We start from the raw sequence: 65,686 nt of genomic DNA, 5'->3' as shown, positions 1-65,686 counted from the left end.
TTTTAAAATAGAAAACATAAACTTTTAACCATTGGGGTTTAAGGAGCTAATACCATTCAAAGAAGACTCCAAACAAGAAAGAAAATGATCATGTGTTTATTCTGATATAATTTCAACCACAAATTATGGCGGGTTTTATAACACGCTCTTGCGTCATTTTTCAATCCACTTTCGATGAAGAAATGAAACATACGTTACAGAAACATACGTTACCTACTTTTTAAAGTATTTTTAATCTAAAGGGAAATTGAAGTCAGAAAGCAGCTATAACAGCAACATCAACTTCAATTTGAACAGTAAGTAAATTTTGTTAACCAAGGGGCAGGACGTGAAGTGGTTGAAGCAACACTTGGTTCAAGCAGTGAAATTGGTTGCAAACGTTGACAAAATGGCGAAAAACGGCGTGAATTTTTTGAAACGGATGAACGAATTTTTTGCCAGGCAAGTGTTTCTTTGTTATTTTGAAGTGCTATTCCATAATGCAATAATATGCCACACTCGGTTTAAAGGTTTTCAGCATCCTAGATTCTTTTTGACGAAAGAAGATATAAACTGATCATGTAGATATTTTTTGAAATTTGACATATGAACTGTTCTGGCCGGTTTTTCTCTAATTTATTCAAATTTCGAAGTTTTAAACTGCATTTTACAATAACAAAATAAGTGTTTCTGTTAAACACAAATGCCCCCGGCTCCGATTCATGTTTACCCATTCCACTCAGTTATGGACAGAAACATTTTGTAAACACAAGTTATAGAGCTTGGGGAACAGGGGGTATGTCAAGTAATGGCACCGAAATTACTGTTGCCAAGTCATTGCTATGACTTGTGAAGTGATAAATATTCAACTTTATCAAATATATATAAATGTAAGAAATCTATACTTGGCACCCTTGACATTGACCCACTGACACCTATAGAATATCATGCAAGATATCTTCCTACCAAATATGACATGTATGAAATACACCTGTCAATAAATAAAGGCTGTATGGGCAAAAATGTTAAAATCTATTTTGAGCATCGATGACCTTGATCAAACTGACCCCTAACTCCATCTAAAGGAAGAATACCATGCAAGTTATCTTCCAACCAAATATGAAATAAATCTGTCAATAAATAAAGGCTGTATGGGCAAAGGTGTAAAAATCTTTTTTAGCACTTGTGACCTTGACCCAACTGACCCCTAACTCCATCAAAAGTAAGAATAACATGCAAGCTATCTTCCTACCAAATATGAAATATATCTGTCAATAAATAAAGGTTGTATGGGCAAAAGTGTAAAAAATCTATTTTAGCACAAGTGACCTTGACCCATTGATCCCTACCCCAATCAAAAGGATGAATACCATGCAAGTTATCTTCCTACCAAGTATGAAATATATCTGTCAATAATCAAAGGCTGTATGAGCAAAAGTGTAAAAATCTATTTATAGCACTGGTGACCTTGACCCAACTGACCACTAACTCCATCAAATCTTATGTTCTAATCAATTACAAATGACATCTGTCTATAGAATATGTACAAAAATATGTTTTCTTTGACTCGCCTATAGTGTAACGCTAACATTTGCGCGCTTTAAATAACTCACGGAAACGCCAGTCTGCTATGAAAGAAATAGAAATTATCAAACAAAAGAAATAATAAGAAAAACACGTTAACTATTTTATCAAGTTTTCAACAATAAAAAATTACGTCTCAGACTGAATTATATTTTAGTGTCCAGCTTTATTTGTATTCCAATGAAAACGCTGCATTTCTTAAAACTTATGTGCGTTAATTTTCATAGAAGAAAAAATGTCGATATTATATTGAAATCCGTTCATAGTCGCCTTCTATTTTTCATAGGGTTTCATAAAACCGCGTAGTGACGTCATCAAGGGCCAAATAAAGCTTGACACTAAATATGTTATCAAGTTTTCAACAATAAAAACTCACGTCTCAGACTGAATTATATTGTGTTTACATCAGTGCCAAAGTAATTATTCTTGTATGTTTGAAATGACGCCATTCTAGTGCGTTTATACGAAAAGATGACGTCATTACGCTGCTTACAAATTGGCGCCGTTTTGTCAAAATATTTAATAACTGATATGGATCAAATAGGTGGCGTTTGTGTATGTGAGATGTATGAAAAGAAAACATTATAAGAACTGAAAATATCAATGAGTTTTATTGTTGCTTTAAAAGGCTTTGCAAACTATATAATCGAGGGAGAAAACATAACAACCGCATATACAAGTAGTCCCTAACCAGTCTTTATTGTCATTTCAACACCGTTACTAAAGTGACAAGATCACGTGGAGTGTTAGAATTTTCAATAAAGAACATAACTTCTTTAAATATTAAGAGGATATTTTTTCCGTTGAAGAGAAATATGGTGAAATATTATTTAATTGGTTTGTAGGCTAGCATTAAAATAGCGCTTTAAGTTTGACCGTTTTTGCACGCGCTGTTTGGCGCTACATTATGAAAAATATGTTTTTTATTTATCAGCAAAATTTTCAAATAGATCTAAAATGGCACCGCCAAAATGTCCGTTTGAAAATACAGAAAAAGAGTAGATCTAAATAAGAACGGCGAAATATATCACGCTTCTGGCATTCTTTATTTATATCACAGAAATCTCCGATAGTGTAAAAATATTATTTAATCTAAAGGATTCATTATAATAAGTGATTATAAAGTGAATAACTGAAATAATGACTGTAAAAGAAATATAAGAAAGAAGTCCCTTAAAATAAACATGAGTTTTGACTCCGCCCGATTTCATATTTATATTTTATATTTATTTTACACAAAATTAAATATGAAATATATTTGACTGATATAGCAATATATATCAAGGTTAAAATCAAATAAACAATCATATAAATCATAATAAATGAATCTAAACTCCCTTGGTCTTGTAATATGCAGAGGTAAAATAGCGGATAAATGAAAAACTCGATCTCCTCTCTTTCAAACATGTATAACAGGCTTTATAATTTATTAAATGGTTATGGTATGTGACTTTGTATCTTTCTTAAATGAAAGACAGTATTGAGTTTTCAAAGTATCGTCTCTTGTGGTATTTACTGCTCGTTCCTGTCTATGTACATGTCTATGTCATGTACAGCACGTGTGGTTCAAGTCTTAAACAAGGCCGTCCACGGGCAGATGTGCAGCAGAAAACTAAACTTATCATACTTTAAACAAATCTGATATTGTTATCGGTAATAACAGCAGTGCCGTTATGTAGAAGATACATTTTTACGAAAATTTTACAAAAGATATTTGTTTTGCATAATGTAGTTTATCTAAGCTTATAACATTTTAATTTTAGAACAATTGTAAAATGTTGCATAGACTTAAATAAAAACAAAGAAAAACATAAGTCAATTACGGTGGCACAAAGGTGACATTTGTGTTTTTTATTTATCTCGTGGTCACGAGATACTATGTCGTGGCCACGAGTTACTAAGTCGTGGCCACGAGATATTTATGTCGTGGCCACGAGATACTATGTCGTGGCCACGAGTTACTAAGTCGAGGCCAAGGGATAGCTAAGTCGTTGCCACAGAATAGCTAAGTCGTGACCACGAGATACTATGTCGTTACCACGAGTTACTTAGTCGTGGCCACGAGATAGCTAAGTTGTGGCCACGAGATAATTAACCAATCAGAATACACCTTATATATTATGAATTTTTCAAACTTTATAACTTACTTTTATACATGCAACATAAATGTTTGAAAATACTGAAGATATTCACTTTGAACTTGTCTTTTGTATCATATTAGAAAGTCACCTTCCATGGTCCATCAGACATTACTTTTGACTAAAGCTCTTTGTTGGGACGATTATGTGATCAAATTGATCAGTTTGTATGTACTACGGCCTGTTAAAGTGACATTATGTCCATCCAGGGGTATATAGTGAGTGAACGGGTAAAGATCAAAATATGTTTTCATTTTGCCATAATCCCTTTTAATTTAATAATTAAGTTCACATAAACAATAGATAACACACAAATCCAAATGAAATTTCTGTAAATATCCGTTAGAATTTACGTATAACGCTTAGTTTATAAAAAGAGTGGGCAGTCTTTTTAAATTTTAGGCAGATTTATAATTTCATCCTTAACATTTTCCAATATCAACTGTTGGTCAAACACCATTATGACAGTCAATCTTTAGAAATGTAAATCAATTCAGCTCAACTTGACTATGGAAATATGAGCATAATGTCACTTTAACCTTGTTTATACGATAACATGAGAAGGAATAAGTCTTGGTTTATTTTATTTGGAAGGGACATTGCCGATGGACAGTAGATAGCCTTTAAGGTAAATCCTTGTCTGCTGAATAATTTAGAAGGGATAAGCCATGGTTTATATAACCCAGGAAGATCATTGCACCTGATTAGTAGATGACATCTAATAATTTAGAGGTCATTGGGTCAAAAATCAGGGTCACAGTGACGCGAAACGTAAAATTATTGACCAGTCAATAAGTTGTATACATGACATTTTTACAGGCTGGGACATCATTGTACTATAGCATTGTCTAGTTAATAAAGAAAAAAATTCATATAAATGGTGTAATCTGATTGGTTATTTATCTCGTGATCACGAGTTAGATACTCGTGGCCACGACATAGTATCTCGTGGCTACGACTTTGCTATCTCGTGGCCACGACTTAGCTATCTTGTGGCCACGACTTAGTAACTCGTGGCCACGACATAGTATCTCGTGGCCACGACTCAACTATCTCGTGGCCACCACTTAGTAACTCGTGGCCACGACATAGTATCTCGTGGCCACGACTCAGCTATCTCGTGGCCACCACTTAGTAACTCGTGGCCTCGACATAGTAACTCGTGGTCACGACTTAGCTATCTCTTGACCACGACTTAGTAACTCGTGGCCACGACAAAGTAACAAGTGGCCACGACAAGGTATCTCGTGGCCACGACTTAGCTATCTCGTGGTCACGACTTAGTAACTCGTGGCCACGACATAGTATCTCGTGGCCATGACTAAGCTATCTAGAGGTTTTACAAATTTTACAAACGAGGCGCATAGTCACCAAATATTACAAAAATATATAGGAAAGTTTGATCACCGTTTATATCCAGTAACGCCGGAATGTTTAAACAACGCACGATCTATGCAATAGTAACGCAGAATTGTACAATAAATGGCGGATACCTGGCAGGATTTCCAATGCGGTAAGATAACTGGCCGATATATTTTTATTTAACCAAACTAAAAAAATCAATAGCCGCATACGGCTGCTAAGACATAACTCTTCATTTGTCATGAAGATTATTTCCACGAAATTCTTTACGTTTCAAGATCATTTGTGAAAATGATGGCTTGACCACCGTTTTGAGCGAGATTTAGGCATTTTGTCGACTCTTATAAGTACAATGAAGTACAGCAATGCATATTATTTCGTATAATTTAGATTTTCAGTAGGCAAGTGACAAAAACTTAATTTCTCGTGATATAGAAAATTAAAATGTGATTCAAGCCGTTTTTATGAGGTAACGCCGATGTACGTGAATTGTGCTTCGCGGTAACGCCGGAAAATGTGCTTTTTTACATGGTACATAATTATTACACAGGTTTAACGCCTTTTATCGGCGAATATAAACAAGTTAATTACGACCTATAGTCAATGTGTTTTCTTCGTAACTCATTAAAAAATATATGATAATTAGATCTTGACAAACTTTCAGCATTGTGATTGCATATTGTAACTTAGTACAATCTGACAATTGTTTCCTGAAATAACATTATTATTTGTGAACATGCTGCCCACGTCTGATCTTGTTAGAAAATAAGAATAGTAAACTTAGTTTGCAAATAAATTGAATATAAAAATAATAGCAAACTATCAATGTATATTTTATGCCTGAAATAATGAACCAGTTAAGCTTGAAAGTCTCCATATGTCCTTTATTGTGTTGGCGTGATGTGAAAAACTCAACCAAGAAAAATTTGGCTGTAGCAATTTGCCCGGTGAACTTTGTGAAAATAGAATATTTATTTAATTTATTTGTTCTCTAATATAAGGAAGTAACTTGTATTCAAAAGATATTTTACTCAGAAACTATAATGCCCAAAACGTGTAAAAGCATAACCTTATTGTCCTCTACTAAAGTTAAAAAAATCTTACCATTAGGGTTTAGATTTACCCTACTCTTTAGGTTTCCTAATATATGTTGGTTTAAACAATATTTTATTCAGCAAATACATACATATACACACAATATATTACAATAAAATGCAAAATGGATTGAGTAGAAAGCTAGAAGCTTTTTTAGAAACTCTCTCCTTGAAATGAAACAGTAGTTATTAATGATAACATTCATATATAAACAAAATATTGTATGCTTGTAATTCTAAGAGTTCATTAATAAGCCAAGTACAAAAATTATCAAAATGAAACTAAAGAAATTAAGATAAACATTAAGATATGTTAACTTGTATGGGAAAATCATATGAATCTACCATAAGAGTTTATGTTAGGCATTACTATAGACGTTTACAAAACTAACAGGACTAATGACCCTAGGAAGGCGACCAGTACAGAGCCAGGTCATGTCCATACAGAGTGACCATTTGCTCACTCAGGTAACTCATTTGTACAAATACATTAAATATCTAATACCAATCTCCTAGACTTTTAATGAACTGTTCCAAGTTCACAGCTGAGCAAATCCATTTCATAAATTTACAAGGTGAAAGGTCACATATAGACTAAAGATAGGTTGAATATATTTTGGTTTCTTAACTCAATGTACATGTATATGGAGAGATACTAGAAATGTGTTTGTGGAAGATTTTATCTATCCCTGACTAACAGTAGACTTCTTCATGATAAATAATTAATAAAGAGTGAAAACAATGAAAAATTTTGAGAAATTGCTACCCGTTGTTTCTTTGAGTTAGAAATTTGTCCACGCATTGCTTTGTACTCACTTCAACAAAGACTTATAATACCAAGCTTATAGCTCTGTTGTTTCATGGACTGATTCGACACTGTGCCTTTTTTTCTACGCAATCAAACCAAAATAAATTCTGTATAAAGTGAATTAAAGTTTCCCACACCAGAATATATTTGGAAAGTGCTGATACTAGCCGATTAATGGCGTTAAACCTGTGTAACAGTTCAGTACCATATATGACAAAAACACATTTTCCGGCGTTACCACGGAGCACTATTCACGTACATCGGTGTTACCTCATAAAGACGTCTTGAATCTTATTTCAATTTTTTTATCACCAGAGAAGTTTAGTAAACGTCACTTACCTACCGAAAATCTAAATTATACGGAATAATATGCAGTGTTGTACTTTTAAGAGTGGACAAAAAGCCAAAATCTCGCTCAAAACGGTAGTCAAGTCATCATTTTCACGAATGATCTTGAAAAGTAAACAATTTCGTGGAAATAATGTTGATGAGGGATAAAGAGTAATGTCTTTGCAGCCGTATGCAGCTATACATTGTTTACAGTTTGGTTAAATAAAAAATATATTGGCCAGTTTACTTACCGCGTTGGAAATCCTGTCAGGAAGCCGCCATTTATTGCACAATTATGCGTTACTTATTGCACGAATTGTGCGTTATTTTCACATTCTGGCGTTACTGGATATACATTATTGAACAATGAAGGAAAAACATATTTCGGGAATATTTCTTTTCATAAATTTAGACATGAATGTGTTATTATTTCGTATTGCCCGTGGTCGACCGGTTTAAGGTCGTTGACTTTCATACACATGGTCCTCACAGCTTTGGATTCGAATTTTGCAAATGATTTGATTCTTTAATGTGTGGCAGCATTCCGTGGAACGTCTGTAGGTGGTTCTATTCAGGTATCCGTTTGTACCTAGGGAAGGCTTCCTTTAAAAGTAAAGCTGGAAAGTCAACATTATGACATTGAATTAAAAACCAACCGAAAAGAAGGGAGTTTAAGAGAAGAGAAGATTTTGTGCACTTTCAACGAGAAGGCACCATTTTCAATGTAACATTGCTCACCCTGCGCACCCTCTTACCTTAATTATGGATCCTTCCTTGGTTGGCACTGTCAAGAAATAATCAATTTCTATTTATAGATATGTTATGTTTGTTTCAGTAGTCCGCGCAAATTCACCAGTGATGGCACATTTTAAATTGTTTTTCGTTATTTTCTTTTTCTGCTATTATTTAATACCAGTGGTAACCACGGTAAGATTTTTATTTATTGAAATGTGATTCATTCTACTTTAAATTCTTTCAAAAGTGTCTTTACACTCATTTATTTTTCTGCCGGAAGTGATAGCAGACGACAATTTATTTTTTTTCAGTTTTAGTAAATTATTCAATATATTGCAATTGATTTCATTATGCTATTATACTGCAATACCATATTTACAGAGTCGTAAAATAGGCACGTGTGTGTGATAAATAGACATTAAAATATTACCTTTGAAATAAATTTGATTACTTATTCATAGAATAAACATGCATTTATTGTTGTTAAAAATGTGTCTGACAGATTGACAACCAATGAACAAAGAAAAAAACTAAATTAAGCATTTTCGGGGCCGTCCGGGTTTGGTGGTTGTCCGGTTTTGGTGGTCCCCAACCAGTATAGAGGATATTCAAGTTTTTTTCTCTATATATACAGGATTTATGTTCATTGAGTGGTATGAAAATAAATATTTGATTATATTTCATGACTGACGGTAGCCACGAGTGAAATATGATAATTTTCATACCACAAGATGAAAAAAATCCTGTTAATATAGAAAAAAAACTTGAATTTTCTATTTTTCATATACTGATTTTTATTTTTTACATTACAATTTAAAGACTTACCCTTAAAATTGATGTATTAGATGAATTTAAAAGAAAGTGAAAATACGGAAAATGTGTTTCACTGCATTCACATGTTTACGGTGAAAATACTGAAAATGAAAATGGGTGTGTGGGTAACAGTAACAATATCATCCCGAGGAAAAAACTGTTACCCGAGGCGTAACGTCTATTATTACATGCTTTTTGGTGGTTTATAGAAATAAATCAGTGATATAAAACTGGTAATTTCTCTGTTTGAAACAGTTAAATTACCATTTTGATAATTTCACTGTTTTGAATTTAAGCCCCTTATGTTGTTTCAGTGAAATACCAGCGTGCACAGTACTGGGTACCAACTTAACGACGTGACGTCGTAAATGACGTCACGTTGTATTATTATTTGGCGCGCTTTTCATTCAGTATTAGGTTAAATGTCTTTTTAAAACGTTTCTTTGCATGTTATAAAAAGAAAATTTGTTTAGTTTAGTCTAAGATTGAAATATATTTCACCATGTGAACACCAAAAGTTCACATTTCACTCGTGGCTGCGCCACTCGTGAAATATTTCTTTTGGTGCTCACTCGGTGAAATATATTCGGATCTTACACTGAACTAAACAAATATCCTCTTTTTATTATTGTTATAGACATTATTATTATTATTATTATTATTATTATTATTATTATTATTATTATTATTATAGACGTTGAAATTTGATTTTTTTTTTTCAAAACGGCTTATATTAAGTTTTTAAATATATATGATCAATACATGTGCTGGGATTGACAAATATACATTTTATTTAGATTTTAAAGGTGTTTTAAGCTCCACACCCCAAGTGTCTGTGGTCCACTCCGACCCCTCTAAATTCAGAGGGTCCAGACCAGAATAAATAATAGTTTTGTATCAAAAATTAAATGACCAAATATGTGACTGACTTATACAATCTTATTTGACCTGCATGTAAAGTATTTTTTATATCAGTTTTTGGGTGTTTTTTTTCTTCAAACAAGTCAGTATGTCAACTGTATATTAGGTTTGACTATTAGATTAACAACATTACACAAAATAGATCAGACTGCTGCGGCATTAACTTTAAAGTCCCAAAACTGTTACTTTCCCCACCTTCCTGTCCCCACCATTCCCAGGAATTTGAAACATTTTTCCATGATTCCCAAACTATGGTGTCGCAGATATTCATTTGTTATGTGCATAATACGGATACCATATGCCATTTTGAAGTTATACATGTACATTATCAAACACATTTCGTATGTTTTGATTGCATTAATGAAGAAGTAAAATGAGCCGCGTCACGAAAAAAAACAACATAATGGGTTTGCGACCAGCATAGATCCAGACCAGCCTGCGCGTCCGCGCAGTCTGACCAGGATCCATGCTGCTACTTGTAAAAGAGTTGGTAAGCGAACAGCATGGATCCTGATCAGACTGCGCGGATGCGCAGGCTGGTCTGGATCCATGCTGGTCGCAAACGCATTATGTTGGTTTTGTCGTGACGCGGCTCAAATGTTTTTATTTTCAAGCATACGATGTATGGAAAAAAAACTTTTGTTTATGAACTTCTGCAATTATTAATACAGGGTTAAAGTGACATTATGCTCATATTTTCATTGTCAAGTTGCGCTGAATTGACTTTATATTTTAAAGGATTGACTGTATAAATGATGTTTGACCAATATATTATATTGGAAAATGTTTAGGATAAAATTTAATATCTGCCTAAAATATAGAAAGACTGTCCAACTCTTTTAAATTGAACGTTACAGGTAAATAATAAATGATATTTACTAAAATTTCGTTTGAATCCGGTGGTTATTTATTGTTTATGCAAGTAAATTATTAAAACAAAAGAATTATGGCGAAATGAAAATTAATTTTGACTCTTACCTGTTCACTCACTGTATACCTTTAGATGGGCATAATGTCACTTTTATTTAAGAAATAATATATCTCAAACTGTGATTTTATCGCTCAATAACATCACTGTTTGGAGTTCGGATGTGAGGAATTATATCACGAGGGCGTAGCCCGAGTGATATAATGATGCGCATCCGAACGACAAACAGTGATGTTATCCAGCGATAAAATCACCGATTTGGATATATTATTTCGATTCTAACACGACATCAACAAATAAATGCTACCGTACCTGATATTAAGCAAAATTGCGCCTGATTTGTGACCGTACTTATTGTCAGCGCGTCGGATTTTATAGTGGTTACGTCACATGTAAAACGATTACGTCACATGTCTAAATATAGAACGTCAAACAGTGACTTTATAGCATAATAACACACACTTTCGGTTCTTCTATGTTCAATAGAGAAAAATGCGGGTCGTGTTAGAATATGCATTATTAAAGTTAAACATAGCATCTAAATATAGTGTTACATAACCATTTCTTATTTGCGGTATGCATTTCCTGATTGCAAAATTGATGTTAGCAAACACATTGTCACTGATTAACACTTTTTTCTACTCTATTTTCAGAACTTCAAGGCGACCTGATTAAATTTTACAGAAAAAGGTGTAGTTCAATACCTCTCTCACCGCTTCTTGAAGAAATAGAGACACCTCTAGCTGGGTTCTACGTGATGCCAGATATAGTCGCCGTGAAACAGAAGTCTCCAAACTCCAATGAAGAGGAACGAACGCCGATCAAGTCTTTGAAAGACCTGTTTTCAACCGGAAGTCGAGATCAGCAAGAAATTTATCTATCAGCTGATGCAGGCTTTGGAAAAACTGCTTTCTCAAAGTATCTTGCAGTCACGTGGTGTCAAGCTCATTGTCACAATGAAAACTACGCCTGCTTTAAAGACGACGAGTTAAAAACGTTATTTGACTTTGAGTTCTTATTTTTGGTTTTATTAAGAGACTGTACCTCTGTTTGCAACATTGACGCTATGATTGAACAGCAAATTACGAGGAAACTTCCTACTTCTGCAATACAAGATGAAGTTTTACGTAGAGAAAAATGCTTGATTATTTTGGACGGTCTTGATGAATGGACACACCCTGATAATAGCTGTAGCGAAGTAACAGAAAAAATCCCACATCGGTACGTACGTGATAATTGTGTTATTCTAACGACAACTCGACCGTGGAAGCTTGGAGTCGCAAATCTCAAAACAAGTCAAATAAACAAAAAAGTAGAATTGGTTCAATTAAGTGCAGATTCTACGCGGCAACTTGAAGAAAATGCTATAAGAAAAATGACCGGTGTCCGTGACGATAGAGTACTGGAGAGTAAAATATGGGACTTTAATGAAGTGATACGTGACCGTCGCCTAGAGCACATGCAAGTGATTCCACTCCTCCTCATGTATATAGTTTGCCTGTGGTGCAACAACATTCCTATAGGAAATTCAAAACATGAAATTTACACCAATATCATTGAATTTCTATTATCGAGAACGTCAAAGAAACACCCGGAAGTTCAACCATCTCGTGAATCGTCTGCCAGTGAAATTCCAGAATACTTCAAAAGTCATGAATTTTGTAAAAAGTTTTACAGTCTTATAACATCATTAGCAGAACTAGCTTACCAAACATTATTTAACAAAAACAGAGAAAATACGCTTTTATTTGATAGAATGGTTGCTAATATATATCTCAAAGCAGACGACATGAAATTAAGTCTTTTCTCAGGAATACTGACAGAAAGTAGAAGTAAAACTTTAATTAAAGAAATTATTAAAGTGTCGTTTTCTCACAAAACAGTGCAAGAATACTTTGCCGCCATATTTATAAGTTCTCAAAGTGACGCTCAGAAAACTGTTGTAGAAAAATGTAGAACTGTTCAAGATATTCTGGACATGTCAAAAATTTGTGAATTTATAAGTGGAATGAATGCTGACTGGATGTGTGAAATATTAAATGATTTGATGTCTGTGATAAATGAAGACGAGGAAACACGCGACTATAGAACTAGGACACGTTACGAGGACATATACAATACTCCATTGTATAACATACAGAAAATGTTCATGTCGTGTTTACAAGAATTGCCTGAAAGTGAAAATATTCAATTATGTTTACAAGATTTCTTCATTGTCCGGCACACCGAGGTGCACAGTAAGCTGTTACAACGTTTATTAAAACAAAATAAAACCAACATAAAATCACTTTATATATACACCAGGAGTTTACGTGAAATTATAGATTTATTCTCTCTCACAGATCTCAGTCATATACAGAAACTTTTCTATCATGGTGACTGGAAGGAGGATGAGATAAGCCGGATATTGTTTCCCAGTTTACAGTGCGTTACTTTGCGGCAGGGTACATGGATAAATGATGAAGAAAATCTCAGTGAAAATTTAGCGCGAGTACAAAACTTACAATATTTATATATTAAACACTTCACGTTATCTCACAAAATACTGGAAACATTTTACAATTTTATCTCCGCTCAAAAATCAATGAAAGAGTTAACATTGTGGCAGTTAGACTGTAAAGAACATGGCCGCCGCCGTGATTGTAAGAGATGGAACTTGGACTTGTCTCAACATTCAACTCTATCAAAGTTATACTTGCAGGAGTTACCTGGGAGACTACAATTAAATATAACAACACCGTCATTAGTTGATGTTACGTTGTGGAACATCAATCTAGATGATGAAAGTTCATTGTTACTGTCACGTGACATGTTGAATATTGAACGTGTGGAGTTGTGGGAGATAGAAATGTCTGCAGAAAGTTTACAGAACTTTATTTCCGTGCTGGAAAATCTGCCGCAGTCAGTTACAGTAGAGATGGACGCCATTACACCGGAAAAAGAACATGACCGTGTTAGAGAAAATATTCGGAGTTCACAAACTTTTCATGTGATACAAGACAGGTGGGGGATTGAGTTCATAACAATAAAACCAAGTAAAGAATAAACAAAGGAAAAACATTGTAAAATAAACTAATGAAATGACTTCAATGATTTTAATAAATAAAAACAATTTAAATATGGACACTTAGAAACAAAATGGCGACTCATCAAACTTTTATTAGGACAATCATGTACTTCCGTTTTCAATTAATAATTTAAGTGACAATTGTTTATAAATAAAAATATTTAATAATAGAAATATTTCAAGGAAGTTTTCACGGAATTTCAATGGATTAGGATATGAAAATATTTAGCAGGTGAGTGATTTTATATTGAATGTTTTTTATTACCTTTATATATTTTTTTGTATTTTTATATACATGCATATGTAAGAACTGAAATAGATTATAAACAGTGAACAATACTCTTATTAACTTTTACTTGAAAATATATTTGATGTAAATAAATTAAATTTTTAATTAATATTTACCATGAATTTTTTATTCCCAAAATATATATTTTTTAATCAAAATAAAGTATTTTTAAACATAGTCCATGTAATTGTATGTACACATACAGTAGGTGGACACAGGTTATTAATTAACTCTCTATTTTCTTCTATACATTTTATTAATTTAAAAAATAAGATTGTTTTTCTTTTCTTATTTTCGGAAATATTCTCGTTAGATTTTTATTTTTAGTAACAATTTAATTGCCAGACTCTTTAAATCATTAATTAATTTTAAAAGTGTCTCCTTTAAATGTTGACCTGTCAACTTGTTTCCTTTAAACCATATAGTAGCCCTAGGGTCTAAACTGACTCAGTCTGGTGGGGGGGGCATAATTTTTTTTATTATTATTAAAGTCATCTTTTCTAAATCAATCATTACTAAAGCTAAGGTATTTTGCATTAAACATTGTCTAGTTTACCTGTACCAAGTTTGTTTAAATTAAAGTCCTTGGGTCAATATTTGCCCAACAGGGGGGGGGGAAGGGCGGGGTCTTAGATTTTCCTTAAATGTATATGGGTAACATTTTAGATATTCTTCCCTTATATAATGAAGGTTAAATCTTAGATATTTGTCAAATCACATACTCTTGTGGAAATCAATCAAGTTTGTTAAATTTTAGCTGTTGGATTTAAATAAAAGGATGTCATGGATTTTTGATAAACACATAAAACTTTAAAAATCATTTGAATTCACAACAAGGGCCTAAAACTTTGATGTTTTGCATGAAACATTATTTCGTGTTCCTCCAACTACATAGTAATGGTATATAGGAAATAAAAAATTCATTTTTTTTCTTACACTCAACCCAAAATAGTTTTTTTGATGTATGTTTTTCAGCTCACCTGTCACAAAGTGACAGGGTGAGCTTTTGTGATCGCTTTTCGTCCGGCGTCCGTCCGTCGTCCGTCCTTCGTCCGTCCGTAAACTTTTCTTTTAAATGACATTTCCTCATAAACCACTGAGCTAATTTCATCCAAACTTCACAGGAATGTTCCTTTGGTGGTCACCTTTAAAAATTGTTCAAAGAATTTAATTCCATGCAGAACACTGGTTGCCATGGCAACCGAAAGAAAAATCTTTAAATATCTTCTTTTAAACAACCCTAAGAGCTAGAGCTTAGATATTTGGCATGAAACATCTTCTAATGAGTGTCTACCAAGTTTGTTCAAATAAAAGCCCTGGGGTCAAAATTGGCCCCGCCCCGGGGGGTCATTGTTTTTCCCTATATGCATATAGTAAAACCTTAAAAAATCTTCTTTTAAAGAACCCAAAGAGCTAGAGCTAAGATATTTGGCATGAAACATCTTCTAGTGAGTGTCTACCAAGTTTGTTCAAATAAAAGCCCTGGGGTCAAAATTGGCCCTGCCCCAGGGGGTCATAGATTTTCCCTATATGCTTATAGTAAAAACTTAAAAATCTTCTTTTAAAGAACTGTAAGAGCTAGAGCTTAGATATTTGGCATGAAACATCTTTCAGTGAATGTATACCAAGTTTGTTCAAATAAAAGCCCTGGGGTCAAAATTGGCCCCGCCCCAGGGGGTCATTGATTTTCCCTATATGCATATAGTAAAAACTTAAAAATCTTCTTTTAAAGAACCCAAAGAGCTAGAGCTAAGATATTTGGCATGAAACATGTTCTAGTGAGTGTCTACCAAGTTTGTTCAAATAAAAGCCCTGGGGTCAAAATTGGCCCCGCCCCGGTGGGTCATTGATTTTCCCTATATGCATATAGTAAAAACTTAAAAAATCTTCTTTTAAAGAACCGTAAGAGCTAGAGCTTAGATATTTGGCATGAAACATCTTCTAGTAAATGTCTACCAAGTTTGTTCAAATAAAAGTCCTGGGGTCAAAATTGGCCCCGCCCCAGGGGTCATTGATTTTCCCTATATGCATATAGTAAAAACTTAAAAAATCTTCTTTTAAAGAACCCAAAGAGCTAGAGCTAAGATATTTGGCATGAAACATCTTCTAGTGAGTGTCTACCAAGTTTGTTCAAATAAAAGCCCTGGGGTCAAAATTGGCCCCGCCCCAGTGGGTCATTAATTTTCCCTATATGCATATAGTAAAAATTTAAAAAATCTTCTTTTAAAGAACCGTAAGAGCTAGAGCTTAGATATTTGGCATGAAACATCTTCTAGTGAATGTCTACCAAGTTTGTTCAAATAAAAGTCCTGGGGTCAAAATTGGCCCCGCCCCAGGGGGTCATTGATTTTCCCTAAATGCATATAGTAAAAACTTAAAAAATCTTTATTTTAAAGAACCCAAAGAGCTAGAGCTAAGATATTTAGCATGAAACATGTTCTAATGGGTGTCTACCAAGTATGTTCAAATAAAAGCCCTGGGGTCAAAACTGGCCCCGCCCCGGGGGTCATTGATTTTCCTTATATGTGTATAGCAAAAACTTTAAAATCTTCTTTGAAAAAACCCAAATAGCTAGAGTTTAGATATTAAGCATGAAACATCTTTAAGTAAATATCTACAAAGTTTGTTCAAATAAAAGCCTGGGGATCAAAACTGGCCCTGCCCCAGGGGTGTCATTGTTTTTAACTATATGTGTATAGTAAAAACTTAAAAAAATCTTCTTTTAAAAAACCCAATGAGCTAGAACTTAGATGTTTAGCATGAAACATCTTCTTATGGGTGTTTACCAAGTCTGTTCAAATAAACAAATAAAACTCTTGGGTAACAAGCAATTATCATAGTATTGCAAGCAATCCATAAGTCCCCTACCGGTTAGAACCCCAGCAACATTCTGATTTCAATTTTACCAGTGAATGAATGACATGAATGAACTTAAATCTTTTGAGTTCTAAGTTTGTCTATTTCACAGTAATGTGTTAAGTTTCCCTGCCTAGTAAGGCAATTATGTTTATACAACCTTGTCATATTATTACGATGTGGGATTTTAAAGTAAATCTTATAAGGAATGAAGAAGTTGGAGTAAAAAATACCAATTTCTCGAAAAAAATCTAAGTTCAAGGGGGACATAATTCTGGAAATAGTCTTGCTAGAGTATTTAACCTTCTCAAAAATGTTGAGTGATAATAAGAAACATATATATGAAGTCTGAAGTAGATATATTAGGAAATAAAGAAATTATTTTAAAAAGACAACATTTTTTTTCCATAAAAATTCTAAGTTCAAGGGAGGTAATACTGATAATTTTTGTGCTAGAGTTATAAACCTTGCCACATATGATGTGGTTGATGACCAGAAACTTATATTTAAAGTTTGAAGTAAACACCTTAAGAAGTAAAGAACTTTTAGTGAAAAAACTGAAAAAATTAAATCAGAAATCTTGAAATCCAGGCTATTTGTTGCCATAGCAACCAGAATTTTCAACATAGGAAGAAAAGAAAAAGATGTGCATAATCTGCAGACTGCCATCTACCCATATTTTATGTTTCATAAAAATATTTTCAGTACTTTTTGAGTTATCACTGGATCCAGTTTATGTGTTAAATTTGCCATATTTTCAGACTATTTGTTGCCATAGCAACCAGAATTTTCAACATAGGAAGAAAAGAAAAAGACGTGCATAATCTCCATACTGTAATCTATATATATATCAAGTTTCATAAAAATATTTTCAGTACTTTTTGCGTTATCGCGGGATCCAGTTTTGTGGACGGACTGACTGACAGACAGGCAGACGGACAGACAGACAGACGGACGGAGGGTAAACCTAAAGTCCCCTCCGGTTAAACCGGTAGGGGACTAAAAATTGGCCCATGGGGGGGCTATATACAGGTGAGCGACCTCAGGGCCATCATGGCCCTCTTGTTTTTTGTTCTTTTTTTTATTTAACTTCATTTTTTATATGGGTACCAAGACTGGACGAGCACCTGTGGACTACATTAGAATAAAACATTGTTCTGCAAAATTTCCCCATTAATAAAATACATGTATGCGTTAATCTTGTGTCTTATTTCTCGTTTCAGCGGCCTTTAAAGATCAAAATCTTTGTGATGCAGAATTAGGATTTGTGAAGTTTTAGATTATTTCGAGCAACAAAAATACCATGTTCCTTTGTTTACAAGGTAAGCCTTAAATAATCTTTATGATTGACAGATCAATTAAATCAAATAAAGATAGTAAAATAAAATATCGAAAACAGCTTCCATGCAAAAGACATTTGCTTTATTCAACCAATTTAATTTATGAATGAACGATAACTAATTTAATTTATGAATGAACGATTTTTAGAGAAATTGTTGAAAAAATATTTCATTTTACGCCAAGTTTTGTAAACCAAGTTTCATTACCATCTGAGTTTAATACATCTTAAGCATAGTTTGGTACTAGTTATCTTATGAATGGTCTGTGGTTCTACTTGGATATCAGCTTAGGCCAAATAGTTAAATTCACTTAGCTGACAACAGGCCGTGGTTCTACTCAGATGTCCGCTATTATGCACAAATGGCTTACAGCAGGCCCGAGGTTTATACTGTGATGTCATCGCATGCCTATATTTTTACTCAGTTGGCCGCCTGTACTCGGATATCAGCTAGTGCCTCTTAAACAGATATCAGCTTATGTCAAATAGTTAAATTTATATGACTGGAAAAGGCAGTGTTTCCACATAGATGTCAGCTCTTGCCTAGATGATAAAATTCAGTTGGCTTACAGAGGTTTTTGGTTCTACTCGGATACCAGCTTATGCTTAAAAAATCAATTCAGCTGGCTTGGGGAAGGTGTTATTTTCAATTCAGTTCCTTCACGGAATGCCAGAGGTTCCCCTCTGAAATTGTCAGATCATGCCTATATTATTCCATTATGATTAAGTTGGCTTACTCTACTCTGATATCAGCTCGTGGCTTAATAATTCAATTCAGTTTGCTTACAGATGGTCCGTAGTTCTACTTGTATTCCAGCTAATATGCTTAAATAATTCATTTCAGCTGGCCGGCAGGATATGTATTATTCAATTCCATTTGCTTACAGAAGGTCTGTGGTTCTACTCACATGTCAGGTCGTGGAGATATAATGATCCATATTAAGGGCAATTTCAATATATTCTCTCCATATTTCTATCACTTAATGGCAACTATTTTTTACAAATGAAGGAGACTTATAGGCGATTGGGCGAGTTGTATTATATAGAGGATATTGAATGAGTGTAAGTTCAATACTGAATTTATTGCACGAGTTGAATAAAATTATATTATGCGAGCCTCTTGCAGGCATAATATTATGTAATTCAACGAGTGCAATAAATTCAGTAATGAACTTACTCGAATTTAATATTCTATTTATCACATACCCAAGATAAAGACCGTTTAAAATGAAATAAGAGTCATCTTCCATTGAACGCCTATAGTATAACGCTAACATTTAGCGCGTCTTTACGCTATGTTTGTATAACGCTAATGACGTCACGTCAAAATTTATGCACGACCGTGCAATACCATATTTACGGAGTCGCAAAATCGGCACGGGTGTGTGATAATAAGAGGATATTTTTTCGTTTGCGTGAAATATGGAATATATTTTCACGAAACATGATAAAATGCCACATATTTTCACGAGCCGGTACGGCGAGTGAAAATATGTGGCATTTTATCATGTTGAGTGAAAATATATACCATATTTCACGAAAAACGAAAAAATAACCTTTTTATTTAATTTCATTATCAAAGAAAATGGTAACGAATCCCACTGCAATTGTACAGCGCGTAGTAATTTATGCGTAAGCACGCGCTGTTTGGCGCTACGCTGTGACGTCATGTAAACAACTCTTTAAACGTCTGTACAGCATTAATTACTGAAATAAAGATATTGGTGTTCGGATTAATTTTCTTAGTTAGACCATTTTCTATCATGCTAGATAGTTTTCAAAACAATATTCAAGAAAAAGTTGTTTTGTATTAATCAGATTTTTCAAACAAAACGGCGAAAGAAGTCCCTTAAAATAAATATGAGTTTTGACTCCGCCCACTTTCATATTTATATTTCATATTTATTTTTAAAAAATATGAAATATATTTGACTGATATAGCACCATATTTCATGGGTAAAATTAAATAAATATGTTATATTGATTAACAAAAAAAAATAGTCACACATGCCACTATAATATTAATAAATAGAGTTTACATAAAATTAATTAAAAAATAAATTAGTTACTTACACGTATGGAATTTTATGATTTGCATTAACTTAGGTTCACCTTTAATGTGTATGAATCATAAAACACATAGATATATATTATTATACTTAATAAATCCTGTAATCTACACTGTTACACTTTTTTATATTTTGATTTTTTCATTTATTCTTTATACTTTTTTTCAGATAATCAGCTCGAGTAAATCTACAGTGACAATGATGATTATGCTTCTACTAGAGTTCAATATGAATACTTAACACCTGGTTCCTGGCTTTACAAAAAAATATCCAAAAGAATATTGTTTAAAAACAGTGCATCACCAATACCTTGTACAATCTTCTAGTTCCATGCTGAAACAAAGACAGACCAGCAAACTTTTGCATCGTTTATACTTGTTTGCTTGTTAAACTTGTTTTCTTCAAGAAGAATTTACATCTGTAAAGAAAGTTTTTACCAAGGCCGCTGTGAAATATTTAAAAATATCCTTCTGAAAACTTTGTTTGTGAACTACTTTCATACCTTTAGAAAACACAAATGAAACTTGTAACAAAACGCTTATAATTAAAGTGGGTTGGTCTACATTGTGCACATTTTCCATAAGTCTTGATAACAAGACCACAATTAGACAATAAGAAATGTGCATTTTGGATATATTTTGGAAATGTTGATAGAGTTCTAAAATGATTTAGTATGGACATAATATATAATTGTTCTAAAACACTTTATTATACACATATACTATATATTAATATGTTGTATCGGATCATGTATCTATCACTTGCCAATAACACCCATATACAATTATTTGTGGTTTGCTTTAACATATGATTCTAAATACTTACTATAAAATAATTATTTATGGTATTTATATCTCTTATTGTAGACCAATTCACTTTAAAGAAAGTATGATTTAAATTGTTTTTATTTTAATAAGATTAAATTATGTTCCGCTATTTTAGAGTGAAATAGTTAAACAAATCACTACATAATGACTAGCTTTTGAAAAAAAAATCACTATATTGTTTGAACCATAGTAATTTTGATGAGTATAAGTTTGTTGATTTACTACTTTTTACGTTACAAAAAGGAAAAGGAAATTTGAAAGTTGCAATATAACTACAGTAAAAAGAGCAATAGAGTATATAATTATGTTGCATTTTGCTATTGGTTAAATCTTAATTAAGACAGGGTCTTTCAAATAGAATGGTCTGGAGTCGGAAAAAAGATGTCTCAGTTGTGTCACATGATTAGGTTATCTACCAACTGTGATCTGGCATAGTACATCACCCTTCAAAATTCAAATAATAAGATAAATCAATCAAAAAATATTGAAAACTAATCTTGGCTACATTACATTATCAGTTTTGTCTTTGAAAAGTAACAATTTATTATACATGAATTTGAAATAAAATTAGGAAATCTACAAACCATGATCTGGCATAGTGCATCAATATTCAAAATTATAATTAGAAGATAAATTGATAAAAGGTTACTGAAAACTAATTTTGGTTACATTACAGTATCAGATTTTACTTTAAAAAGTAACAATTCTATAGATTTGCAATGGAATTTGGATTTTTTCATTCCCGGTGTCAAGGTAAAAATCTACTGCATTTATTTGAAAATAGGTCCAAGTTTCATAAACTTTTTTTTTTAATTATGCATTGTTCAATGCCAAAATAGAAATTGATTTTACGAAGAAAAAATGTTATTTAATCGTATCATGTAAAGATGATTTTATAATATTTCACAATGTTATTTACAAATATTTGATGTTAAATTTGATGCATTTTCAAGAATGGCATCGTTTGTTGGCAAATATGTCGTTCAACAAATAATGGCTTTATGACCTTATTACCTGAAATATTTATCTTTAAGTCACATGTTTAAAGATTTTTAAAGAACATCATATTGTCAGAATTTTTCATTTTGCTCCTGTATTTAGGTTTTCCTCCTTTTGTTGAACACTTACATAATTTGCGTATAGAAAACTATACCGAGTTATACCAAGACATGTTATATTGTGGCGAGAAGGATTTACATAGCGCGTTTCCAGACCATTCTATTTTAAGATAAAAATATATCATTGGTTATGATGACTCAACAAGTTATATGACCAAGATAAAATGGCTGTAATTTAATATATAACCGATGCTTTCGGGTTATATAGCAATTTAGCAAACAAACAGTTTTTATAAATGACCGTATTAACTTTCAGAAGTATTTAAGGAATTTATAAAATTAAACAAATGCCTCCTTGGTTTAATAAAGAGAGGTGAAAAAAGTATCTTTAACTTTCAGCAGATGTGTGCTTAAGTGGTGTATAATATATTAATATTAATAATCAACGCTGCCAGTAGTGTGAGAGTTGTTATCATTGACAATTGACAACTTATAACTGTACCATTTCTCCATAGTATACTTATGTCCCTTGCATGCAAGAAAATAAAAAATCTTCATTAGTTCTGTTCAGATGTGTCAATAATAGGTTGATATGTATATTTGTACATAATATATTAATGTATAGCTTATCCATGTTCTAGTTAGATTTGATGTTGTTCTATTGTCCGCTCAAGTATATACATATGTATTTATAAGTTATCTATATGCTCTAAATACTATTTTTTGTGTGTTTGAGGTACTGTGTATCTCATTGTCAAACTACTTTGTTTATATGCATGTACATAATTTATATTCAGTGATCAGAAAATGGCATGTATATTACTTACCTATGTTAAATACATACATTCAGGTAACACAATAAGGATACATCCAGAACAATGGGATATTGTTATGCTACTATGACATGAAATATGGCAAATTAGGGTCATCATGGCCTTTTTGTTACTTTAAGAGATGTTTTTTGTGTATATATGTATATAGTTTTCTTAGTATGATTTTGTATAATTTACAAAGATAAGTATTGTTGTATTATGTGTATATATTCAATATAGCGCCCAGTCTCTAAATCCACAATCATATCAGTAATAATATTCTCATACAACAAATTTGTAAAGATTGTAATAATTACTTACACTTGGTTCATAAGGGTCATCATGGCCATCATGTTACTATTATGATTTTTGTATACATGTATATAGTTTTCTCAGTGGAATTTGTATAATTTACATAGATGAGTATTTTTGTATTTTATGTATGTATTCAATATAGCACCCGTTCTCTATAAAACAATCATTAATTTTACTCTCATACAACAAAGGTTTAAGAAGGTAATTATTCAAGAATCACCTTAGTTTTCTCTCATGCCTTTTCATATTAAGTTTTGTCCCTCCAAGGTTAATTTTTTAAAGTGTTGAAGTGAAGAACTTGAAAATTCATAGATAGATAAATCTCATTAAGAAAACTGCAGTGAACTATAAAAATCATACCCTCATATAACACATTTTAGACATAAAAGCCCTTTAAAAACTGCAATGCTTATTTTTTTGTTTCGAACCTTTGAGGTAAATTGCTGTCTTGTGCACATTTTTAGAGTTATTGCCCATAAGGCTTTGTAAATGTCCATATTTCATTTATTGCCGGACACAACTCATACACAATTCAATGTATCTACATGAAACGTTTTTGGTACTTCTAAATATCTGATTGAGGTACAATGTATATGCAATGTGTAAATTTTGTAGTTATTCACCTTTGTAACAGTTTATACTAAATTTTCGTGTAGAGCATACCTTTAAAGGCACATTTTGTCTCTGAAATCTGTTTTTATTCAATTCATTAGAAATGTCAAAAATGTGTTTAATAATATTTTTATAATTGATTTAGAACATGTTAAGATGTTTAACAGCTGGGGAAAGTAGCGCTGAATGTGCAGTTATATGTCCTAAAGTTAACAAAATGTAAACAAAAGTAGTAGTTTTCCTTTCATATAAAATTATAATTCACTACAATTAAATCAATTGCCAACAAAGCAGCTCGATCAAAGATGGTTAAATTTCATGACGAATGAGTTTTTTTTTGTTTTGAAACTGTAACAAGATACTAAAAATAAAGTTAAAAAATGATTTCTGAGGCATAATAGGCCTTAAAGTCCATATCAAGTTGAACATGAAATATCATTTTATCCTTCTGACAAAACAGCTTTGAAGGTCATTGCAACTTATTTGCAATAGAAGAGAGGCTGTTGTAAAACTATTTTAAGACGTTATGATGAAAATTTATAATGATTTTTGTTGATGAAATGTTGGTTAAAGACCCATTATACATCAAAATGCTATCATTTTATTTCTTATTTTCAGCAATCTGATATTTACAACAAATTTGACATTTTGAAGTTTTAGAAAATGTTAGAATTACAATATTACTGATTTACTGTTTTACATATTATTAAGTAAGGGGAGATAAATATGAAAAAGTACATTTTGTTATATATATTATAATAATTATACTGTCAGTACTGATTACAAGTATGATATGTTTACAGAAATCTTATTTTTTATAAATTAATGTTCTATACATGTAGATTATATCATAGTTCATATATTTAATACAAATAAAATTGTAAACAACATTGATGTTTTAGTTATAATATATACAAATACATGTAAATCAATTTCGTTAAAAGGTAAATTTGGGGTATGTAGCTGTACACAATTATCCTGGATGTTGTGTCCTATTGGGGAAATACTCATTATGTAGCACCAGTACTGGTTTAGTCCAGGAATACATAGTACACACATGATTGATTCTCAATCTTAACAAGTTCGAGTGGTCGTATTGTACAGATGCAAATTGTTGAGAAGCAATAATTAAGGTGGCTTATTATGAAGGTATAATATATGAACCAGAGTGACAAGGATAGTACCTTATGATTGATGTTGTCTAGAAAGAAAGAAACATTACAAAATTACTCAGATACACAAATCAAATGCTGGCCAGTTGATGTACACTTCTAGTTATAACAAAACCTAGCCACATTATAAAAAGAGAAGTAGGACGGAAACAATTATTGCTATATATGCATACTAACTAATCAAGGGCCATAACTTTGTATTGAAGGGTCTGATAGGAACAAGGCGACAATATGCACATCTTGTCTTGGTACTGATGGTTCCCATAGTTTCGTTGAATTCCTGCCAGTAGTTGCAGAGAACTAGTGCACGATTATTGCTCTTTATGTATAATCAAGGGCCTTAACTCTGTACTCAAGCGCCTGACCTAAACAAGGCAACGATATACCCATCTCCTCTTAGTGTTTATGTTTCCCATAAAGTTTCGTTGAATTCCAGCCAGTAGTTGCAGAGAACTAGCGCTGAAACGAAATTCGGACGGACAGATGGAAAGCACCTAGATACAAGAACCAAACCTAGCAATCTGACCTAATAGTGAAAGTACCAAACAATTTTTACAAAAGATACAAAGTGTTTTTATCGTAATATCCTGGAAACAATATACTGCCCCCTAGAAAGAAGAACGAGATATTTATATATTTGGAATGAGTTATCTCGTGACCAAAATATATCATGTTGTTTTTTCCCTGTGTAACCGTACCATACTGATACAAAATGGCTACTGTGAATCCATTTTATGCCCTCTCGAGTTATTCCCCTTTATTTCTTGATATTAACATACATTGTTAGAAACGTATTGATTTCTAAGTACTTCAGATTTGTGAACGTAGTTAATGGCGTCAATAGGTTACGCTACTTTACGTGACGTAAGATGTTTACGTCGACGTCATCATTTTTGTTTTGTTTTGTTATTGAGAATCTCGTCAGTTTAAATCTGGAACTTGATGTATTGAGACAAGTCAAAATCGGTATGTTTAATTTAACAAAAAAATTGTTTCCTAGTGATAACTCGTTTAGATTTATTTGAAGTAGAACCCACGTTCCCGAACAATTCTCTATTCCTTCAATATGGAGGAAGTATCTACCGAAAATGGAACAGATCCTACGCATGAGGATTTTGGTAGTGTTAAGCGTTCACGTTCTTCGTAACTAGGAAAATTGACGCGATTATACAAAGACTTAGAACTGAAAATGATATCACATGAGAACGCAGATGATGTACAAATATTGTATGACACGTTGTGTGAGCGCTTTGAATCATTTAAATCAGCACATTTGTTATGCTTAGACTTATGCTCAGACCCGGATGTACGGAAAACGCTTGAATTGAATTATGAACATTGTAGTCAAAACTTCTTTGAGTGCCAGGAAAGATTTTCACAGTGGAAATCTGTGCAGAATATACCTGATGATGATGTTTTATATAATAATAATAATAATAATAATAATAATAATAATAATAATAATAATAATAATAATAATAATAATAATAATAATAATAATAATAATAATAATAATAATAATAATAATAATAATAATAATAATAATAATAATAATAATAATAATAATAATAATAATAATAATAATAATATCTTTATATAAAGAAGGTTACACATTTAGAACATACAATAACAATCATATATATCTTATTTCCAATGTGGCCTTCTGAAATAGAAAACAACAACAACAACAACAGGACATGCATAGGTAGAAAAATGAACGTATTATATGTAATTTTTAGAATAATACAACTCATATACTTTCGACAGACACTCAACAATTTGTTTAAACATATACGTATATTGCATCATTCGTTCGTTCGTTCATTCATTCGTTCGTTCATTTATTAATTCATTCATTCATTCACTCACTCATTCATTCATATGAACATCAAGATATACTTTGTATTTTTCTTTAAAACATTTAAGGTTATTAACATTACGAATATTTAAAGGTATTATATTGTTCCAAATGTTCATACCATAATAAGAAAATGTGTCTTTAATATAATTTGTTTTAGGTCTTGTCCATAATACAATATCTTTTCGTGACCTAGATCTTAAGTTATATATTTTGTTGTCGGATAAAGTCATCAGTTCTGTCATATAAGTCGGTGCCATGTTATTTAAAGTTTTAAAAACAAGCACCGCCGTGTGGTATTTACATCTGTCAAGGAACGGTAACCAGTTAAGAGTTTCGAATAGATTTATCTACAGTTAGCAGTGCAAATTCCGTGTCATCACAGGCAAAGTTGAAAAGTGCGAAAGCAAAACGTTTGATTGCTGAATTAAAATTAAAAACATGGACTCGAATTAGCGCGCAAGGAACTCGAATTTAAACAGCAATTACTTGATCAACAGATTGTTCTTGAAGAAGCGCAAATAGAAGAATCCGTCTGGCAAGAAAATTGTGTTAACGCGGATGAATCTTCAAAGCAGAGAGTCTCCTAGTGACAAAAATTCAAATAAACGTCCTAAAGGCAAAGATGGGATTTTCAAATCCAGAAGTGATACGTCAGCATGTTTATTATCCGATGATTGAATTAATAATAATCATCACAGAATGTTGGGCGGTACAAGCGGATTTGATGCAGACGACAGTGTTGAACGCACCTATTCCCGTGCTGCACGTGATATGAGTAATACTGAATCGTACAAATTGTCAAATCGCACGCTAAACGCAGTATCTGGTAACGGATCATGTACAAGAAATTCCGACGTTAGTGAATCCGGTATTGATACAGCATTTCAAAAACTTGCTTTCGCGCTGCACGAGGGATTCAATTTACCGAAACCGGAACTATTAACTTTCAGCGGAAAGCCAACGGAATATTGCAAGTTTATAAAGAACTTTGAAACTAATATAGAAAATAGAGTTTCTGATGACAGCCAACGGTTGAGTTATTTAATACAATACTGTTACGGAAAAGCAAAAATTTGTATCGAAGACTGTGTGTTGTTAGAACCAAGTGAAGGATACAAACGCGCACGCGAAATCTTATACTCTCGTTATGGACGTCTGCACGTGATCACGAGGACATACATTGAAAAACTTGTAGAAGGCCCCCAGTTATCAGCATCTGACATTAAAGGTATTTCTAATTTAGCCATGGAAATGCAAAAATGTGAAATAACGTTGTCACAACTGGGTTTCTCTTGTGAAATAGATAACTCTCAAAATTTGAAACGTATAGTGAAGCGGTTACCAATGCATTTGAGAGTGAACTGGGTTGAGATCGCACACGTGATTAATGAGTCTGGCAGAGAACCAAAGTTTTCCGATTAAGCGAGATTTGTAGATGAAAAGTCGCAAGTTGCTAATTCCATGTACGGTATAGACATTGTCAAGGAGAATAGATCATTAAAAGTGGAACATAAGACGACTTCCGGTCGATCTTATGCTGAAAAACCATCAAAAGATATAACAACACTGACTACTCAGAGTAATACGGAAATGAAAAAGTACGAGCGAAAATGTAGATGTTACCATGGTAACTGTGCAGATTTATGTTCATGTGTAAAATTTAAGTCTATGAATTTAAAAGAACGGAACGAAGTGGTTAAAAAGAACAAACTGTGCTTCAATTGTTTGAAAGGAAATCATTCCTTTAATAACTGTAGGAAACCAAAGTTATGTACCGTGCCGGATTGTAGAATTAAACACAATATTCTACTACATAGTTGGACTGGACCACGGAATGAGGCTTCAGTCACACAATCCTCGGTGAATTGCGCAGCTGTTAAGAGTTCATTTGTGAAGAACTGTTTGGGTGTTGTGCCTGTGATTGTAAGAGGCGAAAACGGGATTCAGTGTCATACATACGCGCTGTTAGACGATGGTGCTGATAAAGCACTATGTGACGAGAGACTGTTACAGAAGTCAAATGTTGAATGTAAGTCAATTACGTTTCAAATATCAACCGTGAACTCATCTAGCAGCACGAGTTATGGGCATGAGGCGGACCTTACAGTTATGGCTGTAAACGGAACCGGAAGTGAGGAAGTCTCCCTACGTAAGGTATGGCCGGTGAAGAAACTACCGATATCTGTAAATCAGCGGCAATGCATTTAGACTACAAAACTTTTCCATACTTATCTGACATTCAAATTCCCCAAATTCCCAATACTGATGTAATGCTTCTTATTGGCACAGATTTCCCATCAGCCCATATCCCCTTAGAAGTACGGTCAGGAGACAGTGACCAACCATATGCAGTGCGTTCCCGTTCGTGGCCCCTTGAAAGACGATACAGCTCCCAGTGCAGTAAATATTCACTTTGAACAGTTCAGAGACATATTATTACAGGAATAATTAGAAAAGATGTGGAATACTGATTTTAAATACAGATTGAACGAGAAAAATTCTATGTCCTTAGAAGACAAAAGTGCAATGAAAATAATAGAATCTTCTCTTATTCATAAAGACGGACACTACATGATGGGGTTACCATGGAAAAACGAGAACGGACAATTGCCTAACAACATTCCACTCACTCAAGTGCGTCTTCAACAACTAAGAAACAAACTGTCACGTGACCCAGGGTTACAGAAAATGTACACAACTACCATGAACGAATATATACAGACAGGTTTTGCGACTGAATTACCGGAATTGGAGGACAAAACTATCACAAACGTATCTGGTACTTACCACATCATCCAGTTACTAATGTAAACAAACCAGGGAAAGTTCGCATTGTGTTTGATTGCGCTGCGAAATATAAAGGCGTTTCATTGAATAGCCAACTGCCCCAATGAACAGTCTTATGGGCGTAGTAATTCGTTTTAGGAAAGAGAAAATAGCCCTTGTCGCGGATATAGAATCCATGTTTTATCAAGTGCGCGTTACGGATGAAGATCGCAATGTTTTACGTTTTCTATGGTGGCCTGGTGGGGACTTAAACAAGAAACCGAAATGTTAACGCTTGAATGTACACTTGTTTGGAGTGACATCATCACCAAGTTGTGCGGCGTATGCCTTAAAGAGAACTTCAGTTGACAATGCCGAAATATATGAACCGGAAGTGGTTACTACAGTCCAGAGAAAGTTTTATGTTGACGACTGTTTGAAGTCTGTGGAATCAGAACAAAAGGCAATATAGTTAGCAACTGATCTTCAGTCAATTATGAAGTTAGGTTGATTTCGACTGACTAAATGGCTAAGTAACAGCAGAGAAGTTTTGAATGCTATCCCAGAATCCGAACGCGCCCCTTCTGTTGTAAATTTGAGTTTCGATGATACCTTACCTTGTGACCGCGCCTTAGGAGTACTTTGGAATATAAATGAAGATAAAATTTGTTTTAAAGTAAAATTGGAAAAGAAGCCTTTCACGAGACGTTGAATTCTTTCTGTCGTAAGTTCTATATACGACCCACTTGGACTTGTGTCACCTGTTACACTCCAGGCCAAAGGTATAGCAGATTGAAGATTGGCTGGGACGACCAGATACCACACAACATCAGTAATGAATGGCAAACTTAGTTATCTACCTTATCTATAGCTTAGAAAAGCTATCTGTGAATCGCTGGTACAGACCACAAGGATTTGGGACCGTCAGAAATACCCAGTTACATATATTCAGTGATGGCTCGGAACGAGGCTATGGTGTATGCGCTTACTTGCGTTTTGTTGACGTACATGACAACGTACATTGTTTCATCGTGGTGATAGGAAAATCTAGCACCAATAAAGCAGATGTCTATTCCACGACTTGAGTTATCTGGCGCTGTAGTAGGGTGTAGATTATTTGCAATGTTATCTGAAGAATTAGATATGAACTTTGACCAAGTTACTTTTTGGACAGACTCCATGATTGTTCTTGGATATATAAATAACGTGTCCAAGCGGTTCAAGACGTTTGTTGGGAATAGACTCAGCATAATTCATGAAACAACACACAAGTTCGAATCCCGCAGACATAGCTTCCAGAGGAATAAGTGCATACGATAGTGAAAAAACTTAATTTATGGTTAAATGGTCCTATGTTTCTTCAGCAAGACTCTGAAAAATGGACAAAAAATCCACTTCCGCCGGAAGTAGCAGAAAATGATAACGAGGTCAAGAAGGAAGTCCTGATTAATAAAACTTCTGCAGCTGAATGCCTAGATAGCATTATAGATCGCAATTGTAGCTGGACGAAACTAAGAAGAGCAGTCGCAAGATACAAGAATTTCTGTAGACAGTGATACCTAAAACACAAGTTGAAAATTGTAGATGGCAACAATATTAGAAGAAATGCAGACAGCAAAGCATAATATAATGTTGTATGTACAGAAAACAGCATTTTCCAGTGAAATTAACAATTTACAAAATTCTAAGCCGGTCAAAAAGGACAGTAGTATAGCTTCATTGAATCCTATGATATATGATGACCTCATTCGGGTACAGGGTCGACTTCAATCTCGCAACCAGAGTAATTGTCCAGTGATACTACCCAATAAAAATACCGTGACAAGAATGATAATACGACATATACATGAAAATAATGGTCACGCCGGGAAACAGCATGTTCTAGCCGCATCCCGTGAAAAATACTGGATACTTCAGGGACCTAGTGCAGTGAAAAATATTGTAAAGAATTGCATTATATGCAGACGACAACATACCCCATTAATGACTCAACAGATGGCCCCTCTCCTTCCCGAGCAGACGACACCAGATGAACCTCCGTTCACGAATGTAGGTATTGATTACTTTGGGCCACTTATTGTAAAAGCAGAGCGTACACATGTAAAGAGATACGGTTGTCTTTTCACGTGTCTTGCAACTAGAGCAGTACATCTTGAAGTTACACACACTTTGACAACTGACTCCTTCACCGCAGCATTTCAGCGTTTTACGGCTAGAAGAGGATATCAAAAGGTGTTCAGTGATAATGGAACAAATCTTGTGAGCGGTGTCTACTTGAAAGTTCACCTTAGTCATACTCATGTTGCTTATTGACACTTTAAATGCTAAGCTTAAACATTAACCACTCGAATATACATATATTTAAGTTTAAAAGGTCAAATTTGTCTCTTTATTGTACATAGTTATTTAGAATTTTGATGAAATTTATGAGTAATTTCATGGCAAGGACTGATTTCTAAGTACTTCAGATTTGTGAACGTAGTAAATGGCGTCAATAGGTTACGCTACTTTACGTGCCGTAAGATGTTTACGTCGACGTCATCATTTTTGTTTTATCTTGTTATTGAGAATCTCGTCAGTTTAAATCTGGAACTTGATGTATTGAGACAAGTCAAAATCGGTATGTTTAATTTATAGAGGATATTGAATGAGTGTAAGTTCAATACTGAATTTATTGCACGAGTTGAATAAAATTATATTATGCGAGCCTCTGGCGAGCATAATATTATTTTATTCAACGAGTGCAATAAATTCAGTAATGAACTTACACGAATTTAATATTCTATTTATCACATACCCAAAATAAAGACCGTTTAAAGAGAAATAAGAGTCATTTTTCATTGACGCGCCTATAGTATAACGCTAACATTTAGCGCGTCATTACACTATGTTTGTATAACGCTAATGACGTCACGTCAAAATATATGCACGGCCGTGCAATACCATATTTACGGAGTCGCAAAATCGGCACGGGTGTGTGATAAAACAAAATAATGCAGTTATTTTAAAAGATAATTTACAGTAAGATTTAAATTTAAAGGTACAAAAGTTCTAATTAGATTTATTGTGTAATTCATATGTACGGAAGCTTATCAGGGCCTACAGTTGATGAAATGTTTTGCGCCAAGTCGACTTATTTTATTCGCATTGATAAGATGTTTTTGCATTTCTCAATAAAATGTACTGACAAAGATGAGAAGCTTTTAGGCATTGCAACTAAATTTTTCTCGATATGCTTGAACATTTCGTCTCTTCGACAAAAATCCTGTAGAAACTTCGTGATTTCACGACTTTGCTGAAATATTTAGTAAGACGCAAAGACGTTACTCGCATTGACAAATAGCTCACGTAATTCAACAAAAGCTTTTTTACAATAATTAAAACCTTCTACGTATTACTTATAACGTCTTCATGGAATGTTTTACGTATTACGTATTAATCGTAACGTCTTCATGAAATGTTTTTGGTAAAAATGAGAAGAAACAAGTTGACATGACGTAAAACTTTTAGATAAGAGGAGGCCCTGATAAGCTGCCGTACATATGTAATTTATTGATGATGTGGATGTTTTTATGTTTATTATTTATTGCGAAGTACAAATTGTAAATGAATATTTTCAGAAAATCGCTTATCATCGCTTATCGACGTTTATCAAGGAAATAAAAGTTAAAGGCGCATACTCGTTTAGATTTATTTGAAGTAGAACCCAAGTTCCCGAACATACATGTTCTGCTCAAGCACTTTTACTATCTGACTATATAATAAATATATGCTTAAAGCAGCACGCTAATTTTCATGAAAATTTGAAAATGTATTAAGCAGTATAATATTGTTAAGTTACCAAAATAATGCAAGTTACACATTATCAATGGCACTTAACAACCCAATGTCCTGTAGAGGTAAAAAAAATATGCAAAAATTGACCTTACTGCATTAGTAACGCAGTAGAAATATAGTTATTTATTTAATTTCACCCATGAAATATATAGAGGATATTGAATGAGTGTAAGTTCAATACTGAATTTATTGCACGAGTTGAATAAAATTATATTATGCGAGCCTCTGGCGAGCATAATATTATTTTATTCAGTCAAAATATATGCACGGCCGTGCAATACCATATTTACGGAGTCGCAAAATCGGCACGGGTGTGTGATAAGGTGCTTTATTACATGCTTTTCGGTGGTTTATAGAAATATATCAGTGATATAAAACTGGTAATTTCACTGTTTGAAACAGTGAAATTACCACTTGGATAATTTCACTGTTTTGAATTTAAGCCCCTTACGTTGTTTCAGTGAAATACCAGCGTGCACAGTACTGGGTACCAACTTAATGACGTGACGTCGTAAATGACGTCACGTTGTATTATTATTTGGCGCGCTTTTCATTCAGTATTAGGTTAAATGTCTTTTTAAAACGTTTCTTTGCATATAATAAAAAGAAAATTTGTTTAGTTTAGTGTAAGATTGAAATATATTTCACCTTGTGAACACCAAAAGTTCATATTTCACTCGTGGCTGCGCCACTCGTGAAATATACCTTTTGGTGCTCACTCGGTGAAATATATTCCGATCTTACACTGAACTAAACAAATATCCTCTATATATCAGTCAAATATATTTCATATTTTTTAAAAATAAATATGAAATATAAATATGAAAGTGGGCGGAGTCAAAACTCATATTTATTTTACGGGACTTCTTTCGCCATTTTCTGTTAAAAATCTGATAAATACAAAACAACTTTTTGTTAAATTTCGTTTTGAAAACTATCTAGAATGATAGAAAATGGTCTAACTAAGAAAATAAATCCGAACAACAATATCTTTAATTCAGTCATTAACGCTGTACAGACGTTTAAAGAGTTGTTTACGTGAAATCTTAGTACATTTTTCTCACGTTTGATTTTATCGTAATATTTTTGCTCATCTGCAGACGTGCAGCTTTATTATACAAAGTGTTCTAACGTAAAGAATATTTCGCTTAATGATTACAAGATAATTCAATGATGTGGCTGACTTTGTAATATATCTCGGACACGTTTAGAGTCCGTTTAAATCACGAAATGAATTAACAAAACTGACTTAAATTTAATTGTTGCTTATTTCCGAGACATATTTATAATTGATTCAGGCTTATTATTTATACACGGTAATAAACAAGTTGTACATAAAGTGTAGACATGTCAATGATTAATTTCATTTATTCCCCAAAAGTTTTGATACTAATGTCAGTAATCAGTTTTATGTAGCTCAATGTTGTCAAACATTCTTAAAGGGACTCCACTGAGGTTTTTTGACATGACGGGACTGGAAAGTTTGTTTTTTTAGATTATTACTCCATTTGATGAAGATCTATACTAATAACTTATTTCAGATCATTAGCTCGCTCTGTTTTTCCAAAATAATTATTATGATAGCGAAAAATGACCCAAAATTAATTTAAACGCTTTTCACTCAAATCTTACTGAGAATAGCACAAACTATTTTTAATGTATTTCTCAGTTATATTTTATTTATATTTCTGTTTAAAGTGCTCATGTTTATCTATGTGAAAAAATAAAATGTTATGTGTTCGGCTTATAAACCTCAATGGAGTTCCTTTAACGGATAAAAGTTGTATATCATCACTTTAGAACTAAGATTATCATACATCCAAACTGCTGAAAGTTTTCACAAGATTTGAATGGAAGTAACTATAATAGGCCTATAACTTTAGAAAAGAAGTCATGCATTCTCATTTAATAAATTTGATGCATTAAAAGTATTATTACAATCTATTTTATTATTAGCATATTTAAAATTTTAATATGACTCGAGTTATATCAGCTGACAATCACTAATCTTGTAAATCAATATCAACTGTAAATATGTATCGATATGTTATGAGACAAAATAAATACAAATAATGAAACCTTTGGTAAGGTATTGTCTAAAAAATTTTAATTATCTAAACCTCGACAAGCAAGGTCAATTAAAGGCCTAGGTCATATCAGAATAACTGAAAACTGTTGGTTTTGTCTTGTGTGTTCTTTTGTCCAAGTATGAATAACATCTGTGAATAATTTATGTTACACAAGTTATCACAAATCAAACTTTTAGGAGATGCATAAATAAATTGCTAATAACAACAAAAGACAGACGCATTGCAATGACAAAAGCTTACCTCTCAAAACTAAGTGCTCAAGTCAGCAAAAATAATCAAGCCTTGACATCGTTGTTAGCATTTATTTTTCTTTATTTTCTTTACAATTTAGAAGAAAAAAAATCTTTCAGTTTGCTTGTTTATAAATATAGCACAAGTCTAACTGCTACATATAATAAATTATAATTTAGTTTCCTTCTTCATTATCTTACACTATTACAACTACAAATATACGAGTATATGTATAAAACAAGCAAATTCGTTGAATATATACGAGTATATGTATAAAACAAGCAAATTCGTTGAATTTATATCCCCCACCGAGTACTGGTTTTATTAACACAACAACTGAAGACATAAGGCTTTATTTATGTATTAATCATGGCATAAACAGTAATATTCTTTGAACTTGATAAATATTCAGGGTAAAAACAGAGCCATAACTTTGTGTTAAATAGTAAAATCTGGAAATGCCAATGATATGTATGCATACTACATAACTAATCAAGGGCCATAAATCTGAGTTATAAGTATCTGACTGGAACAAGGCGAATATATGCACATCTCCTCTTAGTATCCCATAAAGTTTCATTGAATTCCAGCCGGTGGTAGCAGAAAAGTAGCGAGATAACAAATATTTTTCTATATGGATACTGCATGACTAATCAAGGGCCATAACTCTGAGTTAAAGTGTCTGACCGGAACAAGCCGATGAAATGCGCATCTCCTCTTGGTAATGAAGGTTCCCATAAAGTTTTGTTGAATTCCAGCCAGTAGTTGCAGAGAAGTAGTGCGGAAACGATTTTTACTCTATATGCATACTACATAACTAATCAAGGGCCATTACTCTGAGTTAAAGGGTCTGACTGCAACAAGCCGACGATATGCGCATCTCCTCTTGATATTGATGATTCCCATAAAGTTTCGTTAAATTCCAGCCAGTAGTTGCAGAGAACTACTCCGGAAATGATTTTTACTCCATATGCATATTGCAAAACTAATCAAGGGCCATAACTCTGAGTTAAAGTGTCTGACCCGAACAAGTCGACGACATGCGCATCTCCTCTTGGTATTGAAGGTTCCCATAAAGTTTCGAAGAATTCCAGCCAGTAGTTGCAGAGAAGTAGCGCGGGAACGATTTTTACTCCATATGCATACAGCATAACTAATCAAGGGCCACAACTCTGAGTTAAAGTGTCTGCCCGGAACAAGCCGATGATATGCGCATCTCCTCTTGGTATTGAAGGTTCCCATAAAGTTTCGTTGAGTTCCAGCCAGTAGTTGCAGAGAAGTAGCTCGGAAACGATTTTTACTCTATATGCATACTACATAACTAATCAAGGGCAATAACTCTGAGTTAAAAGTGTCTGACCGGAACAAGCCGACGATATGCGCATCACCTCTTGATATTGATGATTCCCATAAAGTTTCGTTGAATTCTGGGGTGAGCACTTTCATTTTAAATGAAATCAAAGACTTTCAAAAGTTACAAACAATAGTATGAAAATGAAATGGTATCACAATTTCTCAAAGTTTATATAACTTGCATTCTTGACAGATTGGATTTCAGGCTTTGACCTTCATGTTACAGGTACTGTTAGACCTTCAGGAAGTATTTTTTACATCATTCATACATTAATATATATCTAACTTTTCAAAACAATCTAACACTGATACATGAGCAATATCATATATAACTAGAGGATGAGTGCATTATTTTAATAGAGTAGAAAAGAAATATATAAAATTCCTTATATTTCAAATGCAAAAAGGTTAGGAAACAAATTCTCTAGATCATGCCATTTTAGCTCTACTTCATGATTCTCTGTTCTCAATTCAAACCCAAGAATATAAAATTCATGTGTAAGCTCTTATATACTCAGATCACTCATTTAACTTTATAAAACTTGTTAGTTTTGGTTTGTGCCAAGCAACGGGAGAATCATATCCTTCCTCTTTATAATTTTCCATATAAGTCAAATATTAGTTTCTTGAACACACGTCTACTGTTACTGATCAAATCTGAGCCAATCTCTTCATGTGTATAAAATGCTTCTGAATGGTTGAGATCGGTAAATGGCTCCCCATACTGTATTTGTTCCTAGAATTCATCTACGGCACTGGAAACTATAGAGACTATTTCTTTCTCCTAATGACGCACAACATAAAACACCTCCTCTGCAAATTTCTTCATATCAGATCTTGGAACGCTTAGTTGATCTAAAAGATTAAAAGCAATTTAAAGCATGGTCAAAGAAATTTTGGAAACAAGAGCTGTCAATGAAAAGTGACTTATGCCTACAAAAGGAAGTTTTGACAATTGTGTTAAACTAGAAATGTGTCATCATGCCACGGGTGCCCCCGCATGCAGCCAAAATTTCAGATGGTGCATTAATTTTTTTTTTTCATTTTAAGTTCAAAGCCCTTAAAACTTTTCAATGTTAACACAAACCATTTTCATACAATGTTCAAGACACTGAAATTATTCAGTCTTAACCTTTTAAAAATAGCATATTGCATATTTGTAGCCAAAATAATGGCTAAAAGTATGAGTGCTGAAACTGAAAGTTCAAATTTTTTCCAACATTCAGGAAAGATAAGTTTGTCTAAAATCATTGAACCACAACCAAATTCAAACTTAAACTGCTTATTCCTAAGATGTATCTATATTATTTTCAAAGTGAAAGGGACATAACTCTGCAAAAAAATCATCAATCCATGACCAAATTCCAACTTGACCTGCCCATTCCTTTGACATATCCATATGTCAAATTTAAGTTGAATATGTAACACTGTTGGGTAGATAATGAACAGAAACTGTAAATTTCATATTATTTTCAAAGTGAAAGGGGCATAACTCTGCCAAAAATCATTGAACCATGACCAAATTCAAACTTGGCCTGGGCATTCCAAAAACTTATCCATATGTCAAATTTGAGTTGAATGTGTTGTACTGTTGGGGAGATAATAAACGGAAACTGAAAATTTCATATTACTTTCAAAGTGAAAGGGGCCTAACTCTGCCAAAAATCATTAAACCATGACCAAATTTGAACTTGACCTGCGCATTCTTTTGACGCATCCATATGTCAAGTTTGAGTTGAATGTGTTGTACCGTTGGGGAGATAATGAACGGAAACTGAAATTTCATATTATTTTCAAAGTTAAAGGGGCATAATTCTGTCAAAAATTATCGAACCATGACCAAATTCGAACTTGACCTGTATTTTGTCATGACATATCCATATGTCAAATTTGAGTTGAATGTGTGCAACCGTTCTTAAGATAATGAACGGAAACTGATGATGACGGAATGACAGAAGGACGGAAGAACGGAACAGGCGGGGGCATAAAAATTTAAGTGGAAAATCAAACATGGTGACAAACAATCCTGCAAAGTTTCACTGAAATCCACCCAGCAGTTTTGGTGAAAAAAGCGCGGACAAGCTTATATTACTTGCAAATTGACCATTAGGGGACCATAAGTGTGCAAAAAAAATAAAGCAGAAAAATAAAGAGAGAATGCACAACTAGGCTTGGTAACAAACAATCCTGTGAAGTTTCACTGAAATCCCCCAAAACTTGACCTAATAAAATAGTCGGCTATACCACAGTAATAAACATAGTCTGTTAGATTCTAATGTGACAATTTTTTCTATTTCTGCTCCACAAAAAATGTGATTAAATGGTATGTTCTCATAAAGCAGGTTTAATTTAAATTGTAATAATAAATTTCAATTTCAACAAGCAAATTCGTTGAATTAATATCCCCCGCTGAGTACTGGTTATTACTAACACAACAACTGAAGACATAAGGCTTTATTTATATATTTATCATGGCACAAACAGTAACATTCTTTGAACTTGATAAATATTCAAGGCAATAACAGAGCCATAACTCTGTGTTAAATAGTAATATCTGGAAATGCCAATGAGATGTATGCATACTGCATAACTAATCAAGGGCCATAAATCTGAGTTATATGAGTCTGACCGGAACAAGGCGACTATATGCACATCTCCTCTTCGTATCCCATAAAGTTTCATTGAATTCCAGCCAGTAGTTACAGAGAAGTAGCACGGAAACGATTATTGCTCTGGTTGTATACTGCATAAGTTATCAAGGGCCATAACTCAAAGTTAAAATGTCTGACCCGAACAAGGCGACGATATGCGCATCTCCTTTTGGTATTGAAGGTTCCAATAAAGTTTCACTGAATTCCAGCCAGTAGTTGCACAGAAGTAGCGCAGAAACAAATATTTTTCTATATGCATACTGCATAACTAATCAAGGGCCATAACTCTGAGTTAAAGTGTCTGACCTTAACAAGGCGAGGATATGCGCATCTTCTCTTGGTATTGAAGGTTCCCATAAAGTTTTGTTGAATTCCAATCAGTAGTTGCAGAGAAGTAGCGCGGAAACCATTTTTGCTCTATATGCATACTGCATAACTAATCAAGAGCCATAATTCTGAGTTAAAGTGTCTGACCCAAACAAGGTAATGATATGCGCATCTCCTCTTGATATTAAAGGTTCCCATAAAGTTTTGTTGAATTCCAGCCAGTAGTTGCAGAGAAGTAGCGCGAAAATGATTTTTGCTCTATATGCATACTGCATAACTAATCAAGGGCCATAACTCTGAGTTAAAGTGTCTGACCTTAACAAGGCGAGGATATGCGCATCTCCTCTTAGTATTAAAGGTTCCCATATAGTTTCGTTGAATTCCAGCCAGTAGTTGCAGAGAAGTAGCGCGGAAACGATTTTTACTCTATATGCATACTGCATAACTAATCAAGGGCCATAACTCTGAGTTAAAGTGTCGGACCAGAACAAGCCAACGATATGCGCATCTCCTCTTGATATTGATGATTCCCATAAAGTTTCGTTGAATTCAAGCCAGTAGTTGCAGAGAACTACTCCGGAAACGAATTCGAACGGCCGGACAGATGGACTATATAATTAAACAGTTCTTCTACAATAATTTTATTGTTTTTATGAATAAAAGTCTTGGTCATGGATGACCATGATATTGCTTAAGTGATAAATAAAACGTCTGGGCATTCTTTCAGATCAAGCTGGGCACTTGTGTGCAACCTCTGACCCAACTTAAGCTACAGTAGCTAAATAGCTTTCCAACATGAAAGGGCTATAAGGTCTTGTTGGGATTTAAACCATTGCAATAAGATGCAAATGATTCAAAGTTAGTGACCACAACAGTACTGTTTGACAACATAGGCCTCTTCTTAATTTCAGCCATTTCATGTAGTTGTAGTGGATAAATTGGTTACAATATTTTGCTGATAGCATTTAAAAGTTCTAAGCATAGAATACTTCAACAAATATTTTAAGTTATAATAATTAAGCTAATAGTATTAGGTTAGGAATGAATAAAAACTGTATATACCATATACACTTGGGAGAGCAAGGGACGCCCCCTGCCGCACTGATGGTATATCATCTTGTAGATTGTTGAAAAACAGTGGATACAATGCTGGTATAGATGACCTGAAAAATACAGTTGAGCTATGTTGGATTTTATATTTAGAAAATATCAATTATGATTGTATTGTTGCATAAAAATGCATCGTAGAGTTCAAATACGCAGGAATACAATCACAGAGGCCGGAAAACCTTAGTGATTAATTACAAAGCATTTGAACAATAAACAGTGCATAGAGGATATTCAAGTTTTTTCTATAAATACATGATTTATTTTCATCGAGTGGTTTGAAAATAAATATTTCATGAGTGGCGGTAGCCACGAGTGAAATATGGTAATTTTCATGCCACAAGATGAAAATAAATCATGTATTTATAGAAAAAACTTGAATTTTCTGTTTATTATGTACATTTTTCTCTTTTTTTGCGATAAAATTTGAAAAACTTTCGCTTTAATTTTGTGTACTGGTAGAATTTATAAGAAAGTAGTCCGGCAAGACACCAGTGAAAATACGGAAAATATGTTTCACTGCAGTGAAAAATAAATTTTTACAGTGAAAATACGGAAAATGAAAATATGCATTTTATTTCATCAATATTTCTCAATATTTCATTTATAAGTATATAATAAATTATTATATTCATCACATACCTGTGCTGCTTTTGGGATTCTGTAAATATGGTAATGCACAGGTCGTGTATATATTTTGATGTGTTATCATTTGCTTTATACAATCATAGCCAAAGCAAAAAAAAGATGCAGGAGATGTCAGTGTTACACTTAAAAGTGCATCAATGAAAAAGTGCTTTCTTTTCACTGTTAACATTTCTTATTTTGGATATGTGATAAAAAGAATATTAGATTTGTGTAGCTTCATTACTAAAATAAATGAACAAGTTAAAACCAGAATAAAATAATTTGAGCCGTGTCATGTCAAAACCAACATATGAGCTTAATGTAATAAACTGCTGCTATAAACATAATCAGAAGGACAGTCAAACAGGGAAATCATATCGTAAATATCAATGCTAGAGTTATGGGTCGTGGCCATCAAAGTTGTGGAGACAGGCCTTTAATATGAAAAACCTGAACCATGAATTTTCTCTAGAGTTTGAGGAGGGGTATAATTCTGTGAGAAAAAAAATGTCCTGCAAGACTTATTGGTCTAAGATATTATATGCAATTATTACCCTAAAATAAGTGTCAAGTTTCATGCAAATACCCACAGGAAAATTCTTTGCAAGGACTCTGATTATTCATAACTAAGGTATGTTTTACACATTTTACCATCTCTAACTGTCCAGCTGTCATCACTTAAACAGATTAGAAGAGCCTCTAACAACATTGGAATATGCATGTCCACAACATCTTTGTTCACCTATAAATACAAATATATATTATGTAGGTAAATTTTTCAACATAACTTGAAAGTTTAAAAAAACAAAACAATTATAATGTAACAATGATATTTGTTATGATATGTAACTCAAGTACTTTTTCATTTTTACGACGGAGTTCTTAGTAACACAAAATATTTCGTTTATAACCATTACCCTATCATCAGATTCTGTCAAATTCTCAATAAGGTCCAAGACAGATAATTTTAATAATAAATACCCTATCTGCGGTTAAATTTTGTTTTCTATTTTGATACATAGACTAATGAACTACTGTGAAAACAAGGGAGGTAAATGTACTTTGACAATAAAGAAAACAACGTAGACTAATCTCCCCACAGATCATGGTACTGGACAGGATGATAAAAAAACAATATTAAATAAACTAGCCTTATTTATTACATGCCTTTTGGTGGTTTATAGAAATATATCAGTGATAAAAAACTGGTAATTTCACTATTGAAACAGTATGTTTAACTTTCTATTATCTCTCATGAACAGATTTACCTGTAATAAATTCAAATCTGCAATTTTTAACTTTTTGTTTCTGTTGTACCCGAGGGATCTCTCCCTTCCAAAAATTCTTTTTAACAAGAGTCACCGCCGAGCAGGGGCAACGCTCGACTTTTTACTTTTTCTACAAGCAAACAAAGAAAGGTTTATACAAATCTTAACGTTTCCTTTATAAATTTAATCGGTCTATATTGTCACATTAGTTTTGTCTATATATTTTACAAAATATATAGACAAAACTAATGTGACAAGACAGACCGATTAATATATATAGAAACACGCAATTCTAAAAATAGAAACACCCAATTCTATAAATAGAAACACGCAATTTTATAAAAAGAAACATGCACACACACCATTAAATATATATGGTCATTTAATGCACAAATCTAAGAAAATTCAGTAATTTAACCTTCAAGGTCAAGGTCATTAAAGAGCCCAATGCAGTTTAGGTTTGATAAACAACAAGGTCTTGTTCTTAAAAATGTTCTGTTATAATATGAAGTTGATCCCTTCAATAATAGCAAAGTTACAGCCAGTTACAGCCAAAACAATGAAAATTTCAATAATTTGACCTTCAAAGTCAAGGTCATTTATGAGTGAAGGTCAAGGTCTGTCTGGTTATTTTTAAGGGCCATCCTAGAAGATTATTATGTTCAAGTTTGAAGACAATCCATTCAAAAATAACAAAGTTACAGCCAATAATAGCAAGAACAAGCAAAATTTGGACTTTTAACTTTGAAGGTCAAGGTCATTTATGGATGAAGGTCAAGGTTAGTGTGATCTACTGAAAGGTCTTGTCCCAAGGGTTGTTGTGGCCAAGTATGAAGACAAAACACCAAGTAATAAAAAATTTATGATCCAGGTACAAGTTTGCGGACGGCATCGGCAACAGCAACGGGATTATAACAATACCTCTCCTTTTTTTCAAAAAAAGTCGAGCTAATAAAAGGAGTAAATAGACTGACACATGCAGTAATTGACATATATGCTGTGAGACAGGCAGTGCAATTATCCATTCTAGTTCTATATTTGTAATGTAAATTTATCTACTTGGAATCTTGAGCTGCCCATCGTTAATTTCATGTATACTGTATTATACTGTATAAGTGGTCAATTTTGCAACATGGAAATATATGCCATTTTTGCTAATCAAAATAATTCGCAAATTATCGAGCCCGTAAAAGTTACCTCAACTTTAGTAAAGTCATAGATGCCCATTCTGATTCATCATTTTACCATTACACTGCTGCACAGATTACTATGTAAATATATCACGTTAAAAATAACATCTTGTTATATACAAGCAAACATATAACATGATTTAATGTTCATTTAATATTAATACAAAGAAATAATAACGAAAAAGGTTCATAATGTGACTTGTTGAACTGAACATTTACTAAGATTACCAGAGTTCTGGAAATTGTACTTTCGCAAATATTTCCGCATGCAAAAAGTCTGTTTTTTTACATTCAAACATTTTGTGATGTAAGAATATTCACTTATACAGTATACATTGACAGAAGCTAAGAATATGAAAAAAATCTTCATTGTTTCACCAATTTTATAACGAAAATTTTAAAGAGTAATAAACTCTGATCTTCAAAAAATCCAGAAAACTTTTACCCATGCCCTGCATTATTAAATGCAACAAGGGCGAACATTGTCACTAAATATGCCTGTCACAAATGTGGGCAATAAGAAGAGTGGCAAGCAAGTTGGTCCCTATAAATAATTTGTATTTTCATCTGAAATTTTACCTCTTGAACTTGATTGCAGGGACTTGAATTTTATGCAGAACACTCAGCCTCACAATAATGAAAATTTGTGCCATATCATAATATTAAAATCACTCAATGCATGTAGGTTTAAGGCTCCCATGTTTACAAATTTTTGTAAACATTTACACGATTGCTATGAACCGAAACGATACCGTTTAAACGGTGGTACTTCTTTGTACTATACTACACCATTTATTCAAGTTTCCAAATGATGACTTACTTTTTATTTACAAATAATTTAATGTTCAGGGCTCATCATGACTGAGTCCACACACATTCCTCATTTCGCTCTTTTGAAACATCAAAGGATAATCAACTTTACCAATGTAATATGTCACGATTAGTGTATGGTAATGCTGTGTGTAGGGTTGTAAATACCTATTTTCCGTATCTTACTTTGGAATAAACCAATTACAATTGATAGAATTCATGATTACAGGCAATGATTTAGATATTATTTTGTAAGACAATATCTTCATTTCGATTAAACGGTAGAAAATATCGTAAACGTTTTCGAATAAAAATCGGAAAAAATCCGTTTAAATGCGTAACCGTGGGGGCCTTATGTAGGATTGTTTTGTTGTTTTTTTTTCAAAAAAAGATCTAAATGTGACCTTGATATTTGACGAGAGATCTGGTTCATGCACAGGGCACTTCATCTCCTGGTCGTTAACATTTCTATAAAGAATTATAAAAATTCTTTCATGCATGTGGGAGATATGCTCCAGACAAAATCTGGATATTTCATCATCTTTAATGACTTTAACCTTGCACCTTGAGTTAAATGTTTCACAGATGTTGTCATGGAAATGACCATTTGTGTTACAGTCCGTCAATAAATGATGAATAAATTGTCCCTTTACACATCTTCATATTTCTATTTGAACTTTGACCTCTGTGAACTTCATCTCAGGGACTTGAATTTTTTGCACAACACTACACCTTACAATGATGCACATTTGTGCCAAGTCATTTAAAATCTCCCTATGAATGTAGAAGTTTTTCTCCGGACAAGCATTTTTAAATTAGCTCTTGATCTTGATCTTTGACCTAGAGACCTGAATCATGTGTAGAGCAATACGTCTCCTGGTGGTGAACATTTATCTAAAAGTAATTTAGAGATATGCTCCAGACAGAATCTGGAAATTTTATCATCTTAAGTGACTTGACCTTGCATAAATAGACTTAAATTACATGTATCACAGCTGTAGGCATGATAATGACTATTTGTGTAACAATCCCCCAATAAACGATGTCAAAATGGTCCAAATACACATCATCAAATTTCATCTGAACTCTGACCTCTATATGTGACCTTGATATGGCCACAGGGACCTGAATTTTTGGTGCGACACTACGCCTCAAAATGGTTAAGATTTATGCCAAGTTATATTGAATTCCTAAATGCATGCAGAAGTTTTTTACGGCCAAACATTTTCCAATGACCTCTAAGTGTGACCTTGACCTAGAGAATAGGTTCATGTGTGTGACATGGGTTCTTATAGTTATAAATGAAGTTTCATTAAAGTCTCCCTATTTGTGAACGAGATATGCTCCAGACAAAATTGGATGCTACCCGCACTCCATCCCCCTGCTCGCCAGGCGTTCCTATATTATGTCCCGTTTATTAAACGGGTGTATAAAATACAGTAATAGTGTCTAGTTAAACAGCAAGAAAGAGCAGATTGAGCGGCGTGACTTACCACTTGTCCGATGTACCAGTTGTTTCCCCTGCTCTCCCATCACTTGTTTCCATGTGTCCTGTGAGTAAATACGGAGACCTTCGGCTGCGTAATATCTGTAACAAATACACAATCATTTAAGATCATATCATTTCAGACATTTCTACTCTCAAATGGTAGCAATTTTGTTTCTTGATGTGCACAAAAATATTTCAAAATATTTATTCAATTATTATTTATTTACAAATTGTTGGTAACGTAGCGTTTATGCATTTTTTCTGAACATACAAAGAAACAAACATATTGTCATCAAACACCAATGGCCTATAAATCTACTCAATGTAAGAAAGTTGCTTAAAACAATTTCCTGAAATGGGACATAAAGAAGCGCCGCAATGCGATGAAAACCAGGTTTTCAACTACCAAGCATAGATGGGACAGCAATCAATAGGTAAACGTGCACTGAAGTTATTGAGTAGAAGCTGTAAATTCTATTGTTAGCAAAGGGCCTCAACCTTGCTCCAAGATATCTAAGTGGCAATCCAAAGCTGCCACATAGCAAGTTTAGTGACAAAAGGTCAAAGCAAACTCCAGGTATTATGTGAAAACTGAATACATAAACCTGGGTAGCAATCCAAAGCTGCCTCTTGATATAAACTATCCATACATCAAGTTTGGTGTCAATTGGACAAAGCTAACTCAAGTTATTGAGCAGAAACTGAATTTCTATTTTTAGTAACAGTGACCTTGACCTTGATCGCAGACACCTGGGTAGCAATCCCAAGCTGTTTCTTGATATAAGCTTTTGATACACCAAGTTTGATGTCAATATGCCAAAGCAAACTTAAGTTATTGAGCAAAAACCATAAGTTGCTGCCCGCCTGACTGCCTGCCCGCTCGCGACATTACATTACAATAACCCAGTTTTCATTGAAAAGCTGGTCAAACATGTAGCCCTTCTCTGTTTATAAAGTTTTAAACATGATACAAAAGTGGTTTTAAAAATAGTAAATTCAGTCATTTTATGTTAATTCTTACACACCTTGTGACCATTCATACATTTTTATATTTCTTAATTCATTTTTATCCTTCTAAACTTTGTTATCTCACCATAAAGTTTATAAACTTATTTGCGTCAATTTGAGGTCAGCTGCTATAAGATAGATGTTGTGACCCTGGCATATATTACAGTATCATACGAGTAATTGCACATGCACAATTTATCTTAACACAATACAAATAGAAATCACCAAATACCTATTAGGACACATCCTAGGTAACAAAATGGGGAAAAACTTGTGCCTGGTTTGATCTGACGGTAAACTCTGAAGGAACTTCCTGGTTGCCAGATGATGCAAGTCTTACCTAGTCAAGAAAAAAAACAAATCATTTCCATGCCAAATGAAGTGTAACCCTTTTCCTGATAGTTTATCATAGGGACTTGCCCTCCTTTGTAACCCTTTTCCTGATAGTTTATCACAGGGACTTGCCCTCTTTGTAAATTGGAACTATCTAGTACACAATAAACAATTTTCCTGTTAGTTTATCACAGGGACTTGCCCTCCTTGGAAATTGGAACTATCTAGTACACAATAAACAATTTTCCTGTCATGCAGGAATGTGAAAATAAAGCAGAAAATGAGCAAATGTAAAGCCAAATTGTGAAAGTATGTGGATGAGGCAACATGGTAAGGAAACATACAATATATCTTAAAGTATATATTTCAACTTTACTTTTGCATCATTGTTGCATTATTCTGATATTACTAATTGACAGGATATACAAAGAGTGGTATAACTGTAAAGATCTAGAAATCATAGAAATAATAAATTGAGCATCTAACTGTAAGGACTTTGATCATAATGAAATGACGTACAAGCTAGCCTAGATCTATGTTAGCAGTGTAAACTAACTAAGTCACTGTGAGCATACAAAGCATCAACACTGATCATGTTCTTTAACCAACATGTATGTTATATGCTGCACAAGATGCTTCAATATAAAAAAATGTGCATGTCAAGTTTTTTCTATAATCGAAAGACTTGAAAATGTAATTTCAAAATGTATTCTCGTATCTTTGTGCATAGGTCATAATCAAAATGCTTGTTTGCTCTAGCAATGAGTCAAAACAAAAATTTAGCAGATGCTATTCCTTCCACGTCTCACTTTCAAAGGTCATCATTTGTAATGAAATCATTTGTAAAGACTTAATTTAAGTATGATGCAATTTGCATATATACATAGCATACCTGGCTTCAATTATCTGCCAGTCCTCTACCAAGATAATCTACAAACTGATGCCCATACCTCAATATAGCATTATCTTCATCCAGCAGGGGCAAATCTGAGCCTGTCCAACAAATAGATAACATTATATTATAACAAGAGCTGTCACAGGAGACAGCGAAGCTCAACTAATATAATACTGGATGCAGTAAGGAAGACTATGAAAAAAATCAATTATGTATAATTATGTATTAAGTTTTAGTAAAAAAATAACATTTGTTAACATAAATTCCAAGTTCAAGGGGGAATAATTATGGAAATAGAGTTATGAACCTTGTCACACAACATGTGTGTAATGATAAGAAATATATATTTGAAGTTTAAAGTAGATACCTTAAAAAGTAAAGAAGTTATAATATTTCTTTAAAAAAAATCCAAAGTACAAGTGGAGATAAATCTGAAAATATTGCTTGAAGAGTTATGAACATTGTCAAATAAAATGTAATTGATGATAAGGAATAAGTATTTGAAGTTTGAGGTAGATACCTTTAAAACTAAAGAAGTTATAGAAAAAAATAACATTTTTCTAGTAAAAAAGTCTAAGTTTATGGGGGTATTATTCTTGCAATATTGGTGCTAGAGTTATGAACCTTGTCACATAACATGTGGTTAATGATAAGGTACATATATTTGAAGTATGAAGTTTATCCCTTAAGAAATATAGAAGTAACAGTAAAAAATAATATTTTTTAAGGAAAAATCTAAGTTCAAGGGGAGATAAATCTGAAAATATTGGTTCTAGAGTTATGAACCTTGTCACATAAGATGGGGGTGATGATAAGGTACATATATTTGAAGTATGAAGTTTATTCCTTAAGAAATAATGAAGTAACAGTAAAAAATAGTATTTTTTAAGGAAAATTCTAAGTTTAAGGGGAGATAAATCTGAAAATATTGGTTCTAGAGTTATGAACCTTATCACATAAGATGTGGTTGATGATAAGGAACATATAATTGAAGTTGATACCTTAAGAAATGACAAAGTTATAGTGAAAAATATTTTACTGCACAAAACTTTTATCTGAAATCTGGACGCTGACGCCAACACCACCGCTGACGCCGGGGCGAGTAGAACAGCTTTCCATATACTTCGTATATTCGAGCTAAAAATAAAAGCCTCTTTACTTAAGAAAATCAAATACTTCTGTTACAGATTAAAAAATTATACATCTACAATTTTCACCGTTAGTGTATTGTACAAGAATGGTAAGGCTAACCTGAAGATTTTCCATTTTTCAGTGAGTTTTTACTATTCTTTACTATCAATGCTGACTTGTCTGTCTATTAAATGTATTTAAATCTTCTTTAATGTTTTAACCTCTAGCTGTCTCTGAATAATTTCTTTCTTGATATCATCACATGCTTGTTGTAACTCTTTGATTTCCTTCTTGATTTCCTGAAATACCACAAACATTATATTACTAAACAAGAGGGCCATGATGGCCCTAGATCGCTCACCTGAATTATCAAACTCATCCAAACAATTACCTAGACAAGCATTCTGACCAAGTCTCATGACAGGTGAGTCAAAAATGTGACCACTACAGTGTTAACAAGGATTATCCATATTTGAGCAGTGCGACCTAGTTTTTTACCCAGGTGACACATATTCAAACTTGACCTAGAAATCATCAAAACAAACTTTCAGACCAATTTCCAGGATACTTGGATCAAAACAGTAGCAACTAGAGTGTTAACAAGATTTTTCTATTTTTAGCTCTGGTGACCTAGTTTCACATGCGATTTCGAACTCATCCAAGCAATTACCTAGACAAGCATTCTGACCAAGTTTGATGATAATGGAGTCGAAAATGTGACCACTAGAATGTTAACAAGGTTTTTCCATATTTGGGCGGTGTGACCTAGTTTTTCATCCAAGATGACCCATGTTCGATCTTGACTTAGAAATCATCAAAACAAACTTTCAGACCAATTAACAGAATATTTGGATCACAACAGTAGCCACTAGAGTGTTAACAAGATTTTTCTATTTTTAGCTCCTGTGACCTAGTTTTTCATCCGAGATGTCCCATGTTCGATTTATTCCCAGCAATGACCTAGACAAGTTTCCTGACCAAGTTTGATGACAATTGAGTCAAAATTGTGACCACTAGAGTGTTAACAAGGTTTTTTCTATTTTTAGCTCCTGTGACCTAGTTTTTTCATCCGAGATGACCCATGTTCGAACTCATCCGAGGTTATTACCTAGACAAGCATCTTGATCAAGTTTGATGATGATTGATGCAAAATGTGACCGCTAAAGTGTTAACAAGGTTTTTCTATTTTTAGCTCCGGTGACCTACTTTTTCATGCGAGATGACCCATGTTCGAACTCATCCAAGCTATCAACTAGATAAGCATCCTGACCAAGTTTGATGATGATTGATGCAAAAATGTGACCGCTAGAGTGTTAACAAGGTTTTTCTATTTATAGCTCCGGTGACCTAGTTTTTCATCCGAGATGACCCATATTCGAACTCATCCGAGCTATTATCTAAACAAGCATCCTGACAAAGTTGATGATGATTGGGTCAAAAATGTGACCACTAGAGTGGTCACAAGGTTTTTTCTATTTTTAGCTCCTGTGACCTAGTTTTTCATCAGAGATGACCCATGTTCGAACTCATCCAAGCAATTGACTAGACAAGCATTCTGACCAAGTTTTGATGATGATTGGTTCAAAAATGTGACCACTAGAGTGTTCACAAGGTTTTTCTATTTATAGCTCCTGTGACCTACTTTTTCATCCGAGATGACCCATGTTCGAACTCATCCGAGCTATCACCTAGACAAACATCCTGACCAAGTTTGATGAAGATTGGGTCAAAAATGTGACCTCTAGAGTGTTCACAAGGTTTTTCTATTTTTAGCTCTTGTGACCTAGTTTTTCATCTGAGATGACCCATGTTCGAACTCATCCGAGCTTTCAACTAGATAAGCATCCTGACCAAGTTTGATGATGATTGAGGCAAAAATGCGACCGCTAGAGTGTTCACAAGCAATTGTGGACGGCCGGACGGACGACGGACATTCATCGATCCTAAAAGCTCACCCTGAGCAAGCTCAGGTGAGCTAAAAATTACAAAAGTACAAACTGCTAAATTTATACAATGGACCAGTCTTCTTTAAATTTCAATTTGGAATACTATTTAATAGTATATAATTACTTAGATGGAATTTTATTACAAAAACAACAACCCTTCAAATGTTTTGAAGATACCAACATGCACATTACAATTTAACCCAAGTGTGACAGCCACACCAAGATAGATGCCGGCACCTGGGTGAGCACAATTGCTCAAGTTAAGTCAATAGACAAGCTAAAAATAAATATAACTATTTCAAAGAATTCCTGAAAACAATACAAATGTGTTGTAAAATTGCATTACTTCATATTGTCACATATCAAATGAGTATTTGCTTGGAGCCAATGATTAAACGTCTTACCAGCTTTTGGCATTCTAGAGAACTATCTTTCCATTAATTTCTTCTCCTCTGTAGAGTTATAATATATCAAAATTATTACATTTTAAAGGAGTCAAAATAACAAAACAACAATAAAGAATTACAAATACATGTGAGAGAAAATTAGAAATGATTATGGATGCTAACAAATAAATGTTAAAAAAAAAGACAATAACACAAAGAAAACAAGAGCACCGTTAGGCGGAGCATTATATGCCCGGAAGTGATTTTCTTTTTTTAGTAAGGATGAAGCATTTGTAAGACACTGGAATTAAATAAAGTATTACCTCTTTCAAATAACAATCCTCCAAGGAAGTTTGAATATTGTGGGCCAAATGGAACTTAAGTTATGCTCTGGAAACTGTTTTTCAGTTTAAAGGTAATAGTAAACTTGACCTTTGATCTTGTGATCCCAAAATCAATAGGGGTCTTCTACCCGATATGCACAATCATCCCATGAAGTTTTAACACTGTTGGCCAAATGGAACGGAAACTGTTTTCAGATTTAAGGTAATAATGTAAAGTAACCTTGACCTTTGACCTTGTGACCCAAAAATCAATATGGGTCTTCAACTCAATATGGATAATCATCTTATGTAGTTTGAATATTTTGGGCCAAATGGAACTTAAGTTATGCTCCGGAAACCGAATTGCTACCGGACGGATGGACATTCTAACAGTAGAGTAATAATGTGGCTACTCTCTTGTTCTCTCTATTGTTCTTTTTAGCCAAACAAAAGAAAACAGCCACATAAAAGCATTACAGAATAAATGACATCAAAGAGAAAGAACAGTTACCTATTGTCTATTTGATATTCTAGCTCGTACTGCCTTTCTTGTGCTTGTTTCAAGTCATTGTTATACTTTAACAGTTGTTGTCTCATCTTTGAAACCTCTGTGTTTGAACCATTGGTAAAATTATCAGCTTTCTCTAACTCTATACATTGACGATCAAGTTCAGCAGAACATTTTTTTGCCTGAGACAGCAAACAAGTCTCATTCTCCCGGGTACTGAAAAAATAAGGCATCGAAATCAGTATTATACATTAAACATTTATTCTTTGAAAATCATATCACATTCAGTTTAAAGATAAATTCAGTATCAAGATTGCTGAAATTTAATTCATTTCATTGTTTATATGAAGAAGAAATTCAAAAATGTAATATTGAAATGGATTTAACGGATGATAATTTCATATCTTACAGTCAATCTCTGGGTAAACAATTTTTTTCAAATTAAGGTAACAAAACAATTAATGCAATTTTTCTGTATAGACGGTTAAAATAAAACATGTTACATATTAATAGCTGTTTGTTTATGGAAAAAATAATTTACAATTTGTACATTGTAGATCATCTGCTAAAATGCATGTTCAGAAACAGCAAAAGTGTGACAAATTAATTTAGTTACTTACTTACTTTTTAAGTATTTCATGTAAAAACTCTGTTTACTTTGCTTTCAAATGGCAATTTTGGTACCAGTCAGCTTTCCTTCATGAAATAACTGAAATATTCCAGTATGTTATAAATATTCTTTTCCTTAGCAACTCACTTGATACTTGGTAACTTGGCCTGTCTAATGTAATAATCATTTTAAACCAATCTGACCATTTAAGAAAAAGCATTGTCCCCAGCTAATAATCAATTTTCATTAACAGTGTTGAGTGAGCACATTTATATTCACATAAGTTTATTTCAATTTTGCAGCAATATATCTATCTCTTCAACGTTTCAATTAATAAACAAGAGTCATACAGAATTATTATTGAAAGAACATTACCATTACAGACAAACTATTGTAAAAAGTCAAAATGATAAAGATAACATACAGAATATATCTTAATTGAGGTCAAAATCTCATTTTTCCACAAAGTTTTTCAATAAACACATATATAGAAACTTCAAGAAAAGTCATTTTAGTGTGATTTGAGTACATAAGATCATTTTAATATTGTTGTCATTATTTTGCCTGAATATTCCTTTAATGGGGTCTTTTTCATAGTCATTTGCAAAACTATACACATAAGGAAAATCAATGACCCCTGGGGCGGGCCAATTTTAACCCCAGGGCCCTTATTTGAAATTGGATTGAACATACTTGGTAGACACCAATTAGAAGATGTTTCATGCTAAATATCTTAGCTCTAGCTCTTTGGGATTTTTCAAAGAAGACTTTTTAAGTTTTTACTATATACATAAAGGGAAAAACAAAGACTCCCCTCATAAAGGGAAAAACAAAGACTCCCCTGGGGCGGGGCCAATTTTGACCCCAGGGCTTTTATTTGAACAAACTTGGTAGACTTTGACTAGATGATGTTTCATACCATATATTTTAGCTCTAGCTCTTTCTGTTTTTTTAAAGAAGATTTTTAAGTGTTTTCTTGGGGTTCCTATGGCAACCAGAGTTCTGCATGGAACTAAATTCTTTGAAAAGATTTTAAAGTTCACTACCAAAGGTACATTCCTGTGAAGTTTGGATGAAATTGGCTTAGCAGTTTATGAGGAGATGTCGATTAAAGTAAAAGTTTACGGACGGACGCCGGACGCCGGACGAAAAGCGATCACAAAAGCTCACCATGTCACTTTGTGGCAGGTAAGCAGCACTGAACTTTTCATTATAAATTAAGTAATGCTTCTTAATTACAGCTGCTACAAGGAAAAACATATACATGTATAATATATGACTTACATATTAAAGGGACTCCCCTGAGGTTTTTTTGACATGATGGGACTGGAAATATTTTTTTGAGATTAATACTCCATTTGATGTAGATCTAAACTAATAACTTATGTGCAAAATTTCAGATCATTAGCTTGCTCCGTTTTTCTAGAATAATTATTATAATAGTGAAAAATGACCCAAAATTGAAAAGCGTTGAAACGCTTTTCATTCGAATTGAACTGAGAATTAGCACAAACATGATTTTCAATGTATTTCTTGTGTATTTCTTGGTTATATTTTATTAATATTTCTGTTTCAAGTGCTCATGTTTATCTATGTGAAGAAATAAAATTTTATGTTTTTAAGCTTATAAACCTAAGTGGAGTTCCTTTAAATGATAGCAATAGTACCTGACAGAAATTTACTGTAAATAAACAGCTTTTGTTTAAGTTATGAATCTACTTTTATACTGATAAATTTATTTCAGTTATGAAAAACTCTGTTAATCTTTCTTAAAACATGAAAACTGTATCCACTTCCTTGAAATTATATATTGTAACTTAAACACTAAATACATCAATTTAATAAAAAAGTTTTAGAAAATTTCTTAAAATTGAAACAAAAACATTGTTGAAGATCATTTTAAGCATTGAATTATTAAAGATAACGTTTAACGGCCACACTTTAATTGCTGCAAAGTTATCACAATTTAAACACATTTCAATAATTTGAATTATTCAACATACCAGTTTGTCATCTGATGCACAGCTACAGATAAGTTTTTGAGAGTATTTTACTCCAATTTTGTTTTGTTTGGCAGAAAGGGCTAGGTACTTTTTGGGTTGGCCCATCGGCAAAAAATATTCAAAACTTGATATATCAAAATTAAGCTATATTTCTAACAAACAATGCAAGATTGAGTCAGATATCTGTTTAGACAAAAAAGTTATAATAAATCAAAACAACCTATCAAAAATACAAAATACTTCAGTTTGACGTCATCAACGTCACGTATTATTTTGAGCGCATTGTTTCGGGTAATTAAAAACATAATGACGCATATGTATCTTTTAAATTGTTCATCGTGTAATGCAAAGGAGTTAATGATACATTTGATGTACATTTCTACGATCAACTACAATTGCAGACATAAATAATGAGTCACTGTGAAGTATATTAAAACAGACGAAAAGGAATACATACACGATAGCTTTTATTTATATAATTTACTTACGCTATTAAAGAAGTGTGTTCAGTAACTGCTGTTTTATAAAATACACAATTATTTTAACAAGTTCATAGTTAAATTTTCGGCCCTGAACCTTCTTCGGTTTAAAAGGGCTAACCAACAAAATCTATTAGAAATTTGACATACGATGAGGCACATATTCGTAATATTACCGCTATGACAATATTTTTTTATTCAGTGGTTTTATGTAATTACCTATTTAGTAAAGTTAAGAACTTATATGTATGCATGTGTTTGATTATCATCATCAGCAGAATCATTATTATTATATATTATTATTATATGATATTGATCTTTCACATAATGCCTAGGTTACTCGACCTACCAGAATCGGCCGAATTACCGGAATCAGTGGGGACTTTATTGGAATCGACCTGTTTTTTGTTATTAATGAACTTTTAAAGAATGTTCTTGCATTTTTATAAGATATAACCATTATCAATGATATGTCAAAAGATTTTTGTAAATAAAATCACTTTTGATTAAACAATAAATCTAAGATCGAAGAGTTACTGCCATACTGACGGATTCGTCGAGAACCTGTAATTTTGTTATTAATGAACTTTTAAAGAATGTTCTTGCATTTTTATAAGATATAAACATTATCAATGATATGTCAAAAGATTTTTGTAAATAAAATCACTTTTGATTAAACAATAAATCTAAGATCGGAGAGTTACTGCCATACTGCCAGATTCGTCGAGGGCCTGTGATTTGGTTATATATTATTTATGCATTTTAATAATATTTAATATGCCTGTTTTTATAAATTAAACTTAAAAGTTATGATTGACCTCCAAAAAAGAAATGTGAGAAGAAAATCGGTTTAATTAACAGTGAAAACATATTTAAACGGCAAAAACGGGAAAACTGCCGGAATCGGCGTATGATTACCGAAATCGGCCTGTATTTTGCTTATTTATGAACTTTTAACCAATTTTCTTGCATCTTTAATTAAATATAAAACAATATCAATGATATGTAAAAAGATTTTTGTAAATTAATTCACTATTGATAAATAAAACAAGATATTTAATAACGGCAAGTTACGCCATACTGTGGGAATCGGCGAAGGATTACCGGAATCGGCCTATAATTTGGTATTTTTTGGACTTTTTAACGTTTCTTTCGCATCTTTTTATTAAATATAAACATTATCTATCATACTCAAAATAAGAATTTTGCAATTCGCTTTTGATAAATAAATCAATCGAGTTACTGTCATACTGCTGAAATAGTAGAATGATTAGCCTCCCTTGAATTCCTGCCAAAATGTCTGGAGACCACCTTGTAAAACCATGTACGTGTTAGATTTTATATTGATTTATTTATGTTTATGTACTAGGTATATAGATTTTGCCATGTCTTTAATATTCCACAGCATGCAAAACAGCAACAAATAATTTTGAATCTTCAAAAACTTAGGTCTTGAATACAGGATATTTTCGTGTTTCATATGATGTTTGTCGGCGATCACCGCGGAGAATTTACTTTTATTAATTTAAGATGACGTTTAAAAAACTTAATTAAATAAAAAAATGAAATAAATAAAAAATAATTCAATGGAAAAAGAAGAAAAACATAAACAAATGTACACACACATAAAGTCGGCAGTGTTAAGTCGAAGTTTTTATTGGTATCGTTCAAAAACAGATCATCATTATAATACGATGATGCAGAGGCTAAAATGTTTATACTCAAATACAAAAATAACATGTAACGAGATTTAGTACAAGATGTTTTTTCTGTTACGTTTTTTTTTTCTTTTGCAAGGTATATATGCACGGATAATTTAAACTGCCTTAGTCATTAAAATTAGTAATTTGTTTTCTGATAAAATATTTTCAACTTGCTAAGAATACTGTTTTAATTGAAGAATATAGGAAAAGGCGGTGATCAATCAACATAAACTTTGTTCCGGATTACTTACACTAGTATTTATGTTTTCTGTTAAAGGATAATACCACATATTCATTGTCAGACTTTGAATATTCAGATTTCATATCTAACAACACAAAGCACAGAATAGGTTTGAATTCCTTTTATGATGTAAAGAATATACATGAACATATAAAAACAGTGCATAAAAAATCCTAGGCTTTTCAATGACATATACCATTGGTGCAACAGTACTGTAATATAAATTTATTAATAATAAATTTGCATAGCAGTATACAAAATACTCCCGACCAATTTCTTATTTTCAGTTTTGTTTCAACACAAGTTATGACTAGTAAAATATAGGTACAATTGCCGACAAAAAGCTTTTACAGCTATTTCGATAACATACATTTTCATTTTATCAAACACACATGCATGCCATAATTTCAAGACTGATTTCCGGGACACTTTAAAAATGTTTCTAAAATTAACATATCAGTATGTTGTAACTTTATGATACAGTAAATCATGCACTGTGGTAGCGTAAGGTATTCAGCGTACCTGTTTTTATACCTGACCAATGCCTCTGACAAAAGAAAGAAAAAAAAATATTAGAAGTGACTTATAAAGATGTTGAAGCCAGAGAGACTCGTATGTTAAAAATAATGTACAAAATTGCGACACTTCCAAGATAATTGCAAGCATACAAACATTTGAAGAACTTGTAAAATTATTTCAATACAAATGTATAAAACAAAAGCACAACTAATGACCTATATTCAGAATTTTTTGACAAGATTTAATTTCACACCACCCTTCTAAATAAACTGATTCTAGAGACAAGTGATTGAGCAGTGCTAGAGATCATTTGGTGCGCTAAAAGTGTCAATCATCATTTAAGGGCAGTTTTATCAAGACTTCAAAAGACTTTGCCGACGTGCGTACGTGACAAACTGCTAGGAAAATGGAGGCGGAGTCATTTATGCAGTTGTTGACACACTTGCCCAGCACAGCAGCAGTGTTACAATATTTTAATTGACGAGAAAGGTCACACATATTTATCAATCAGTGGATTAGTGTCAACAATTCTTGTGTATTACTAAAATGGCCGGGGAAAATCTATCTGATATAAACATCTTGTAATAATTAAATAATATAATTATATAAATGTTATTGCATATTATTGGAATTGTTCACTAAAGAGAAATACTTTATGTTATTTAAATGTACAGTGATATTTATCTCTTCACTAATTGAAGTACTGGAGCCTCTCCTTCTACCAATATATACTCGATTACGCCCCTTTCCAATCCGTCGCCATTTGCCAGTATGTTAACAGCAGACTGACGGAGTGTAAAATTTGGGTAATTAACAGAAGTGCGCAAGTAGTAACCACAAAATAGTAGGTGATAATTTAAAGCTAATATTTTATGGGAATATAAAATGTAAAAACCTAAGCGGTTAAAAAGTGCGTAAACCTAATATTTGTAGAATCACACCAAAATTTACCCATTTTTACGAATTTTGCCCGAAATAGAGGAAAACTGATCATCTGTGACGTCATCTACGTTGCCGCGATACAAAGGAACGTCTGTTTTTATTTGCATATATGTTGCTTTGTCAACTGACATTAAATGACTCATTTATATTCAATATTTTATTTCCTCAAAATTTTGGGCCAAAATCGACCCAAAACGTACCTAGCCCTTTGTTGATGGATAATGTCAAATCATGAAATGAAATAAACAAAATTGCCTGTCCAACATTATCACAACTTGAAACCTGAAAGCCCTGCAAATTATCCTATTAGATAAATATTTGAATATTGTTTACTGGGTTCAAAACAGACAACATGCTATTTCTAATGTCTGGACAGATAAGAATTCTTATCAACAGTTAATAAATTCAATTAATGTCTCCTGTTATTTAAATGTGATAAATTCTTACCTGTACTTTCTTCACATTTCATAATAACATGGATTATAAAATCTGTCTGAATAGTTGGTCAAGGGATCAAAATATGAGTTGTCTCCCTTCCACTGATTATATATGTAACTTCTCAATCCTGAAGTCAAGAAATAGACTACGTAGACATATTTGTTACATATTTTTTATACTTTTGATATAATCTTGTAAGGGATTTGTTTCATGTAACATTTTTAATGATAAAATAAAAGGAAGAGTTGTAATTATATATTAAAGGGATCACTGAGGTTTTTTGATATGATGGGACTGAACAAATTTTTTCCATATAAATGTACCATTTGATGTAGGTTTAGACCTCTAATCTTTGTGCAAAATTTCAGATCATTCGCGCACTTCGTTTTTCCAGAATAATTATTCACATTGTAAATAAATGACCCAAAATGAAAAGCGTTTAAACGCTTTTCACTCAAATCAGACTAAGAAAAGCATATTAATACGATTTTCAATTATTTCAAAGTATATTTCTTAACTATCTTTGCATATATTTCTGTCTAAAGTGCCCCAGCTCATTTATGTACGAAATTCAAAAGTTATGTTTTTACTAGTATCAAATTTATATATTCACAAATTATTTATAACTGTTCTAAACTAAGAATAACTGAATTTTATGTTAATTTAACTAACTTTCACATGAGTTTCTACAGCAATGAAAGACTGATTTCTTCAATAAAAAATAAATTCTTTGAATACAAATCACTTTATACAAATTTAAACATCTACCTTACTTTTTTAGCCACTTACTGGGCCAGCTGGTCAAAAAATCAAAATTTAAGTTGCCTCCCTTGCACTGTAAATAAATATACAAACTAATTTTGTAAATATAAGTTTTTTGTAAAAGAAAAACAAAAACCAAAAAACAATGCTCCACAATAACAACATGACTATATAAACTATATATGTTGCAACTTTATTTTATCCGTAAAAAATAAAATACATGTACATGTGTATAGTAACTATGAAGTTTAAATAAAGTTGTGTGTGACTTTACAAACTTGCAATAAATTGTGTGCAATTCATTGACTTTACACTTAAAAAAAATGGACAGAAATAACAAAACTTTTAAATAGTTCATATTGTGAAGTCAATCTACACATTTCAGTATTCATGTTTTAGTCTAATTATTACATACTTACACGGGGCGTCCATAGCCAAGTGGTTAAGGTCGTTGTGGGTTCGAATCCTGACAATGACTGGATTCTTTCATGTGAGAAAGCTATCCAGACCTAGCTAACGGAACTTGGGTGGTTCTACTCAGGTGCCTGTTCGTGCCTGAATTAATGCACTGAAGGGCACCTGAGGTCTTCCTCCACCAGTAAAGCTGGACAGTCACCAAATGACCTATACTGTGTTGGTGTGACGTAAAACTCAATCAAACAAACAAACATACTTACATGAACAAGCATACTTAACTAAAGTAGGTTTTTGTAAGCTAAAGTCAGTAGCTATACCAGTATCTTGGAATAAAACTTAATGCCCCTGGTGAACTAAAAAGCCTGTAGACATAAATAAAATTAAACCAACACTTACCATATGCCTGTCACAATTTTACTTTTCTGTTTTGTTTCGTAGGCTCTTGTACATGATTTTCTTGTTGCTCTGCTTTCCTTAAAACAACATGGATTTTCCATTTCTGGCTGTTAAGTTTAAGAATCCAATTATCTGGAGGTATGAAGACATCAGAAACCCAGCCTGAAATAATTAAAGTCCAATAGCATAAAAAATTATACCTATGATGAAACTCCCAACATGCCATATAATAAAGTTCTATGCTTATTTTGGTCAACTAATAGTCAATCCTCCTGAGCCCATGATGTAACTGAATGAGAAGTTATAAAACAGAATAAAATAATCACCCATATTTTGAAAAATTTCTCTTACTTTACTGTAAAAAAATGTTAATTTTGTTAACTCTTTGTGTGGAGAGAATGTTTGATTTTACAACTTACAGTAAACTCCACTTACAACAATATCCCTGATAATATAATGTTGTTTTGTTGTCCTACTCTCGACTTTTGGCCTATCAGATATACTTATATCCAGATATAATTATATAAATTCGGAGGTCCCCTCAATATCATTATAATAGACAAAAGCAACCATTTTTTTGGATATATATTTATTGCAAATAACTCATGTTAAAATAGTTAATTAATTTTTTATTGTAACAATCTTCTTCTGATGGATAGACAGATCAGTTCATGAACAAGAGCAACTTTTAACAGTCATGTTTTGTCATTGTATTTTACGTCACGGTTCACAACTGTTCACTATTTAGGGGAAAATTGCGAGAAAGCTCAGTTGGAAGAGCCAGGGAACAGTATTCTGAGGGTCTCAGGTTCGAGTCCCGTTCAGGCTGCACATTTTTCTCATCCTGTGACATGATTTAAATTTGTCCACAAGTTACTGCAAGTAAAGTAAAATTTAAAAACTTTACCATAACAGTCAAGGTCACATTGAGCTCAAATTTGAAGTTTTCAACATGCCAGTGTTTTGCAATAAGTTTTAAACTTAACAATTTAAGCAAAATTCAATATGACGTTGACGGTCAAGGTCATTTAAGGTCAAGGTTTTTTTCTAAAAGATTTTTTTGGTTGCGATTTACGCCAGGGCCGGCAAAATCTGATTTAGACTTACTTGCCTGTTTTTATGTGAATCATTATTTAACTTGTCTGTATGATATTTAAATAGTCAATTCTTGAAAATTTTCATTTGTCCGTACAGGCTGAGAGACAACTGGACAATATGGGCAATTGATTTTGCCAGCCCTGTACATCATATGAGCTATAGATCAATCCTATAGTTTCAGAGCTATCACTAAAGGTGATCCACCAGCAGGTGCGTCCGTGGCCGAGTGGTTAAGGTCGTTGACTTCAAACCACTTGCCCCTTACCACTGTGGGTTCGAATCCCTACTTGGACTTTGAATTCTTTCATGTGAGGAAGCTATCCAGCTAGCTTAAAGAACGTCGGTGGTTATACTCAGGTGCCCGTTCGTGCCTGAAATAATGCAGGATCAAACAAACAAAAATCTAATTCTTATTATCAGATTAGTGGATGCAATAACAATTTAATCACTACCTAAGGCTATCTGTTAAGAAAAGAGCACTTGTCAATGTTTGTGGTTAAATCTATTGTTATTTAAATAAAAGTCAGAGCAGGGATCTATCATTATGGTCTTAAGCATAACTTGAACTCAACCTATAATGTTTTTACAGTATACAAAATTAATAATTATTACAATTAATTGCCCATCTTCCAGAAAGCATTTTTCTTTTCTTTAGTGACAATGACCATGACCCAACAACAATCCCAAGCTAGGTCTCTACATAAGCTTACTGTAACAATATCTCATTCCTAGCAACTTTAATTGTCTACAAAAGATTTTTAAGTAACAGTGAGCTTGATCCAAAGGGGGTCCAAAAGCAATCCCAATTGGGGTTTCTTATAAGATTGCTTCATAATAAATTTATTTGATCATAATATCTTATTTTATATCTATTATTGCCCAGAAATCATTAATTTTTAGTAACAGTGATCCTTGACCCCATGGGGTGCAAAAACAATTTCAATTGAGGTTTCCAAATACTGTGTTTGATTACAATATCTCTGATTAAAAACTCATTATTATACAGAAACCATTTTCTATTTTTAGTAAAAGTGACACTGACCTTGATCCAAACACAATCAGAAGCGAGGTCTTCATATAAGGTTGTTACATACGAATTTATAACAATATCTCATTCAAAACTATAGTTATCGTCCGATAACTAGTGAGAAAGATTGAGGGATAAATGGTCCAACTCACAAGCTGACTACTATATTCTCCACTAAATTTTGTTTGTGGGGGTATAAAAATCATTGACTCTGACATAATTCATTAAATTGGAAAATGCTAATATTATGCACAATATGACCTGGTATTGATCATTCCTGTAAAGTTTGGATGAAATTGTACCAGTAGTTTTTGAGTAGTAGTCCGCAAAAGTTTTGTGATGGACAGATGGATAAACGGACAGACAGATGACAGAGAATTGATCCCTATATGTCGTCACTACTATATATAGGCAATACAATCAAGACGGCCAAGATGGCCCTAGATTGCTCACCTGACACATCAAACTAGGCAGTTAATTAGACAAGCATCTTGACCAAGTTTGATGACAATTGAATCAAAACAGTAGCCACCAGAGTGTTAACAATATTTTTCTATTTTTAGCTCCTGTGACCTTGTTTTTCATCCGAAAAGACCCATGTTCATACTCATCTGAGCAATTACCTAGACAAGCATCCTGCCAAAGTTTGATGATGATTGAGGCAAAATGTGACCACAAGAGTGTTAACAAACAAATGTGGACAGAAGACGGACGGCAGACAACAGACATTCAACAATCCTAAAAGCTGAACCTGTCAGCTAGCTCAGGTGAGCTAAAAAGTCATGACAATTAAAACAAAATTTGCAGTTTTGACCTTTAGTACCAAATCCAAATAAAAAGGTAAAGGTCAAATTCATAAATCTTATCCAAGTATGAAGACAATCCCTTTAGTATTCATAAAATAATGTTCAATGTGTAGTGTATGTACTGCACGGCAACAACAACACAACTGTAGCAATAGTGCAAATTTTTTCTTTAAAAAAAAGTGACGCTTGTACAAATCAAAAAGGATTTTAAATTAATTTTTTAATTTTTATTAAAGTTCTGATTCAGTGTAATTTTAATTAAGAATTAAGAACTACTAACATTTACTTCCTTTGGGGTTCTTAATTGTTAAAAGTGTACTCACTGGACACTTACATGTACTTACAGTGCCAACATAATAATTATTTCAACAAAGGCTGCCTTTTGAATGACATTCTTTTCCTATTTTCATCCAAGACTGTAAGTGTTCACTGGTCATCAGATTGTCTCCACTTTGTGCTTTACCCAACATGTATATGCAAGTATAATTCACCCTTGTGGCAGCCTCACTCAGTGGTCAAAGAATCCAAAATAAGGTTGTCTCCCTTGCATTGTTAAGGAACCTTTTCACTATGAAAAGAAATTATGTAGTATATGTAACACATAATGCATAACATTGGTAATAAATATTTGTGTTAAAAGAATCCATCAATAAATGATGAAGTGCACTTATCCTTTGAGGCTTAATAAGTTATGATACTAAATAACCTCAAGGGTGGGGGCGTTTATTTAGGGTGGGGGCATGATTCATAAAACATTTATAGAGGTTTACTAGGCAATGATATGTGCCACATATAGAAGCTCTGGGTATTGTTGTTAACCACAAAAAGATGTGTTTTTCTACATAAAGGAAGTGACTGCCAAGGAAGGACCAATTTTACCGAAGGGTCATTTTTAACTTTTGTAGAAATCTACAATCGAACAGTTGCTACATGCCAAATATTGCTTGTCGACCACAGGGGGGTGGCGAGAAAGCGAAACAAAGTTTTTGTGCTATAATAG

General features: G+C 33.0%; 2 protein-coding genes and 2 long non-coding RNA genes across 6 annotated transcripts in view; 2 read left to right on the top strand and 2 right to left on the bottom strand.

The window, feature by feature from the left end:
• The first annotated feature begins 11,303 nt into the window (after positions 1-11,303).
• On the top strand, positions 11,304-24,826 carry LOC132713410 (uncharacterized). Its single transcript, XM_060695999.1, has 3 exons — positions 11,304-13,991; positions 18,128-18,226; positions 20,481-24,826. Exon 1 carries the CDS (start codon positions 11,450-11,452, stop codon positions 13,736-13,738), a length of 2,289 nt encoding a protein of 762 aa, XP_060551982.1. The 5' UTR covers positions 11,304-11,449; the 3' UTR covers positions 13,739-13,991; positions 18,128-18,226; positions 20,481-24,826.
• Positions 24,827-31,319: 6,493 nt separating this feature from the next.
• LOC132713411 (uncharacterized) lies at positions 31,320-32,048 on the top strand. The gene has a single exon (XM_060696000.1). It carries the CDS (start codon positions 31,320-31,322, stop codon positions 32,046-32,048), a length of 729 nt encoding a protein of 242 aa, XP_060551983.1.
• A 3,901-nt stretch (positions 32,049-35,949) lies between these two features.
• On the bottom strand, positions 35,950-51,140 carry LOC132713409 (uncharacterized). 3 transcript variants are annotated; one of them, XR_009623443.1, is made up of 8 exons: positions 50,203-51,140; positions 48,949-49,049; positions 47,956-48,063; positions 46,720-46,814; positions 43,227-43,356; positions 42,610-42,700; positions 41,287-41,387; positions 35,950-38,101 (listed from the first exon to the last, which is right to left on the bottom strand). It is a non-coding gene; the product is annotated as an uncharacterized LOC132713409 (long non-coding RNA). The 3 variants fall into 3 exon arrangements; XR_009623444.1 differs by lacking the exon at positions 43,227-43,356 and having other exon boundaries at positions 35,950-37,112; positions 37,282-38,101; XR_009623442.1 differs by lacking the exon at positions 43,227-43,356.
• An 8,865-nt stretch (positions 51,141-60,005) lies between these two features.
• The window catches only part of LOC132713412 (uncharacterized), a 16,965-nt gene continuing 11,284 nt past the window's right edge, over positions 60,006-65,686 (bottom strand). The window contains exons 2-5 of the long non-coding RNA XR_009623445.1: positions 65,021-65,254; positions 61,756-61,917; positions 60,954-61,015; positions 60,006-60,307 (exon numbers count right to left, since the gene is read on the bottom strand). This is a non-coding gene — a long non-coding RNA (uncharacterized LOC132713412). The remainder of the gene's footprint in view (positions 60,308-60,953; positions 61,016-61,755; positions 61,918-65,020; positions 65,255-65,686) is intronic.

The sequence above is a fragment of the Ruditapes philippinarum genome, unplaced genomic scaffold (assembly GCF_026571515.1).
Source record: "Ruditapes philippinarum isolate M1 unplaced genomic scaffold, ASM2657151v2 ctg8541_1_1_1_1, whole genome shotgun sequence".
In the NCBI taxonomy this organism is placed as follows: domain Eukaryota; kingdom Metazoa; phylum Mollusca; class Bivalvia; order Venerida; family Veneridae; genus Ruditapes; species Ruditapes philippinarum.
The sequence above is the reverse complement of the archived record's forward strand: the minus strand, read 5'-3'. Positions and strand labels throughout refer to the sequence as shown.

Coding starts and splice junctions, on each gene's coding strand:
- LOC132713410 (XM_060695999.1), top strand. CDS start 11,450: ATGCCAGATATAGTCGCCGTGAAACAGAAGTCTCCAAACTCCAATGAA.
- LOC132713411 (XM_060696000.1), top strand. CDS start 31,320: ATGGCAACAATATTAGAAGAAATGCAGACAGCAAAGCATAATATAATG.